Genomic DNA, 71,943 nt, shown 5'->3' on the forward strand with positions numbered 1-71,943 from the left:
GAGAGAGGAGTGGGAGGGTGGAAAAACGAAACAATTGTCATCAACTGAGAGAAAGAGGGGCTAGAGGTTGAAATAGGCCCCAGACTCCGCCCACAAACATGGCCAATTACATAGCCTATCACTTGTGTACGGAGTCTGGGGAAACAGAGCCAATACAAAGCAACGACAGAAATGGAAAAGACAGACATGATCTGAGGTGTGCCGAGAGCATGAAGGTCGGCACGCCAGAAAGAGGACAAAAAGGTGAAAACATTGCAATAAACTTAAATTTCAGACTACAAAACACACACATATATATATATATATATATATATAAATAGCGCTACAGAATTTGATGACGCTATATAAAACAATAATTATATATATATATATATGTATATATATATGTTATCCCACCTTTTTCCTTCCAGGTCTGTTAGAAACATTGATACATGAGACCAGTCGTAGGCTTCCTCATGACTGTTTACCCATTTCTTCAATTCAGAGATGCAGAAGTCATTGAATTCTAATATGGTAATTTCTTTGAAGCATTCACAAATTGCAACAAGATGAAAAACAGCTGGGCTAATACTGATGTCAATCAATAAGTCCCCATTCATATGACCTGCAGAAGAGGAAAGTAATGTTATCTGTTTCAATCAACAATAGCAAAGGCACTAGGGTAACTTGTTTATTTAGACCATAGGGACTCAATTCAATGACCTGTCCAAACCTCAATTACTGTGAATGGTGGTTAAAAATGTATCGTTTTTAATTGAAAACATTTAAAATGCAGACTTATGGGGAAAAAGATCAGACTAATGAAAAAAAATACAGACTAATAAAAAAGCACTAAAACCATAAGCAATATTTCATCTTTCAGGGCACATGCATATAAAACTTTAAACGTTATCACCTTTGTTTACTACTTTGCAGACATATGTGAATAGCAGAATAAATGTGTTTATATCTACATCTGAATACCTGTATCTACATAAAATTGTAATTAATAATTTAATGTTAAGATAATAATTAATAAATATGAGCATTAAGAGCTGCAAAAAAAAAAAAGACTTCTGAACAAGTGGCTAGGGAGCATTAAGACAAAAAAAATATTAAATAGATGTCATAATACAAAATGCAAGTAGTGGTGCGTAGTGCTGAAAATTCTGATTGGAAAATTAACATACAAAACTAGTTTAGTTTAATATTTAATAGGGCTCGGTTAACAGAGATCTAATTTCATTTAGACAAAAAATACGCGTTAGACTTGTGCATTCAGATTCATACAAACTTGTTTTTTTTTAATGAAAATTGCCTGTTTAGTGCCTTTGTTCGAATCTTCAATAAGGAGGAGAATTCCGGCGAAACAAACGAAAACGAATGGAAAAACCATTGAAATTTCGTTCATTCATTTGCCTGCTATAGATGAGTCATCTCTCCCACTGATGATGTTGCTTTCTCTGGGGTCATACAGGCTTAAACAAGCTATGATTAGCATTCTGGCAGCATTCAGAGAAAATGTGGTTAAGGTTCAAAGTGGGTACATGTGTTAAGCATTCAGAGCCCAATAAAGCTAACACGTGCTGCTTATTAAATATTAGCAAATTCAGTCTTCACAGGGAGATACAACACTGTAGGGGGCACATACAGGACTAGGGGTCACAGAGAGAGGCAGATTTCATTTCCGAGTTAAAAAAAAGTTCCCCAAATTTTGTTCGAACTGAAAGGGCAGAAAATGGAATTCATTGTCCAAAAGCAAAAAATAAATGGAAATTTTTTGCCTAAAATTATTTTAAGCCTTGTGCATAGGTCTAATAGGTGTCAGCATTGCAATGTTTATATGTTAACCCATTTTTTATTTTTTTGTTCTGGCCATGATGGAACAAAATACATTGATAAAATGTATTCGGTTGGATGCACAGCAGTGGTTACCAGTTTTTTTAGGGACTTTTCATGTTACTACTGCCTCTATGATTGATTTATGTATTTATTTTACTAGGTAGTGCAGTTATGGCTTGGGAAGGAAGGGGTATTCCAGCTTGTCAGAACCCCAAACAACCTTCCTGTGCATGATTTTCCCCCAAACAGCCTATCTTTGCCACCAAAAAAGATGACTAGGAGAGAGGATTCTGGTGGTGTGTGTGGTGTCAACTGGACATGGGGTGCCCAGACCATTTGTTCTGTAAGTTGCCCCCTGTAAGTGCTACAGAAGTGCCCCAGAAGGCCAGGTTCTCGGAGAAGTGAAAGAAGACAGACAAAAGAAGACACAGGGATAAGCAGCAAAGAAACAAGGCAGAAGCAGGTGGTAAGATTAATGCGGCCCTGGCCCCCAGATGCATCCCTGTCCTTAGGTGCCCCCCCCAAGAAAAATAAAAGGCACCCTAAGTCTTTAAGAAAATTTTAAAATAAACTTAACTTAAAAATCCCCTTTGTATTGTTGAAATTGTTAAAAAAAAGGTTTAAAAATAATCCTTGCAATAAATTGCTTGTAAATTAAAACCAGAATATTCCTGCACTACATACTCTAAACTAATCTGCATACTATTGCTATGCTTACATACACCTCCATCCATTCATACATTTCACTTCAATCCTGCAAGCCTCTTTCTGCCCCTTCTGCTCTGGCCCACCTGAGGAGAGGGCAAGCAAAGTGATGAAAAGGATTGAAGGGTTGGAGTGAAGGTAGATAAGGTAGAGTATAGGTGTGTAGGGAAGGAAAAAACAAGAAGAAGAGGAAGAGAGAAGGGAGAGATGAATGAAGAGAGAGGGGGAAGAGAGAAGAGAGGTGAGAGAAGGAGAGAGGAGAGAAGAAGTAGAATGAAATAGAAAGTTTTTGTTTGATTTTTTTCAGAGGTTAGGACATGGAAACAGGACAACTTAAGTCTCATTTTACTGAGAAACATCAGCACCTTAATAAAAACAAATTTTTTTATACCTAACATAATAAATGCAAATATGAATCATTTTTAAAAATAAAAAGTAATCAGTGCTAATTACTAGATTTAAATTCTTAAAATGAATATTATAAATATTATAAATTATAAATAAAAAGATTAGTTTAGTTTGGCCGTCTAGAAAATGAATAAAAAACCAAAACTTACCTAAGGCTTGTACTTTATGCAGATATTTCATTGTATTGACGACAACCTCCTCTAGAACCTGTCGGTCTGTTTTTAAAGAACAAAATGTATCCAGAAGATGTATTGGATTAAACTCATGTACATGATAATATTTCAAAGAGGTGGAAGTCATCTTGCTTTTGAATCCAGTTGCGTTTAGGTTAGATAGATCAACAATACTGTAGCTCGGTTACTGCTGAACCATAAATATGTAAGGTATGAGGGTAAACATTGATACTGAGCATGATTTGTGTTCGTCATATGATACCCCCCAGGATATCCACTAGAACATGAAGTCAAAACCTTGTTTTCTAAATTACTGGAGGGTGTTCCTATGTTTTTATTAACGTTGATGGTTAATTTATATTGCGATTCATGTGATGGAGAGAACTAAACCTAAAAAAAAGGGCAAGATGAATGGCGGTTGTAAGCTGTTGGCGGCTATAGAGATGTAAGGGCAGATGAAAAATTTCAGAGAGGGAACAAATAAAGATGGCTACCACCCGCGTTGTGCACAACCGAGTCTACAGATGTGATTTTTCGGCAAAAATAGCTTGGGGAAGCGAAAGGGGTAAATCCATACAGGGGGATTGTGCAGAAAAATTAAAGCCACCAAGCAGCTGTCAAATGCATTAAAGTGCATATGATTTTTTTTTTGTTCTAATGAGAGTTGGATTTAGTAAACCTGCAAGTCGACCTTTGCAAAACTTTTGCCAACTCGCAAGCACTTACACTTCGTTAATAGACACCATACGTTAAGAATAGGGGTGTTAGGGCTACAGCGTTGAGATAATAACCCAATTGAATATTAACAGGGCCCAGGATTCAGGCCAGTGTGGACTGGGCTGGAGAAATTAGACACAGGAAGTGGCAGGACTAGTGGGAGGTTACAAAAGCTTCAATGACTTCAGACCCCTTTGGATAAATATGCCTCTAGGATTTGTACCCCCACCCTGGGCTATTATCATGCTGTCTGACGTGTACCTAACTCTGGTTGCGCTTGCACCAGCGGCTCACCATGGACTACAAGCAGTGTGTCCATCGTGCAGGGGATGCTCCACGCGTGCAATGTCGGCACTCTCAGGCCCTCTCATCCAGTTACCAATATATCATCAGTTAGCAAGTTCAAGCTAACAGGACTCATAAGTAGCTTAATAGATTTTCTGCAGCATGGTGAGTATCCTAAACTTCATTGTCACAAGTGTGGTATTTTATCTCCATGCCTCCGTACCTTTACTTGAAATAATTTAGTACCCCCATTGACACTGCACACATCAAATACACTTGACTGCAGGTAAGTCATGGGTGCAAATTCAAGCTGGCTTCAGAGAATTTGCAAGTTGATGCCGACTCACATGTACTTGAAATTTAGTAAATAGACCCTAGTCAGTAGTAAATGCCACTGTAAGCTTATACGCAAACTTAAAGATACTGTCAATTAAAAAAATGTATAGATAACCCATGCTTTTTTTTTATAAGAACATTTTTATTGAAGAGAGACAGATCACAATATATAGATAGATGTTCCGTGTATCTTCCAGACATAAATAACCCATGCTTTAATATTAATGTAATATAAAAAAAGGAAATGACATTTTTTTTACAGGTTATGAATTTGTATACAAGTACTTCCGCAGAATAAAGGTGTCTTAAAGGATGTTCCCTTGAAAGTTCTTACTTTTAAAACATTTTATATGTTTATTATTATTATTATGAATATTATTATCATTACTACTTAATTTACATGACAACACTCATTTTTTACAGGATATATATATATATATATATATATATATGTATGTGTGTGTATGTATGTGTAATGTGTTATGTTGTATGTGTAAACGAATGAAGATTTTGCATCTCTGATTTTCCCTGAATTTTAGTGAATTGTAAAGACACATACCACATATACTGAAAATCCCTTAAGTATTATTATTATTACACACAATGCAGATATTTAATTGCGGTTATGATAGCTTCCTCTAGAAGTAGCTCTTTTAGGAGAAAAAGTAGCTCTTTTAGGAGAAAAATTGTATCTAGTAGCTGCGTTGTGTTGACATGAACATGATTTAAAAGCTGATCAGCATCCTGATACTGAATCCTGTTGAGTTTGTTGCAGCTAGGTTAAAAGAACACGGCAGATCGTTTGTATCAGAAAATTACTATGAGATTTTGATAAATATTACAGTGTTTTTCATTGTCACAGATAATGGGATCATGACCACATTCATAAATAAATAACCTGACTGCACGGGTCTCCCCTGGGGTATTCATTAGTGGAACAGGATGCAGATCCTGTATTTTAATATTATTTTATGTATTGTTGTTTCAAGTCATAAGGGTGTCTGTGTACAAAACCATCATATGACACAAAGGAGATGTTTGACTATTGTGTTGCTATTGATGAGATAAATCAATAATACATTTTTAACAAAATAGATCACATTTAAATATTTACTTGCATTACTCGCCAAAATGTTAAACTTACTCTTAACAAACATTCCCAAACCAAGTGTTTCCCTCCAGTCATGCAGTAGCTGCATGTATTAAATTTGTTTTCATGATTACAAGCAGCCCTCTTATTCCCTAATACCCTCAAGCTGTATACGAAAAACCCCCATCCTCTCCAACTTTGAGATTTCCACAGCAGTGACTTCTCCAGAAGTTATCCTTATCTAAGCAGTCCCTCTCCTTCTTTCTTATTATCTTTCAACCTTCTAATAAATTGCAAGCCCCCTGTCACGGAGCTGGCTAGTCTGACTGACTGCCTCCGCTGATTTGTGCTCCCTTAGCCTGGGACACCACACTTTCCCCGGTTCCCCAGTCACTCGCCGAGACTCAGTATAGGGTAAAACCAAAACGAAGACTGATTTATTTCTCACACACAGGGCTGGATATATCCAGCAAAACACACATTAACATAAATCAAGATATTGGGATACAAATCGCCCCCTTAATCTGCCTCCCAGAGACAACAGGGGCAGTAACGGGATTAACAGTACAAGGGCGGGGGGGGGTGCTGATTTATACAACATTAAACTTTCAAGAATGGCGGTCACTCCCTGGTGGCAGATCCTGGCTGTCTGCTGGAGATAATCCCCTCAGCAAGTGATGAGATGATACTGCTGGGGGTGACACAAAAGTCTTTACAAACCCAGGGCCCATAGTCAATAGGGAGGAGGCTGGCAGTCAGGCCTCTCCAGTGGCCCCACTGATGGAGGGTTCCGTCACACCCCCTTTCCCGCCAATTTGTTCTTTAAATGGGGGTGTTTCCCGGGAACGCTCCAGCGTAAGCGGGAACACCCACCGACGTCAGCGGGAACGCCATCTAGTTTGCCCATTTTTCCTGCTGTTAAGACTGAAGACGTAATTGGTCCTTTTTTACGCTTTATGACTAATCCAAGCATATATAAATCTATCGCTATATTTGCTTCACCCATTTCAGCTGGAAAAAATGTGTATTTGGGCCTTCTGTAGCGAAATACACTGCTGTCCACAGTATTTTAGGGTATAAAGACATTCTTCCACATGACATCCTTTACATGGAGTTTTATAAATTCGGAAATGCCTGCTGATTTCTTTCATAGTTGCAGATTAGGCTGATATAGATTTTCTTTTATACCTTTTTATAAAAAAATAAATGAAACCAGGGTTGAAGGACCCCCATATTAACCAAGAGAACAATGATTAACCCCATATTTTCCTACTTGTGTGATGGGGAATTGGTTAGTTATATCAAACCAGGTGATATAACCCCCAAAGTATATTCATTTCACCTTCATACCTTTCTCAGAGGAATGGTTAGGTTAAATATCTAAAATTAACCCTTTTTATTCCATGTGGCTCACATGTCCATGGGAGGTTGCTAAACTATGTTAAGACCTCTTTGGAAGCATCCTCACCCCCTGCATGAAACTCATAAAATGTAAAGTCACATGCCCTTTCATGCCCCCTAAAACAATTGCATTTTTATTAATATGAGAGTTGTTTTGTGAGTGTTAGCATGCAAACTTATGCTAATATAGAGTGAGGCTATACGTGAACACTGCTGTATTAGATCAATGTGAACTCCAACTGCATTTTCCTGTACACTGCCTCTCACAACACATACAGGAATGCAAGTTGAGGTTGTGTTGATTTCATTGGGTCACTGTGAGCTCCATCAGCCCATCACAATATGTTTCATACAGCCTTACTTCAAAGAATAGTAGGAGAATAGACCACCCCAAGCTGAGGACTTGAAGTGGTGAGTGATATTAAATGGTTAAGAAGATGTTTTCAAGATGGCGGCAGTGCCGATCAAGACAGTAGAAAATAATTGACCTGGTTTTCGTACCTTGGCTTCGTTCTTCCCAGTGCCGACATAGAAAAGAGGCGTTAACCCACAGAATAGCATAGCTAGCAACTACCAAGCTATGAGAATTTCTAAAGAAGCTTAATAAGCCTGATTTAACCCTGTATTTTGAACAAACAGCAGTCTCCTTGTGCATTTACAATAAATGGATTCTTCAAATATTATTTATGTCTTTTATTAATTACATTTTCAATGTAATTCATCTGAATACACACTGTATATAATTGGTTAACAACAGTCTGGATATTCACTTTTAAATCATATATTTGAGGCATGTATCTAGTATTTAATAATATTTTTTTTTTAGAAATCAGGTAAGAATTTGTTTATCGAGATTAACAGAGGTTCACAGAAACTAAAAGCAGTTCTTAAAACTAACTATAGCTTGTCTCAAATGAATTCAAAAAACAAAAGGATAATGTTTCATGTTCTAAAATACAGCCCTGTTCTTGTGAGCTTACATTCTATTAGGGGGTTGAAGGGGGTCAGGCAGAAGGTATGAGACATTGTGTCTAGTTTTTGTGAGTTTGCTGCTTTGGCTTTGGGCGAATAGGTTGGAAAAATCATACAGATCAGGCCTGATGTCATGAAGTCCCATTGACTCAATCTTTTCCTTTATATTTAATCCCTTGCCCAATCCTGCCGCTTGCGCCTAAAAAGTATTTCTCGAACAGTAAAGATGGTTGCTTCTATAGCGTACAAGTAAGGTTGGTTTCTAATACATACACACCTTTTAATTTATTTTTAATTTATAATCAATATTTTCTTTATCGTATGATACTAAAAAATATAGGATTTGAAAGTGACAGATCTGTTTTTATCAGAGTGGCTTTAAAATTACTTCTGTTTAAGTGCTGTGATATAGATAACTTTCTCATGATCAATGACGTCATAATCAGCTTTCCTATCGTAAGCTTCATAGGTTTCAATAACAAACTCTTCATTTTTTAAAGTAGTTTTGAGAAATTCTTCATCGTAAGTTAAGATACCATATTTGTGCCCTCCAGCCATATAAAATGTAACATTAATATCAGAAACCAATATCATACGGCCGCCTGGTTTCAGCAAAGAGGCTATTTTTCTCAAATTTTTGACATATTCATCTTTAGTTGTGCTTAGGATATCCAGCCCCCACATAGATATGATAACATCTGCTTTCGGCAGCACCACTGGATCTGTGATATTGTCTTTAGTAATATCACATTTTAGGATTTGTTTAATTTTTCCTCTTAACAATTCTTCCTTTTCCTGCCACCCACCACTGGAAAGAAATACAAAAGACATTGTTAGGTAAATATAATTACCTTAATAGTTTCTCTTTGTAAGATTTATTAATTAATATCAACTAAATCCACTGCAATTCTCTTTACACTTCAGGATTCAATTTACAATTCTGACTCTTACCTACAAAACTCTTCCCAGCAGTTCCCCTATCTATATGTTCTTACTTAACTCCAACTACACATTAACTGAGTCCTTCATCCAAGACTTTCTCATGGGTTACACGAGTCCTATAGAATGCCCTACCATGCCTTATCAGACTCTCCCTTAGTCCCTTGCTGATCCAAAAATCTATTAAGACCTGGCTATGTCTAACAACATCATATATTTGAGTAATTGTTAGACTGGGATAAAGTTGTGTGGCTGGTCAACCACAAACATTAGAGCTTTGACCTCTTGTGTAATATACCCCATGGTTCCTTCTAGTTTGTAAGCTACTTAGAGTGGGACCCTTCTCACCTTTTTATTCTGCAAGTCCAAATTTATAATGTAATGCACTTTTCCCAATTGTAACGCTACAGAATGTGATAGCACTAATATACCACCAAGTTGCAGAAATCAATAAACATGTTGGTTATTCGAAGTATCAGGATAATCAGTCAAATCATCCCAGTGCTGTTTTGTGGGGTTAAAAACTTAAAATGTAGACACCATATCTGGTTGAGGTCTATTTTCAACGTAGAAACAACGATATATTATGATACACAATATATCTCATTTATCAAGCCTTTCAAAGTAACTTTTGTCTAGAAGAAAATATATATTATCACCTTTTTCCCTCCAGGTCTATCATTAACTTTGACGCATGGGACCAGTCAAAGGATTCCTCATGGTTGTTTAGCCATTTTTCCAATTCCGAGATGGTTACATCGTTGAATTCTAGTAAGGTTATTTCTTTGACGAACTCACAAATCGCAAGGAGATGATGAATACAGGGACCGTAACCGAACTCAATCAATGAGTCCCCTTTAATACGACCTGTAGCAGAAACAGTCACATTGTTAAATACTTTTCTACTGGAATTTCTTTAAAGAATGAAACCATTTTTAAGGATACAACTAAGCATTTGCAAGTTTCTGGAAGTAATTAGGTAAGAAATGCAGAAGGAACAAGAGGAATCTGGAGACGTAATGCATTCAATATTTTGTGTAGTGTCTGACATCTCTACTACTGATAAATGCAGATGCATTTGGGGGTTTCTGTAGAATCCCCCCCATTGCAAAACAAATTTAAAGGAACCACAGGTGTATTATATTTTTCAAGAGCATTTTCCATAAAAACAGTATCGAAAGGAGCACTCGGAATATATTTTCATAAAACCTTAATATTGGTTGATAATAATAAAAAAACCATACCTGATGAAAACTCTTTATATAGATATTTCATGGGGATTGCCGTGCTTTCCTCTAGAAGTAGTTTATCAGATTTAGGAGAAAAGAATTTATGAAGTAAATCTTTTGCGTCAAGCTCATGACGGTGATAATATTTAAGATCTTTAGAATCCATCCTGAATGCAGTTGCTTTCAGTGCAGCTTGGGTAATACGATCCAGCTCTTTTATATAGTAAAATCATCATGAGATTAAGTAATACACAAATATCACACTGTTTTTCTTTGACAAAGATCACAGGATTGTGACTAGTTTTCATAAAATCATTCCCCATGGGCAGCCCTGTGCGGACTACTCCTCTGGCGCCCCATCCCAAAAAAAAGAAAGGAAAAAATCTTGTAACAAACAACTAGCTTTCATTAAAGATAGTTTATGTGCAAGTGCAAACAAGTACAGTAATATATAACTGGAAACAATGGAAACAATAATATACATTAAATACAAGGGAAAAACAGCTAATCTGCTGTAACACATTTTTTTTTAAAATATTTAAAAAATTGGACCCCAGAAAGCATTTCCTTGGGCACCGCTCCACGCTCCCTAGCATGCAATCACTCCCTCCTCTACCACACCAAAAAGAAAATTGCCACACTGACTGCAGATTCGGGGAAGACTGTGAAAGTCAGTGCAGTCTTCCCTCCAGCTCACCCTGACCATGACTTTGAGAGGTCCTCTCCCCTGAAATCATTCCCAGTCCCTTTGTCCCTCATTCACTAAGCCATACTTCTCCTTTGCTTCCTTCCTGAGAACTATAGACCAACACATTTAAACAGCACTTGCATGTATAGATCACATATAAACCCTATATTTGCAGGTATGCATAAATGATGTATGGAAACATAGCATATCACGTATAGCTCAACAGAATCAACACAAAAACCAAGCTTTGCAGGTATAGATCAATTGAAAATCACAAGTTAACCAGCGTTGCAGGTATAGATCAAATAAACGGAATCAGACATACAAACCCTCTATTTGTAGGTATACAATAATATTGTATGGAAACAGAGCGTACCAGATACAGATCAACAGAATAACACACACCCAGCTTTGCAGGTATAAATCAATTGGAATTCACATATAAACTCAGCATTAAAAGGTATAGATAACCCCCTAAATTACAACATAGATCACAGGTGACACAACCCAAAGCCAGCCCTGGTGTCCACATTGCGCACATAGAACCTGATCAGCACCCAAATTACATACATATTACAGTCCAGCCTGAGCCAACTTTGTCCCCTAACAGCCCAGTGTAAGACATCTTTGTCGGCAAACAGCCCACCCTTCATGTGCCATCTTTGCATTTCCCCAAATCACTTAAACATCCATGATAGACACAAACACTTACACAGTTACTCACTCATTCACACAAATCATTTACACATATTCATTAATGCAGTCTCACAAATCATTCAAGCAATTCATCCACACATTAATTAATTCATTCATTCATTCTTGTACGCATTCACACAGTTCATCCACACATTAATTCATTCATTCTCGTACGCATTCACACTACCCCCTCTCCTCATCTACCCCTCCACTTCTTATCTGATCCTTTTCATTATGTACCCTCTCTCCCCCTTCCCCACTATATACCCCCTCTCCCCCTTCTCACTATCTATCCCCTCTCTCCCTTTCTCACTATCTACCCCCTCCCTCTTTCTCACTATCTATCCCCTCTCTCCCTTTCTTACTATCTAACCCCTCTCCCCCTTTCTCACTATCTATCCCCTCTCCCCCTTCTCACTGCCTTCCCCCTCTGACCCTTATCACTATCTACCACCTCTGCCCCTTCTCACTGCACCCCCTATGCCCCTTCTTACTGCCGCCTATGCCCCTTCTCACTGCCTCCCCCCTCTGCTCCTTCTCACTGCCTCTCCCCCCCTCTGCCCCTTCTCACTGCCTCCTCCTCCCTCTGTCCCTTCTCACTATCTGCCCCCTCTCCCTACTTCTCATTATCCTTACTTACCTTGTTGAGTCTTGCGGTGGGAGCGGGAGGCGTCCATCTTCCCGCTCTACTGCGGTGCGCGCTTCACAGCTGAGCGCCGGAATATGACACCATATTCCGGTGCTCAGCATGAAACGCCGGCACCGCAAAAGAGTCACGGAGAGTGAAGGGCCCGGAGCGGTTGCTGAAAAATTCACGAGCGACCGCTCGGCACCCCTGCCCGGGACTTAAAACATAGTTTTGCTTTTTTTGTTTTAACTTCCTCCATGTTAAATAAAGTTTAAAAAGAAAACAAAAACGATGTTTTAATTTAAGTCCCGGGCAGGCGCCCCTGTTGCCATGGTGCCACACAGGTCGCACACCCCTAAGGCCCATAGGTCGCTCCCAAGATTTCCATTAGTAGAAAAGGATGCTTATCTTGTGATTTATTTATTGTTGTATGTGTAATCATAATGAAGTCGGCATGCAAAACCATCATATGACCTTAAACATTTTTGTTGGTTGTGATAAGATTAATCATATTTAAAATGTCAAAATATATAAATTAGAGAAAAATATGGTGCTGTTGCTTTTAAATGTAAAAAAATAAAAAGTGGACGTACATGATCCAATTTAAACCATGCTAAATCCAAAGTATAGCATGCAACGCTATAGAGGTTATTTCCTAAATCAGGACAAATACATTATATATAAATATACATATTTTTTAATCTGCACTGGCTATGTATAATATTTTAGATAAACAGTAAACATTTTGGGTTTTTTTTCTAAATGCTTAAATTTTTTAAATATTTTTTTAAACAATGTTTTATCTATATACGTATGTTTTCTAAAAAAAAATGCCCTACTGAAAAAACAATATATAATTTATGTGGTTAAGCTAAATGAGAGAGAGGGCATTTATGCTCAAACAGTAAAAGTGCTAAAAACTAGACTCATCTTCGTGTTCGTAAAACAATCTTTGTATTCTACGAATATTGGCCCGTGTTCGTTATACAGGAATATATATATAGTGTATATGTAACGTTTTGTAATTGGCCCCCCTACTTTGGTCCTTGGCCTCCCATGTGCCCCCTCTAAATATGGAAGCTGGAGACGCCACTGCAGGTATTAGATCAATGTAAACTCTACCAGCATTTTCCTGTACACTGCCTCTCACAACACATACAGGAATGCAAGTTGAGGTTGTGTTGATTTCATTGGGTCACTGTGAGCTTCATCAGTCCATCACAATATGGTTCATACAGCCTTACTTCAAAGAATAGTAAGAGAATAGACCACCCCAAGCTGAGGACTTGAAGTGGTGAGTGATATTAAATGGTTAAGAAGATGTTTTCAAGATGGCGGCAGTGCCGATCAAGACAGTAGAAAACTAATTGAGCTGGTTTTCGTACCTTGGCTTCGTTCTTCCTAATGCCTACATAGAAAAGAGGTGTAAACCCCCAGAATAGCATAGCTAGCAACTACCAAGCTATGAGAATTTCTAAAGAAGCTTAATAAGCCTGATTTAACCCTGTATTTTGAACAAACAGCGGTCTCCTTGTGCATTTACAATAAATGGATTCTTCAAATATTATTTATGTCTTTTATTAATTACATTTTCAATGTAATTCATCTGAATACATACTGTATAGAATTGGTTAACAACAGTCTGCATATTCACTTTTAAATCATATATTTGAGGCATGTATCTAGTAATTAATAATATTTATTTTTAGAAATCAAGTAAGAATTTGTGTATCGAGATTAACAGAACTTCACAGAAACTAAAAGCAGTTCTTAAAACTAACTATAGCTTGTCCCAAATGAATTAAAAAAACAAAAGGATGTTGTAGCAATACTTAATCTCTTAACTCTCTCTTAACAAGCATAATGTTTTATGTTTTAAAATAAGCCCTGTTCTTGTAAGCTTACATTCTATTAGGGGGTTGAAGGGGGTCAGGCAGAAGGTATGAGACATTGTGTCTAGTTTTTGTGAGTTTGCTGCTTTGGCTTTGGGCAAATAGGGTGGAAAAATCATACAGATCAGGCCTGATGTCATGAAGTCCCATTGACTCAATCTTTTCCTTCCTCCTTTATATTTAATTCCTTGCCCAATCCTGCCGCTTGCGCCTAAAAAGTATTTCTCGAACAGTAAAGATGGTTGCTTCTATAGCGTACAAGTAAGGTTGGTTTCTAATACATACACACCTTTTAATTTATAATCAATATTTTCTTTATCGTATGATAGTAAAAAATATAGGATTTGAAAGTGACAGATCTGTTTTTATCAGAGTGGCTTTAAAATTACTTCTGTTTAAGTGCTGTGATATAGATAACTTTCTCATGATCAATGACGTCATAATCAGCTTTCCTATCGTAAGCTTCGTAGGTTTCAATAACAAACTCTTCATTTTTTAAAGTAGTTTTGAGAAATTCTTCATCGTAAGTTAAGATACCATATTTGTGCCCTCCAGCCATATAAAATGTAACATTAATATCAGAAACCAATATCATACGGCCGCCCGGTTTCAGCAAAGAGGATATTTTTCTCAAATTTTTGACGTATTCATCTTTAGTTGTGCTTAGGATATCCAGCCCCCACATAGATATGATAACATCTGCTTTCGGCAGCACCACTGGATCTGTGATATTGTCTTTAGTAATATCACATTTTAGGATTTGTTTAATTTTTCCTCTTAACAATTCTTCCTTTTCCTGCCACCCACCACTGGAAAGAAATACAAAAGACATTGTTAGGTAAATATAATTACCTTAATAGTTTCTCTTTGTAAGATTTATTAATTAATATCAGCTAAATCCACTGCAATTCTCTTTACACTTCAGGATTCAATTTACAATTCTGACTCTTACCTACAAAACTCTTCCCAGCAGTTCCCCTATCTATATGTTCTTACTTAACTCCAACTACACATTAACTGAGTCCTTCATCCAAGACTTTTTCATGGGTTGCACGAGTCTGTCAGGGCCCTGGTAAGCAGGTCGGGTAGGAGCCCAGTAGCAGGGGATACAAGGGGTTCTGTTTGCACCCCACGATGCATGACGGTAAGTGATGTGATACGGACAGGCGAAATAACACACAGCACAACAGAATACGAGGAAAGGTACTGTATTGATATAAGATATCACCAGCAAGTAAAGGCAGTAGTCTCTAGGCAGGATGCCCACTGGCAGGGCTGACTGGTACGGAGGCCCACTGGGTGGGCTGACGGCAGGAAGCCCACTGGCAGGGCTGACTGGTCCGGAGGCCCACTGGGTGGGCTGACGGCAGGAAGCCCACTGGCAGGGCTGACTGGTACGGAGGCCCACTGGGTGGGCTGACTGGTACGGAGGCCCACTGGGTGGGCTGACTGGTACGGAGGCCCACTGGGTGGGCTGACTGGTACGGAGGCCCACTGGGTGGGCTGACTGGTACGGAGGCCCACTGGGTGGCTGACTGGTACGGAGGCCCACTGGGTGGGCTGACTGGTACGGAGGCCCCCTGGGTGGGCTGACGGCAGGAAGCCCACTGGCAGGGCAGGCGGTTAGCTTAGGTACAGGCAGGTAGCTCAGGAACAAGACACGGGTAGTTCACGGTACAGGGCCAAAGCAGAGCGGTCCATGCACTTCAATGCAAAGGCCCTGACTACAGGGCAGGGCAGGTTAATAAGGGCCAGGTACTACTCAGGTGATCAGACCCAGCTGACCTGGTAATCTGATCCTGAGCACTCCAGAGAGAGGGAGAGGGTGGCCACTAGTGGTAGCAGCCGGACATAACGGCAAAAGTAATCATACATGGTCCGGGCTAGCAGGGTGGAATCCTGACAGATGCCCACCGCAAGGAGCAACCTCTGGGTGCTCGTAGGACTGCGTATGGCAGTAGTGTCACCGTCTGTGGCGGGACAACCTAGTTGTGGCACGTAGCGTGGGGTTAAAAACTTAAAATGTAGACAACATATCTAGTCTATTTTTAACGTATAAACAACGATATATTAAAATGTACATGACTATTGATGTGACATCTATTTGTGTATTTTTCAGATTAAAAAAAGCTGAAATACCTGCCCTAGTTTAGTCACATTCTAAAAGTTGTTAATTTTCATATGCTCGAAATTACCCTAGTAGGATGAATAACACACGAGTATATGAATTTCTCATTTATCAAGCCTTTCAAAGTAACTTTTGTCCAGAAGAAAATATATATTATCACCTTTTTCCCTCCAGGTCTATCATTAACTTTGACACATGGGACCAGTCAAAGGATTCCTCATGGTTGTTTAGCCATTTTTCCAATTCAGAGATGCTTACATCGTTGAATTCTAGTAAGGTTATTTCTTTGACGAACTCACAAATCGCAAGGAGATGATGAATACAGGGACCGTAACCGAACTCAATCAATGAGTCCCCTTTAATACGACCTGTAGCAGAAACAGTCAAATTGTTAAATACTTTCTTTAAAGAATGAAACCATTTTTTAATGAAACAACTAAGCATTTGCAAGTTTCTGGACATTAAGTAAGAAATGCAGAAGGAACAAGAGGAATCTGGAGACGTAATGCATTCAATATTTTGTTTAATGTCTGACATCTCTACTACTGATAAATACAAATGCTTTTCTGTAGAATCCCCCCCCATTGCAAAACAAATTTAAAGGAACCACAGGTGTATTATATTTTTCAAGAACATTTTCCATAAAAACAGTATCGAAAGGAGCACTCGGAACATATTTTCATAAATCCTTAATATTGGTTGATAATAATAAAAAAAACCATACCTGATGCAAATTCTTTATATAGATATTTCATGGGGATTGTCATGCCTTCCTCTAGAAGTAGTTTATCAGATTTAGGAGAAAAGAATTTATGAAGTAAATCTTTTGCGTCAAGCTCATGACGGTGATAATATTTAAGATCTTTAGGATCCATCCTGAATGCAGTTGCTTTCAATGCAGCTTGGGTAATAGCACGATCCAGCTCTTTTATATTGTAAAATCATCATGAGATTAAGTAATACACAAATATCACACTGTTTTTCTTTGTCAAAGATCACATGATTGTGACTAGTTTTCATAAAATATTTTTCCCATGGGTCGCTCCCAAGATTTTCATGAGTAGAAAAGGATGCTTATCCTGTGATTTATTTATTGTTGTATGTGTAATCATAATGACGTCGGCATGCAAAACCATCATATGAGCTTAAACATTTTTGTTGCTTTTGATAAGATTAATCATATTTAAAATGTCAAAATATATAAATTAGAGAAAAATATGGTTGGCAAACTGTTGCTTTTAAATGTAAAAAAATAAAAAGTGGATGCACACGATCCAGTTTAAACCATGCTAAATCCAAAATATAACATGCCATGGCATAGAGGTTATTTCCCAAATCAGGACAAATACAATATATATGTCACCTACAAGTAGTTAGGAGACACCGTGGTCAGGTAGGACTCCAGGACAGAACAGGTATAACAAGCCGAGGTCAGGATTCCGGAGAGCAGGATAGTCGTATAACAGAGCCGAGGTCAGGATTCAGGAAAACAGGATAAACGTAAACGTAGCCGAGGTCAGGAATCAGGAAATCAACGAAGTCAGACAAGCCAGGATCATACACAGGAATACGGAATCAGGAAACGCTATCTGGGCACTAACACAAGGCATAGACAACCATCAGAAGGCAAAGGTGTAACTGGTCTGAGGGGTTGAAATGGAGAACCGCGGAGGAAGTCTGAATCTCCCATCAGCCCCCTCATGACATCACTTCCGGTGTCCGGGAATCGCGGCCATCTTGATGGTGGTGTAATCTACCTTCATAAAGTCCCGCAGTAGGTGAGTTCGCCACTAGAGGGCGCGCGAGCACTGAACCTGGACGCCGTGTACCAGGAGGTCTGCCTCTCCTGCGCAGCACTTCGGAGGACGGCAGCGGAAGTGATCGTGCGGTGGAGGGGGGTCTCCCTCTCCTTCGTGGTGGCTGCTGCGGAGGTGGCCGTGCGTTGGAGGGGGGTCTCCCTCTCCTGCGCGGCACTTCGGAGGACGGCAGCGGAAGTGATCGTGCGGTGGAGGGGGGTCTCCCTCTCCTTCGTGGCAGCTGCTGCGGAGGTGGCCGTGCGGTGGAGGGGGTTCTCCCTCTCCTTCGTGGCAGCTGCTGTGGAGGTGGCCGTGCGGTGGAGGGGGGTCTCCCTCTCCTTCGTGGCGGCTGCTGCGGAGGTGGCCGTGCGGTGGAGAGGGGTCTCCCTCTCCTTCGTGGCGGCTGCTGCGGCAACGTGGGACCCGGGGACAGGTGGGTAACAGTACCCCCTCTCAAAAGACCACCAGGACGAGAAGGACGTCTGGCGTGAAACGCACGAATCAATCGAGGCACGGAGAGGCGTGCCGCTGGTACCCAGGAACGCTCCTCGGGGCCGAGACCTCTCCACTGCACCAGATACTGTAGGCTTCCTTGCTGGCGCCGGGAATCGAGAATGACCTGAGGAATGTTTCTCTCAGAAGGCCTCCTGGCAGTGCCAGCATTGGAACGTTCGCCACGGGTAAATTGGTTGCAGACCAGAGGCTTCAGTAAAGAGGCGTGAAATACCCGAGGAATGCGAAGTGTTCTGGGTAGCGAGAGTTCATAAACCACCGGGTTGATCTGACGTAGAACCGGAAAAGGCCCAATAAACCGCGGGGCCAATTTCATGGACGGAACCCGGAGTCTCAGGAATCGTGTAGATAACCAAACCCTATCGCCAGGTCGATACGAGGGATTGGAAGAACGTCTCTTGTTGGCCTGGCGTTGCTGGAGCTGAGCCGCGCGTTCCAGTGCGGAATGAACAGAAGCCCAAGTACCCCGGATGGAGGCAAGTCTCTCCTCCAGATCCGGAACAGGTGAAACCGGTAATGTGTCCGGGAGAGACTGCGGGTGGAGACCATAAAGACAAAAGAACGGGGAGATCCTAGTGGCCTCCTGGAGCGTGTTGTTCCTAGCAAACTCCGCGAACGGCAGTAGATCGACCCAATTATCCTGGTGGTCGTTGATGAAGAGACGTAGGTATTGCTCCAAATATTGATTAGCTCTTTCAACCAGCCCATTCGTCTGAGGGTGATATGCCGATGAGAAAGCCAGGGTGATGCCCAGGGACTTAGTAAAGTCACGCCAAAATCTTGCAATGAACTGGGTACCTCTGTCCGACACAATTTCAGACGGCAATCCGTGGAGTCGAACGATCTCCCGGATAAAGACATCTGCCAGAGTAGAGGCGTTAGGAAGCTTCTTGAGCGGAATGAAGTGAGCCATTTTAGAGAATCGGTCAACCACCACGAGAATCACGGTGTGACCCTTAGAAGGAGGCAGCTCCACAATAAAGTCCATGGCCACATGAGTCCAAGGCACCGAGGGACAAGGAAGCGGCCGCAGAAGTCCAGCAGGACGTGCACGGCAGGATTTGTTGGCCGCGCATTTGGTGTATGATTGGACAAAGGCCGTAGTGTCCCTGCCCCAGTGGGGCCACCAAAAAGTCCGAGAAATCAGATCCTTAGTGCGCGCCACTCCAGAATGTCCCGAGGTTCTGGTGCCATGGAGCGTGCGTAGTACAGGAGTACGCAAACTAGGAGGCACAAATAGTCTCCCTGGAGGTAAGGAGGCCGGAGCTTGTCCTTGAGAGTGAGATATTCGATCCAACAAAGGGGTGTAGCCACGTAATCGAATAGCAGCGATGACTTTGGCAGAAGGGATAATGGGTTCAGGATCCCTACTCTCCTCCTCCGGACGCGTGTGCATGCGCGATAATGCATCTGCCTTGGTGTTCTTTGAACCTGGACGGTACGTCAGCACGAATGGGAATCGGGAAAGGAACAAAGCCCACCTGGCCTGGCGCGGATTGAGGCATTTAGCAGACTCCATGTACTGGAGGTTCTTATGATCTATCAAAATCAAGGTAGGTACCGAAGCTCCCTCCAGCAGATGACGCCACTCCTCCAGAGCCAGGATGACAGCCAACAATTCTTTATTCCCGATGTCATAGTTCCTCTCCGCTGCCGAGAAGTGCCAAGAGAAATACCCACACGGATGCAGTGGTCCACTGTACGATGCTCGTTGCGAGAGTACGGCTCCAACCCCGGATTCAGACGCATCCACCTCCAGAACGAATGGTAGGTGGGGATCGGGGTGCCGTAGCACCGGAGCCGACGTGAATCTCTCCTTCAGAAGAGCAAATGCAGACACCGCCTCCGTCGACCATTCCGCGACCTTGGCACCCTTCTTAGTCAAGTCAGTTAAGGGTGCAACAATCTTGGAGTAATTCCGAATAAAACGCCGGTAATAGTTGGCGAATCCAAGGAAACGTTGAAGAGCCTTGAGGCTCATGGGCTGCGGCCAGTCCTTGATAGCTTGTACCTTAGATGGATCCATGTCGAACCCCTCCGGCGTGATAATGTAACCCAAAAACGTCACTTGACGAGTCTCGAAGACGCACTTCTCCAATTTAGCGAATAGTCCGTGTTGCCGAAGACCGGACAGTACACGACGGACCTGTTCACGATGGGAAGGCAAGTCAGCAGAGTAAATCAGGATGTCGTCCAAATAGACAACGACGAACTGCTGGAGGAAATCTCGGAGACAGTCATTGATAAACTCCTGAAAAACCGCCGGGGCGTTGCAGAGTCCGAACGGCATAACCAGGTATTCATAGTGTCCAGAGCGTGTATTGAACGCAGTCCTCCACTCATGGCCGGCACGGATACGGACAAGGTTATAGGCCCCACGAAGATCAAGTTTAGTAAATATTGTAGCCCCTCGTAACCTGTCAAATAGTTCGGAGATAAGGGGAATCGGGTAGGAGTTACGTCGTGTGATCTTATTCAGGCCACTGTAATCGATGCATGGTCTCAGCTCTCCGTTCTTCTTTTTAACAAAAAAGAACCCAGCACCGGCAGGAGATGTAGACCGACGGATGAAGCCACGCTTGAGATTCTCCTCGATGTAGGTCTCCATAGCCTTGGTCTCAGGAACCGATAGTGGATAGACCCGGCCTCTAGGAGGCATAGTACCCGGAAGGAGATCAATCGGACAGTCATACGGTCTGTGTGGAGGTAACTTCTCTGCTTCCCGCTTGTCAAAGACATCTGCAAATTCCCGGTATTGTCTAGGAAGAACAGTAGTAACGACCTCAGATGCAGTGGACACACTGGCCAGTTTAACGGGTTTGACGCAATGCTCCTCACAAGTTTGACTCCATGACGTAATCTCTCTAGTCGTCCAGTCGATGACGGGATTGTGCATCTGTAGCCATGGAAACCCCAAAACGACTGGAATAGAGGGAGAGCAGATAACCAGGAACCGAAGTGTCTCGTTATGTATCATGCCTACGGAGAGTGTCACCCGTGTAGTAGTGTGGGTAACCTGAGCAGGACGAAGAGGTCTACCGTCAATGGCCTCGAGTCTTACCGGAGTGTCCCTCAGTATCGTGGGAATACGCTGCTGCTCACAAAAACAGGCGTCAATAAAGTTCTCCGCAGCTCCCGAATCCAAAAAGGCCTCTGTGCAAACAGACCCTGCAGACCACGACACCCGAATTGGAACGGTCATACGTGAGTTGCATGTGTCAGAGGACATACCCAGCACACCCAAAGCAGGTCCCCTGAACCACTTTAGGTGCGGGCGTTTCCCGGCTTCTTATGACAAGCACTTGCCCAATGTCCTGCCGTGCCGCAATACAAGCAGAGCCCCTCCTTATGTCTCCTGGACCTCTCCTGTGCCGACAGATGGGCAGCACTCAGTCGTATGGACTCCTCAGATACGGAAGGAATCGTAGGAGGTGGTAACAACTGGGAGACCGGATGTATCAGGTGACGAACGTCTCTGTCACTAGCTCTCATGCCGTCCCGCTGTACCTGTCGCTCGCGGAGTCGAAGATCAATCTGAGTTATGCAAGATATCACCGAGTCAAGGTCAGATGGTAGATCTCGGGCCGCAATCTCGTCTTTCAAAGTCTCAGATAATCCGTTCAAAAAGGCCGCAATCAATGCTTCACTAGTCCAGTTCACCTCAGCCATAAGGGTGCGACACTCTATAGCATAGTCCATCAGAGAGCGCTCCCCTTGACAAATATTGAAAAGTGCGGACGAAGCGGTTGAACTCCTGCCTGGAACGTCGAATACTGTGCGTAGTGTAGACACAAATTCGGGGTAGGAGCGAACTACCGGTGCGTCTCTCTCCCACAAGGGAGATGCCCAAGCCAGAGCCTTGTCGGTAAGGAGCGAAATTACATATCCAACCTTAGCCCGGTCTGAAGCAAAGGTATAAGGAGAAAGTTCGAAATGAATCTCGCATTGGTTAAGGAATCCACGACATGTAGCAGGATCTCCTCCGTAACGTTGTGGCGGCGGAAGGTTTATAGGAGCATGAACCACAGCGACTGGAGCTGAAGGAGGAACTGGTGGAAGTTCTACTGCAGGAGAGTGTGCCTGTAATCCGGGATCAGTGCGCTGAAGAAGAGTCTGGAACACCTGGGTAAACTGCTCCAGACGATGATCCATCTCATCCAGACGAGCCTCACAGGAACCTGGAAGTCCCACCGAAGCGGGTCTCATGATGGCCTTCTGATTCTGTCACGTACAAGTAGTTAGGAGACACCGTGGTCAGGTAGGACTCCAGGACAGAACAGGTATAACAAGCCGAGGTCAGGATTCCGGAGAGCAGGATAGTCGTATAACAGAGCCGAGGTCAGGATTCAGGAAAACAGGATAAACGTAAACGTAGCCGAGGTCAGGAATCAGGAAATCAACGAAGTCAGACAAGCCAGGATCATACACAGGAATACAGAATCAGGAAACGCTATCTGGGCACTAGCACAAGGCATAGACAACCATCAGAAGGGAAAGGTGTAACTGGTCTGAGGGGTTTAAATGGAGAACCGCGGAGGAAGTCTGAATCTCCCATCAGCCCCCTCATGACATCACTTCCGGTGTCCGGGAATCGCGGCCATCTTGATGGTGGCGTAATCTACCTTCACAAAGTCCCGCAGTAGGTGAGTTCGCCACTAGAGGGCGCGCGAGCACTGAACCTGGACCCCGTGTACCAGGAGGTCTGCCTCTCCTGCGCAGCACTTCGGAGGACGGCAGCGGAAGTGATCGTGCGGTGGAGGGGGGTCTCCCTCTCCTTCGTGGTGGCTGCTGCGGAGGTGGCCGTGCGTTGGAGGGGGGTCTCCCTCTCCTGCGCGGCACTTCGGAGGACGGCAGCGGAAGTGATCGTGCGGTGGAGGGGGATCTCCCTCTCCTTCGTGGCAGCTGCTGCGGAGGTGGCCGTGCGGTGGAGGGGGGGTCTCCCTCTCCTTCGTGGCAGCTGCTGTGGAGGTGGCCGTGCGGTGGAGGGGGGTCTCCCTCTCCTTCGTGGCGGCTGCTGCGGCAACGTGGGACCCGGGGACAGGTGGGTAACAATATATATATATATATATATATATATATATATATATATATATATATATTATTTTTTTTTTAATCTGCACTGGCTATGTATAATATTTTGGATTAACAGCAAACATTTTGGGTTTTTTTTTTCTAAATGCTTCAATTTTTTGAATATTTTTTTAAACAATGTTTTATCTATATATATATATATATATATATCACCTTCTCTCTATTTCTCCCAATTTATTTCTCCTCATTATCTTTCCCCAATTTTTTTCTCTTTATCTCTCCATTTTTTTTTTACTATAGCTCGCAATTCTCACCACCTCTCCCCTTTCTCACCATCACTTACCTTCCAGAGATCCTGAGGTGGGAGCGCGAGGCCTCTGTCTCACTGCTTAGATGTGGTGCGCGGTGTACTGAGCCAGGGGAAGATCCAGACTCTGATCTCCACAGGGGCACGCACTCTAACCAACACCCAGACATATCCACGCACTCAAACCAACACAACTAGACACAGCAGTAACACACACTGGGCACTATTACACTTGCACACACACTAGCATACACACCCACATAAACATATTGTGATATTCAAACTAGCACAACCACACACATACTAACATACCCAAAGACACATGTTCATACACAGACACACACATACTAACATAGCCAAAGTCATATGTTCACAAACTAAAATACCCCCACATCATACTAACATACCCAAAGACTCATGTTCACATACTAACACACACATACACACACACTAACATATCCATACAAAGACACATGTTGACACACTAACTGTGAGGTGATATATAGATGGTAGAAAGTTCAGAGAGCACCATATAAGTTATGGTGCCCTAAATAGAGAAGCAAGCCGAGGTCAGGCCGAACTCACGGAACAGGAACTCAGAGAAAATACACCAAGCAACGAACTGCAGGGAAAGCTGGGATTGTTTTACACGTTCTCTCGCACGGGGATCCCTAAAGAAATTCTTACTGACCAGGGTACGCCCTTTATGTCACGGGTCATGAAAGACCTGTGTAAGTTGTTTAAAATCACTCACCTCCGTGCCTCAGTGTACCACCCTCAAACAGACGGGTTAGTGGAGAGGTTTAACAAAACCCTAAAGCATATGCTAAAAAAGGTGGTAGAAAGGGATGGTCGGGATTGGGACTGTCTATTACCCTACCTCATGTTCTCTATCCGGGAGGTGCCCCAAGCGTCTACAGGGTTTTCCCTCTTTGAGTTAGTCTATGGCCGACATCCACGGGGTTTGTTAGATATTGCCAAAGAAACTTGGGAGACCGAGGCCACCCCATATAAGAGTGTTATTGAACATGTGGCTCAGATGCAGGAGCGAATAGCGACGGTGATGCCTATAGTTAAAACGCATCTGCAAAGAGCGCAGGAGGCCCAGAACAGAATTTATAACAGATCTGCCAGGTTGAGGGCCTTTAATCCTGGGGACAGGGTCCTGGTTTTAGTGCCCACCGTCGAAAGTAAGTTTTTAGCCAAGTGGCAGGGTCCCTATGAGGTTGTAGAGAAGATGAGTGAGGTGAACTACAAGGTCCATCAACCGGGCAGGAGAAAACCCTTCCAGGTTTACCACGTAAACCTGATCAAGCCGTGGAAAGAGCGGGAGTCTTTGGGGGCGACCCAGGCAGGGGTCAAAGAAGTGGGGCAACCAGTTTCCCCAGTAACAATAGGAGAGGCACTGTCAGTGCCCCAGAAGCAGGAGGTGAGGGAGTTCCTGCAGGAAAACAGACGCAAGTTTTCGGACCTACCTGGCCGTACCCACCTCATAAAACACCATATTAAAACTGAGCCTCACAGTAAAGTGAACCTGAAGCCATACAGGATACCAGAAGCCCGTAGAGAGGCGGTATCCACGGAGGTCAGGCGCATGCGTGAATTAGGTGTTATTGAGGAATCTACTAGTGAATGGTCAAGCCCCATAGTTCTAATCCCAAAGCCCAACGGGACGTGGAGGTTCTGTAATGACTTCAGGAGATTAAATGAGGTCTCCAAGTTTGATGCGTACCCCATGCCCCGAGTGGATGAACTGGTTGAGAGGCTTGGGAAGGCAAGGTACATTACAACACTTGACCTTACAAAGGGCTATTGGCAGATACCGTTAACTGAGGAGGCTAAAGAGAAGACTGCCTTTTCCACTCCAGAGGGCCTGTTCCAGTATGTTGTGATGCCATTTGGGTTACATGGGGCCCCTGCTACCTTTCAGAGGCTGATGGATCTGATTTTGAGACCACATCGTGATTATGCCGCTGCTTACCTGGACGATGTGGTAATTTTTTCGTCTGACTGGAAAAGTCACCTCAGTAAGGTACAGGGCGTGTTAGACTCCATTAGTGATGCAGGCCTAACCATAAACCCTGAAAAATGTGCAGTGGGTCTGGAGGAAGCAAGATACCTGGGTTATATCATTGGTAGGGGGCTGGTTAAACCCCAGATCAATAAGATTGAGGCGATACAGAACTGGCCTAGGCCAGTAACAAAGAAACAAGTGAGGGCTTTCCTTGGCATAACTGGGTACTACCGTCGGTTCGTGCCCAATTTGGCCTCCATGGCCACACCATTGACAGACTTAACAAAGGGTGGTAAGTCAGTGATGGTAAAGTGGAACCCCGAGGCAGAAAGGGCTTTTCAGAGTCTGAAGTCTGCCCTGTATGACCAGCCAGTGCTCGTTTCCCCTGATTTTAGGAAACCATTTCTGGTTCAGACAGACGCGTCTGCTAGAGGTTTGGGGGCAGTTTTGTCACAAGTGGTTAATGGGGAAGAACACCCAGTGCTGTACTTGAGTAGGAAACTGACCCCAGCCGAGGAAAATTATGCCATAGTGGAAAGGGAGTGTCTCGCCATCAAGTGGGCGTTGGAGTCCCTGAGATATTATCTCCTGGGCAGGGAATTCGTGTTGGTGACTGACCATGCTCCTCTGGCATGGATGAAACAGAATAAGGAGAGGAATGCAAGAGTGACCAGATGGTTTCTCTCCTTGCAAAATTTTAGATTTACAGTGGAGCATAGACCAGGGAAGTTACATGGGAATGCGGATGCGTTGTCCAGGGTGTACTGTATGGTTGCTGATGCTGTCCAGACCTCTGGTCTGGAGTCGACGGGGGGGATATGTGGTAAAGTGTATGGGAGAGTGGTTGATGGGATATATATCTCACCTGGTTACCTCAGCCAGGCATGGTAGCAAACCCAGGTGCTCTCAGGTGAGGCTTCCTAAGCTCGTTACTGGGGAGGAAGCCTTAAAAGAGAGGGCTGTTAGGTTTGCAGGGGAAGGGAGAAACTGAATGTAGGAGCAGCTACAGCCAGCGCTGCAGCCCACCAGGTATGAAGCTTTACCCCATACAAAACTGGTTACTTTGCTTTGCGGCAGACCTTAGGCTGCTAGAGAGGTATCCTGCTGTTTAGTTAGAGCCGGACAGGCTTATAGTTTGTTTTGTTTACAAGGTGCTCTGTGACTACAACATCTAAATAAACACGCTTTTACGTTGGAAACCTGTGTGAAACTGTCATTGCCGCCCCATGCGTGAGCTGTCCCCTACACTTTTTATAAAAAAATAAATGAAACCAAGGTTGAAGGACCCCCATATTAAACAAGAGAGCAATGATTAACCCCATATTTTCCTACTTGTGTGATGGGGAATTGGTTAGTTATATCAACCCAGGTGATATAACCCCCAAAGTATATTCATTTCACCTTCATACCTTTTTCAGAAGAATGGTTAGGTTAAATATCTAAAATTAACCCTTTTTATTCCATGTGGCTCACACGTCCATGGGAGGTGGCTAAACTATGTTAAGACTTCTTTGGAAGCATCCTCACCCCCTGCATGAAACTCATAAAATGTAAAGTTGCATGCCCTTTCATGCCCCCTAAAACAATTGCATTTTAATTAATATGAGAGTTGTTTTGTGAGTGTTAGCATGCAAACTTAGTTGAATATGATTAAACCTTGATTGGACTGACCACACAACTTCTTGGTAAATACGTCTAATATAGAGTGAGGCTATACGTGAACACTGCTGTATTAGATCAGTGTGAACTCCAACTGCATTTTCCTGTACACTGCCTCTCACAACACATACAGGAATGCAAGTTGAGGTTGTGTTGATTTCATTGGGTCACTGTGAGCTCCATCAGCCTATCACAATATGTTTCATACAGCCTTACTTCAAAGAATAGTAGAAGAATAGACCACCCCAAGCTGAGGACTTGAAGTGGTGAGTGATATCAAATGGTCAAGAAGATGTTTTCAAGTTGGCGGCAGTGCCGATCAAGACAGTAGAAAAATAATTGACCTGGTTTTCGTACCTTGGCTTCGTTCTTCCCAGTGCCGACATAGAAAAGAGGCGTTAACCCCCAGAATAGCATAGCTAGCAACTACCAAGCTATGAGAATTTCTAAAGAAGCTTAATAAGCCTGATTTAACCCTGTATTTTGAACAAACAGCGGTCTCCTTGTGCATTTACAATAAATGGATTCTTCAAATATTTTTTAAGTCTTTTATTAATTACATTTTCCATGTAATTCATCTGAATACACACTGTATATAATTGGTTAACAACAGTCTGCATATTCACTTTTAAATCATATATTTGAGGCATGTATCTAGTATTTAATAATATTTTTTTTAGAAATCAGGTAAGAATTTGTTTATCGAGATTAACAGAACTTCACAGAAACTAAAAGCAGTTCTTAAAACTAACTATAGCTTGTCCCAAATGAATTAAAAAAACAAAAGGATGTTAAAGCAATACTTAATATCTTAACTCTCTCTTAGCAAGCATAACGTTTCATGTTCTAAAATACAGCCCTGTTCTTGTAAGCTTACATTCTATTAGGGGGTTGAAGGGGGTCAGGCAGAAGGTATGAGACATTGTGTCTAGTTTTTGTGAGTTTGCTGCTTTGGCTTTAGGCAAATAGGGTGGAAAAATCATACAGATCAGGCCTGATGTCATGAAGTCCCATCGACTCAATCTTTTCCTTCCCCCTTTATATTTAATTCCTTGCCCAATCCTGCCGCTTGCGCCTAAAAAGTATTTCTCGAACAGTAAAGATGGTTGCTTCTATAGCGTACAAGTAAGGTTGGTTTCTAATACATACACACCTTTTAATTTATAATCAATATTTTCTTTATCGAATGATACTAAAAAATATAGGATTTGAAAGTGACAGATCTGTTTTTATCAGAGTGGCTTTAAAATTACTTCTGTTTAAGTGCTGTGATATAGATAACTTTCTCATGATCTACGACGTCATAATCAGCTTTCCTATCGTAAGCTTCGTAGGTTTCAATAACAAACTCTTCATTTTTTAAAGTAGTTTTGAGAAATTCTTCATCGTAAGTTAAGATACCATATTTGTGCCCTCCAGCCATATAAAATGTAACATTAGTACTGGAAACCAATATCAGACGACCGCCTGGTTTCAGCAAAGAGGATATTTTTCTCAAATTTCTGACGTATTCATCTTTAGTTGTGCTTAGGATATCCAGCCCCCACAGAGATATGATAACATCTGCTTTCGGCAGCACCACTGGATCTGTGATATTGTCTTTAGTAATATCACATTTTAGGATTTGTTTAATTTTTCCTCTTAACAATTCTTCCTTTTCCTGCCACCCACCACTGGAAAGAAATACAAAAGACATTGTTAGGTAAATATAATTACCTTAATGGTTTCTCTTTGTAAGATTTATTAATTAATATCAACTAAATCCACTGCAATTCTCTTTACACTTCAGGATTCAATTTACAATTCGGACTCTTACCTACAAAACTCTTCCCAGCGGTTCCCCTATCTATATGTTCTTACTTAACTCCAATTACACATTAACTGAGTCCTTCATCCAAGACTTTTTCATGGGTTGCACGAGTCCTATAGAATGCCCTATAGACTCTCCCTTAGTCCCTTACTGATCCAAAAATCTATTAAGACCTGGCTATGTCTACCAACATCATATATTGGGGTAATTGTTAGACTGGGATATAGTTATGTGGCTGGTCCACCCCAAACATTAGAGCTTTGACCTCTTGTGTAATATACCCCATGGTTCCTTCTAGTTTGTAAGCTACTTAGGCAGGGCCGGACTGGCCCACCGGGATACCGGGAAATTTCCCGGTGGGCCGGAAGGTCCGTGGGCTGGGCGGCCAGGAGACTTGCCATATAGACAGCCGCTGAGCTGCCCCCCAGGCTGCCCGAAATCTAATCAAAGCGGCCGCTGGGTGCTGATGCGGCCGGCCGGCATCAGCACCCAGCAGCCGTGTGCGATGGCCGTCTAGTGATGGGAGCAGTGTGAGGGGTGAAAGCTCCGCCCCCTCGCACTGACCTTTCACCCCTCACGTTGCTCCCATCGCTATGCGGCCATCAGATTGCTGGGAATGTAATCTGAACGGCCGGTGTGTGCTGATGCCGCCGGCCGCCTCTGCTTTAATACTGTTTTTTTTTACTTTATATGGCAAGCCGATCCAGCTTACCATATAAATAAATTAAAAAAAGTGTTAAAGTAGCTCCGGCCGGCGGCATCAGCACGCACCGGCCGTTTAAATTACATTCCCAGCAGTCTGATGGCTGCATAGTGATGGGAGCAGCGTGAGGCGGAAGCTCCGCCCCCTCGCGCTCAGACTGCTGCAGCACCGGATGTCAGGTCAGTGGCATCCTGGCTGTCAGCATAGAGGAGAACGGTGTGCAGCTACCAGGAAGTCAAGAGAAGTAGAAGGTGAGTAAAATAATGTATTTTTTGTACTGTATAATGTTTTTTGTATTTGTTAAAAACAAAAAAAAATCGGCATGTGTGTGTATGTAAGTGTGTCTCCCTATATGCCACTCTGCCTCCAGAAATGCCTTATATCCCCCTATATGCCACTCTGTCCCATGATATGCCTTTTAACCCCCTATATGCCAGAGTTGCATATAGGGGTATAAGGCATTTCTGGATGCAGAGTGACATATAGGGGGTCAAAAGGCATATCTGGAGGCAGAGTGGCATAAAGGGGGTTAAAAGGTATATCATGGGGCAGAGGAGCATATAGGAGGGTATAAAGCATATCGGGGAGGCAGAGTGGCATATAGGGGGCATAAGGCTTTTCTGGAGGCAGAGTGCCCCATGATATGCCTTTTAACCCCCTTCATGCCACTCTGCCTCCAGAAATGCCTTATACCCCCTATATGCCAGAGTGGCATATAGGAGGTTAGAAGGCATATCATGGGACAGAGTGGCATATAGGAGGGTTGAGGCATATCAGGGAGGCAGAGTGGCATATAGGGGGGTATAAGGCTTTTCTGGAGGCAGAGTGCCCCATGATATGCCTTTTCACCCCCTTTATGCCACTCTGCCTCCAGAAATGCCTTATACCCCCCTATATGCCACTCTGTCCCATGATATGCCTTTTAACCCCTTATATGCCAGAGTGGCATATAGGGGTATAAGGCATTTCTGGATGCAGAGTGACATATAGGGGGTCAACGGCATATCTGGAGGCAGAGTGGCATAAGGGGAGTTAAAAGGGATGTCATGGGGCAGAGGGGCATATAGGAGGGTATAAAGCATATTGGGGAGGCAGAGTGGCATATAGGGGGCAAAAGGCTTTTCTGTAGGCAGAGTGCCCCATGATATGCCTTTTAACCCCCTTTATGCCACTCTGCCTCCAGAAATGCCTTATACACCCCTATATGCCACTCTGTCCCATGATATGCCTTTTAACCCCCTATATGGCAGAGTGGCATATAGGGGGTTAGAAGGCATATCATGGGACAGAGTGGCATATAGGGGTATAAGGCATTTCTGGATGCAGAGTGACATATAGGGGGTCAAAAGGCATATCTGGAGGTGGAGGGGCAAAAAGGGGGTTAAAAGGCATATCACGGGGCAGAGGGGCATATAGGAGGGTTGAGGCATATCAGGGAGGCAGAGTGGCATATGGGGGGTATAAGGCATTTCTGGAGGCAGAGTGACATATCGGGGATTAAAAGGCATATTATGGGGCAGAGTGGCATATAGGAGGGTATAAAGCATATCAGGGAGGCAGAGTGGCATGTAGGGGGGCATAAGGCTTTTCTGGAGGCAGAGTGCCCCATGATATGCCTTTTAACCCCCTTCATGCCACTCTGCCTCCAGGAATGCCTTATACCCACTATATGCCACTCTGTCCCATGATATGCCTTTTAACCCCCTATATGGCAGAGTGGCATATTTGGGGTTAGAAGGCATATCATGGGACAGTGGCATATAGGGGGTATAAGGCATTTCTGGAGGCAGAGTGGCATATAGGGGGTATAAGGCATTTCTGGAGGCAGAGTGGTATATAGGGGGTTAGAACGCATATCAGGGGGCAGAGTGGCAAGCCTGGGGGCAGAGGTGCATAACTCGGGGGTAGGTTGTCAAATGAAAGGAAATAAAAACCAAACATGTCTCAATCATAGCTTTTATTAAATATGAAAAAAAATAGTCTACATGAATTAATAAAGAAATAAAAGTTTCTTACCAGAATATCGTGAAAAATAATGTGATCAGTGTTTTGTTCCACTGAATAAAATGGAACTCTTTCATCTAAAAATGTTCGCAGTAGTAAATGTTTTGATCCCATTCTGTGTAATGCATTTCATTTATTAGGGCCTTTTAACAATTTTGCTTTCTGGCATTTTAATACAAATAATGAGATAAAAAGAATGGCACATAGTGTGACTCGGGTGTGTATAAGGGGTGCGTGTGGGTATAAGAGCTTCACCGTGAGATAAACTATATGGGGCTGGTCTCCAAATTTTTCCAGGGCTGCTTTTCAGTCCCAGTCCGGCCCTGTACTTAGGGCAGGACCCTTCTCACCTTTTTATTCTGTAAGTCCAAATTTATTATGTAATGCACTTTTCCCAATTGTAACGCTACAGAATGTGATAGCACTAGTATCACCAAGTTGCAGAAATCAATAAACATGTTGGTTATTCGAAGTATCAGGATAATCAGTCAAATCATCCCAGTGCTGTTTTGTGGGGTTAAAAACTTAAAATGTAGACACCATATCTAGTCGAGGTCTATTTTTAACGTATAAACAACTATATATTATGATAAACAATGATATATCTCATGTATCAAGCCTTTCAAAGTAACTTTTGTCCAGAAGAAAATATACATTATCACCTTTTTCCCTCCAGGTCTATCATTAACTTTGACGCATGGGACCAGTCAAAGGATTCCTCATGGTTGTTTAGCCATTTTTCCAATTCAGAGATGCTTACATCGTTGAATTCTAGTGAGGTTATTTCTTTGACGAACTCACAAATCGCAAGGAGATGATGAATACAGGGGCCGCAACCGAACTCAATCAATGAGTCCCCTTTAATACGACCTGTAGCAGAAACAGTCAAATTGTTAAATACTTTTCTACTGGAATTTCTTTAAAGAATGAAACCATTTTTAATGAAACAACTAAGCGTTTGCAAGTTTCTGGAAATTAAGTAAGAAATGCAGAAGGAACAAGAGGAATCTGGAGACGTAATGCATTCAATATTTTGTGTAGTGTCTGACATCTCTACTACTGATGAATACAAATGCGTTTCTGTAGAATCCCCCCCATTGCAAAACAAATTTAAAGGAACCACAGGTGTATTATATTTTTCAAGAACATTTTCCATAAAAACAGTATCGAAAGGAGCACTCGGAACATATTTTCATAAAACCTTAATATTGGTTGATAATAATAAAAAAACCATACCTGATGCAAACTCTTTATATAGATATTTCATGGGGATTGCCGTGCTTTCCTCTAGAAGTAGTTTATCAGATTTAGGAGAAAAGAATTTATGAAGTAAATCTTTTGCGTCAAGCTCATGACGGTGATAATATTTAAGATCTTTAGGATCCATCCTGAATGCAGTTGCTTTCAATGCAGCTTGGGTAATAGTACGATCCAGCTCTTTTATATTGTAAAATCATCATGAGATTAAGTAATACACAAATATCACACTGTTTTTCTTTGTCAAAGATCACATGATTGTGACTAGTTTTCATAAAATATTTTTCCCATGGGTCGTTCCCAAGATTTTCATTAGTAGAAAAGGATGCTTATCCTGTGATTTATTTATTGTTGTATGTGTAATCATAATGACGTCGGCATGCAAAACCATCATATGAGCTTAAACATTTTTGTTGCTTTTGATAAGATTAATCATATTTAAAATGTCAAAATATATAAATTAGAGAAAAATATGGTTGGCAAACTGTTGCTTTTAAATGTAAAAAAATAAAAAGTGGATGCACACGATCCAGTTTAAACCATGCTAAATCCAAAATATAACATGCCATGGCATAGAGGTTATTTCCCAAATCAGGACAAATACAATATATATATATATATATATATATATATATATATATATATATATATATATATATATATATATATATTTTTTTTTTTATTTTTTTTTATTATTATTTTTTTAATCTGCACTGGCTATGTATAATATTTTGGATTAACAGTAAACATTTTGGGTTTTTTTTTTCTAAATGCTTCAATTTTTTGAATATTTTTTTAAACAATGTTTTATCTATATATATATATATATCACCTTCTCTCTATTTCTCCCAATTTCTTTCTCCTCATTATCTTTCCCCAATTTTTTTCTCTTTATCTCTCCATTTTTTTTTTTACTATAGCTCGCAATTCTCACCACCTCTCCCCTTTCTCACCATCACTTACCTTCCAGAGATCCTGAGGTGGGAGCGCGAGGCCTCTGTCTCACTGCTTAGATGTGGTGCGCGGTGTACTGAGCCAGGGGAAGATCCAGACTCTGATCTCCACAGGGGCACGCACTCTAACCAACACCCAGACATATCCACGCACTCAAACCAACACAACTAGACACAGCAGTAACACACACACTGGGCACTATTACATTTGCACACACACTAGCATACACACCCACATAAACATATTGTGATATTCAAACTAGCACAACCACGCACATACTAACATACCCAAAGACACATGTTCATACACAGACACACACATACTAACATAGCCAAAGTCATATGTTCACAAACTAAAATACCCCCACATCATACTAACATACCCAAAGACTCATGTTCACATACTAACACACACATACACACACACTAACATATCCATACAAAGACACATGTTGACACACTAACTGTGAGGTGATATATAGACGGTAGAAAGTTCAGAGAGCACCATATAAGTTATGGTGCCCTAAATAGAGAAGCAAGCCGAGGTCAGGCGCACCAGACAAGTATCAAAATCGCAAAACAAGCCGGGGTCAGGGCCTCAAGAAATGAAGCAAAGTCCATTAAACAAGCCAGGGTCAGGCTCTCCAGAAATGTAGTAAAGTCTGTTAAACAAGCTGAGATAAATAACAAACTGGAACTCACGGAACAGGAACTCAGAGAAAATACACCAAGCAACGAACTGCAGGGAAAGCTGGGCTTTAAATGTTCCTGGGCTAGGCGACGTCATCGGAAGCACGCACAGCTGACAGCCTCCCGGCGGCAGAGAAAAAGGGGGCAGGGATCGCACGTGCCTGCCAGCTTCAGCGTGGACACGGCAGAGGGCTGACTCGTGGGTAGTCTGGTGAGTGGCTGCGGGCCGGTTGCTGACACTAACATACCCAGGCAGATACACACACTAACAAACCAAGGCAGACCTAGGCCCTCCGCAAACCACCATTTGAAACCAAGCAATAAGAGAAGCCCTTGGAAGAATCAGATCTGCGAGCAAGTTTACTAATATGTATTTTGCGGACATTGTTTCTTTTTTGGCAAAATCTTGTTTACCTTTGTAAAGTACATTCCTTTTTCTAGATCCCCTTCCCCTCTTGCATCCTACAGCAATAACCTCACCTCTTTTCCAAACCTAAAATGATCTTCTCTTAGTAATTTCTCTCTCGTAGCTTTCCTGAAACATTCCAAGCCCTCTGTAAACCACCCTCTGAAACTAAGCACTAGCCCACTCCTCTGTTCATTTTATTAGAACATCCTAGTTTATATCCTTAAACCACTTATCCCTAATTACTGCCACAAGAGAGCTACTACACCCTATTTTCACAAATTCCTTTAAGGAACTTTGTATAATACAAGTACCATAAGACTAGATGGCAAGCGAACTGGCATATGCAGGGCCGGACTGGCCCACCGGGATACCGGGAAATTTCCCGGTGGGCCAGAAGGTCCGTGGGCTGGGCGGCCATGAAGACAGCCGCTGAGCTGCCCCCCAGGCTGCCCGAAATCTAATCAAAGCGGCCGCTGGGTGCTGATGCGGCCGGCTGCCCGGCCGGCATCAGCACCCAGCAGCCGTGTGCGATGGCCGTCTACTGATGGGAGCAGTGTGAGGGGTGTAAGCTCCGCCCCCTCGCACTGACCTTTCACCCCTCACGCTGCTCCCATCACTATGCGGCCATCAGATTGCTGGGAATGTAATCTGAACGGCCGCCGGCCGCCTCTGCTTTAATACTCTTTTTTTTACTTTATATGGCAAGCCGATCCAGCTTACCATATAAATAAAAAAAAAAAGTGTTAAAGTAGCTCCGGCCGGCGGCATCAGCACGCATCGGCCGTTTAGATTACATTCCCAGCAGTCTGATGGCCGCATAGTGATGGGAGCCGCGTGAGGTGGAAGCTCCGCCCCCTCGCACTCAGACTGCTGCAGCACCGGATGTCAGGTCAGTGGCATCCTGTCAGCACAGAGGAGAACAGTGTGCAGCTACCAGGAAGTCAAGAGAAGTAGAAGGTGAGTAAAATAATGTATTTTTTGTACTGTATAATGTTTTTTGTATTTGTTAAAAACAAAAAAAAAATCGGCATGTGTGTGTATGTAAGTGTGTCCCCCTATATGCCACTCTGCCTCCAGAAATGCCTTATATCCCCCTATATGCCACTCTGTCCCATGACATGCCTTTTAACCCCCTATATGCCAGAGTTGCATATAGGGGGTATAAGGCATTTCTGGATGCAGAGTGACATATAGGGGATCAACAGCATATCTGAAGGCAGAGTGGCATAACGGGAGTTAAAAGGGATGTCATGGGGCAGAGGGGCATATAGGAGGGTATAAAGCATATTGGGGAGGCAGAGTGGCATATAGGGGGCATAAGGCTTTTCTGTAGGCAGAGTGCCCCATGATATGCCTTTTAACCCCCTTTATGCCACTCTGCCTCCAGAAATGCCTTATACCCCCCTATATGCCACTCTGTCCCATGATATGCCTTTTAACCCCCTATATGGCAGAGTGGCATATAGGGGGTTAGAAGGCATATCATGGGACAGAGTGGCATATAGGGGTATAAGGCATTTCTGGAGGCAGAGTTACATATAGGGGGTCAAAAGGCATATCTGGAGGTGGAGTGGCAAAAAGAGGGTTAAAAGGCATATCACGGGGAAGAGTGGCATATGGGGGGTATAAGGCATTTCTGGAGGCAGAGTGACATAGGGAGTAAAAGGCGTTTCTGGAGGCAGAGTGGCATATAGGGGATTAAAAGGCATATTATGGGGCAGAGTGGCATATAGGAGGGTATAAAGCATATCAGGGAGGCAGAGTGGCATATAGGGGGGCATAAGGCTTTTCTGGAGGCAGAGTGCCCCATGATATGCCTTTTAACCCCCTTCATGCCACTCTGCCTCCAGGAATGCCTTATACCCACTATATGCCACTCTGTCCCATGATATGCCTTTTAATCCCCTATATGGCAGAGTGGCATATAGGGGGTTAGAAGGCATATCATGGGACAGAGTGGCATATAGGGGTATAAGGCATTTCTGGATGCAGAGTGACATATAGGGGGTCAAAAGGCATATCTGGAGGTGGAGTGGCAAAAAGGGGGTTAAAAGGCATATCACGGGGCAGAGGGGCATATAGGAGGGTTGGGGCATATCAGGGAGGCAGAGTGGCATATGGGGGGTATAAGGCGTTTCTGGAGGCAGAGTGACATAGGGAGTAAAAGGCATTTCTGGAGGCAGAGTGGCATATAGGGGATTAAAAGGCATATTATGGGGCAGAGTGGCATATAGGAGGGTATAAAGCATATCAGGGAGCAGTGGCGGAACTACCGGGGTCGCAGGGGTCGCGACTGCGACCGGGCCCCGGTGGCAGGGGGGCCCAAGCCAAGGGGCCGCCCGAAATCGGGCCCCGGCGGCAAGGGGCCCCAAGGTCTATGAGTTATAGACGGCCGTAGAGGCCGCATAGGCCCAGTCAGGACCGGACTGACTGGGCCTATGCGGCCTCTACGGCCGTCTATAACTCAGGGCAAAAGGGGCACTTGCCCCTTAACCCTGCAGCAGCTGCTACCGGGCCCGCCACTCTAGGGGGCCCGGGCAACCCCCACGATTAATTCCGCGGGGGGCCGCTACTTACTGGCAGACGAGGATGCCGGGGGACGCAGGAATCCAACAGTCACGTGACGTACGTCACATGACCCTGCTGCGCATCTGCTTCCCCCTATGCACTGAACAAGTTGGTCTGCGAGCGCCGAGCGGCACATACTTTTTACATCTTCGGTTGTTCAGGTAAGGGGAGGCTGCATGAAGGAGTATTTGAGATTGAGTGAGAGAATTAATGAATATCTGTGAAGGAGTGAGTGAATGAATGTTTGTGAATGAGTATATGTAAATGAGTATCTGAATGAGGGAATTAATGAGTATCAATGTATGAATATCTGAATGATTGAATGGATTATCTGTGAATTAGTGAGTAAATATTTGTGAATTAATATATATGTGTGTGTGTGTGTGTGAGAGATAGCATGGATGTGTAAGGGGGGGGCAAAGATACCACAGTCAGGCTGTTATGGTGGCAAAGATGCCACAGGCGGGCTGTTATGGGGCCAAAGATCCCACAGGCGGGCTGTTATGGGGCCAAAGATGCCACAGGAGGGCTGTTATGGTGGCAAAGATGCCACAGGAGGGCTGTTATGGTGGCAAAGATGCCACAGGCGGGCTGTTATGGGGCCAAAGATGCCACAGGCGGGGTGTTTTGGTGGCAAAGATGCCACAGGCGGGCTGTTTTGGTGGCAAAAATGCCACAGTCAGGCTGTTTTGGTGGAAAGATTATTTATGTATTCAAACAAAAAGGGCCCTATGTACATGCGCCCCTTTTTCTTTGATTTTTTTACAGAAATGATTCAATATGTAAATTGAATTTGTTGAAAAAAAATTGTTGGGTAAAAATCATGTTTTTTTGGGGGGGTGGGGGGCCCTTAACAGATTCTCGCACCCGGGCCCTGAGGGGTCTAGTTACGCCCCTGTCAGGGAGGCAGAGTGGCATATAGGGGGGCATAAGGCTTTTCTGGAGGCAGAGTGCCCCAATGATATGCCTTTTAACCCCCTTCATGCCACTCTGCCTCCAGGAATGCCTTATACCCACTATATGCCACTCTGTCCCATGATATGCCTTTTAATCCCCTATATGGCAGAGTGGCATATAGGGGTATAAGGCATTTCTGGATGCAGAGTGGCATATAGGGGGTATAAGGCATCTCTGGAGGCAGAGTGGCATATAGGGGGTTAGAAGGCATATCAGGGGGCAGAGTGGCAAGCCTGGGGGCAGAGGTGCATAACTCGGGGGTAGGTTGTCAAATGAAAGGAAATAAAAACCAAACATGTCTCAATCATAGCTTTTATTAAATATGGAAAAAAAATAGTCTACATGAATTAATAAAGAAATAAAAGTTTCTTACCAGAATATCGTGAAGAATAATGTGATCAGTGTTTTGTTCCACTGAATAAAATGGAACTCTTTCATCTAAAAATGTTCGCAGTAGTAAATGTTTTGATCCCATTATGTGTAATGTATTTCATTTATTAGGGCCTTTTAACACTTTTGCTTTCTGGCATTTTAATACAAATAATGAGATAAAAAGAATGGCACATAGTGTGACTCGGGTGTGTATAAGAGCTTCACCGTGAGATAAACTATATGGGGCTGGTCTCCATATTTTTCCAGGGCTGCTTTTCAGTCCCAGTCCGGCCCTGGGCATATGTATTAATGTATATTTATTATGTAGCTGTCAAACTGCCCTAACCTAATTGTGTAACACTGCATAATTTGTTGGTGCTTAATAAAAGGTAATGAAAATAATACCATGGGTACCCAGTAGACTTGGGCACCAGGGGGCTCTTCGTCTTCGTCTTCATCAAAAAAAAATCTTCGTATTCCGCGAATATTCGCCCGTTCCTGTCTTCTCTTTGGGCGAATATTCGTTTTTTCTTCGTTTTTTCCGGCGCCAGTAGTTTAAATGTGCATATCAGCAACTCTATTGGTCGCCAGCAGGGGGCCTCCTGCTGGTGACCAATGAGCTCACTACCATATATATAGCTAATATATTCTCGGGCAGAATATTATGCTACTCACTGAGTAGCATAATATTCTGCCCGAGAATATATTAGCTATATATATATGGTAGTGAGCTCATTGGTCTTCGGACAGAATGCTGCCCTTTGTTGGTTTTACATTAAGTAGCATTGTTCCATATGCTTGAAAGAAATCCAGTTATTATGCTACTTAATGTAAAACCAACAGAGGGCAGCATTCTGTCCAAACATATATTAGCCAAATGTGGCAGTGTGCTCATTTGCATTTATTCAAATAAAATATATTCCCATGATCCTTTCGTGTAATGGTTTAATACAAAAAACCCCCAAAATAAATAGAAAAAAAGAGTTTGCAAGTTCGACAGAATTAATGTCTGCGAGTGCGGACATTTAACTGTTGCAGCGGGGAGACCAGCGGATCATGGGGATATATTTTATTAAATAATGAATAGATGAAAATGAACACACTGCCACATATAGCTAATATATGTTCGGACAGAATGCTGCCCTCTGTTGGTTTTACACTGAGTGGCATAATAACTTTGGATTTCAAGTATATGCTACTTAATGTAAAACCAACAGAGGGCAGCATTGTGTCCGAAGTTATAGTAAGTTATTTATGCTAAGTTAAATGTCCGTACTGGCGACTTTGTTGGTCGCTGGCACTGACATTTAACTGACACAGTGGGGAGACCACTGGTGTCCCTGCTGTGTCAGTTAAATGTCCGTACCAGCGACTTTGTTGGTCGCTGGCACGGACTTTTAACTGTTGTAGCAGGGTCCCAGGTTGCTTTATTTTTTTTTTCTGCCTAGCAACTAGTGGTAAGGGGCCGTGCGAGTGAGCCTATTGGTCGCTTGCACAGCCCTTTACCCTACAGATTTCTGCTCCCGTTATCCAACGCAGCATCGCAGGGGTTAACGGGAGCGGAAATCAGGAGTTAAAAAGGCCGTGCGAGTGAGCCCTATTGGTCACCTGCAGGGTCTTTCTCTGGCATCAACCAATTGGTTGATGCCAGAGGAAGACCCTGCAGGTGACCAATAGGCTCACGCGCACTGCCCTGTAACCCCTGACGACGAACCTGCGGATTTCCACTTCAGTCAACTCCCGCGATGCTGTGAAGATAAGGTAAGTTAGATGGGGAAGGGACCGGGGAGAATAGTAGACGAAGGCGAAGAATCTTCGTGTGTGAGTCTTCGTCTTCGCCTACGTTTTACCGGCACTGTCTTCTCTTCTTCATGTCTTCGGAACGAACACGAAAACGCACTCTTCGTGTTCGTTTTCATGTTCGCCCGAAGACGAATGCACAAGTCTAGTACCCAGGCAGACACACATACACACACACACACACACTAACATGCCTACCCAGGCAGACACACACACACACACACACATACATACCAAGCCAGGTATGCACATACACTTAGCTTATGCATTATGGGTGCTTGCATTATACCTTCTCTATAAGAAAAACAACAAGTCCGTCATAAAATGTGATGCATGGGACCAGTCATAAGCTTTACCGTGGCCGTTTAGCCATTTCTCTTGCTCAGTAATGCATAAATCATTATGAATTCTAGTGATTTCTTTGAAGAACTTACAAATTGGCATACGATGGGAAATATTTGAACCAACGGCAATGTAAATCACCATGTCCCCATGAATATGAACAAGAGAAATAACAACCTTATCACATAAAGATCATGAACTGGCACTTAAAATGTATTTTGTCACCTGCCTCTGCTGCTACTATGACTATTAGAGTTTTTTTTAAAAAATAATTAAACTGACAAACGGTAATTTATATTTCTGTTACCATAGACTCATAATACATTTAATTCACAACTGAACTTGCATACCAACAACTCAAAACGTTCAAGCATATTCAACAAAAACTTACTTACCGAAAAGATTTCATGGGGTTTCTGAAAACATCCTCTAGAAGACTTTAGGAGAACAGTATGCATCAAGAAAGTGTTTCGGCTCAAAGTCATGCTCATGATAATATTTAAGATCGGTGGAGGACATCTTGTTACTGAACCCAGTCGTGTTTACTGGAGAGAAAGACCCAATGCTCATTTATTAATGCAATATATATTTATTTAAATCTTGATGAAATATTCTTTATTGCATCCTATCATAAGACTATGAGCAATAATCATTAGCTTATCATGTGCTCTTCCACCAGGATGTTCTTTTATAGAACAGGATTACAAATTACAACTTAACCTCCAAATTTCCCAGTATCTGTACTGGGGTAGCCTAGAGCTCCATGTTGCAGGGCCAGGCACAGTGTGTGGCCCCGTCCTCTTTGTCCAAGGATCCAGGAAGGAAATGTTGGTAAGTATGGTATTAGGTGTAAAATATCTGCTTCCCGTAGGTTAGCAACAGATCAAATCACTTGTGGGTAGCCCTTTATATCCTGGGCTCTTGCTTGCAACAGCAATGTAGCAGCAAATATTATAAGTGCACTCAGGAGGGGAACTGCTGTAAACTGCAACGCCATCCTCTTTGGCAGGGGTGTCCAACCTGCGGCCCTCCAGCAGCTGCAGGACTACATCTCCCATACTCTTCTGCCAGCCCCTTAGCTGGCATTATGGGAAATGTAGTCCTGCAGCAGCTGGAGGGCCGCAGGTTGGACACCCCTGCTATTTGACAACAAAATCCTAATCCCACCTCCTACCTGTCTTCCTCATCATTTTCTGCTCATGAGAAACAGATTCACACACATAGGGTTCCCACATTTTATTCAAATAATGGCTTAAGAGTTTTCTCTTGTTTGACATGGGGCCAATAATAGACCAATACTCAAAAATGCATCAAAACACGGCCCAGGTAATAACAGACCTGTGAGCTTAACTTCTGCAGAGAGGGAAGTTATTTTAAAGCTTGTTAAGCAATGATATTCGGAAATACGTTTTGTCCAACAATATTCATTAATAAGCACGGATATAGTTTTAAGAAAGATAGATTGTGTCATACTAACCTAATTTCGCTCTATGAAGAGGCAAGCAAAAATTTAGATCAGGGTGTTTCAGTGAATAAGATTTAGTTAGATTTTTGCCAAAGTAAAAAATGTACTGTAAAAATTAGGTGAAAACTGTCCTAAAAAAAAGGATTTTATTTTTTTCATTAACTGTCTGAAATCTATTAACCCCTTCAGTCCCTAAACCCATTGAAAACAATGCATTTTCAGCCCTTACATGTACGGGCTTTGTCATTAAGGGGTTAAAATCAATGGGAAAATGATTTCTATGGATGCATGTAGGGTGCCTTGTTAGACTGGTAATTTAAAGACCACCTTCAACTATCATATGCATTAAAGTGCCCACAATGGGTAGAGTGTCCCTTCAACCGTACATCTTGAAGAAATACCAACACACTCCTCCATTTGCGATAGTTTTATTCTTCAGACTTAATTGATTGAATTGATTGTTAGAAAACAGATCTGATTTCCTATGTGATCGGTTAACACTCATTACAACACCAGCAAGCTAGATATCCAATTCTAAATCAAACCATTATATGAGTTAACTATTAATAGCCAAATGCAGAAATCACTCAATTAAGCTTTAGTAAATGGAGAGAGATTATCATTCTCCAAGCCATAGCGACTGGAAGTTCAGATGTCTGCTCCCATGCTATTCATTTAATACATACTGCTTATTTTTAATATTTAACGAGTGTATAGAGCTGTTTGATTTTAAGATTACTTCTGTTTAAGTGCGGTGACAAAGGCAATTTTTTCATGATCGATGACATCATAAGAAGCTTTCCTTTCTTGGGCCTCAAATGATTCAATAATATACCTTTCATTTTTTAGAGCAGTTTTAAGAAATTCTTCATCGTAAGTTAGGATATTAAATTTGTGCTCCCCAATCATAAAATGTTTAACGTTGATATCTGAAAATAATACCAGGCGCCCTCCTGGTTTTAGTAAAGAGGAGATTTTTCTCAGATTGCTGATGTAAGCATTTTTATCTGGGCTTGTAATATCCAGTATCCATGCGCATATGATACAGTCTGCTTTCGGTAGCACTACTGGGTCTGTGGGGTTATCTTTAGTAATGTCCCATTTCACAACACGGTTAATTTTTTTTCTTAATAATGCTTCTTTTTCTTGCCATCCACCGCTGAAAAAAAAGGAAAAAGACAAAGCCTTGTTACATACACATCATGTTAAATGAACATAATTACCATACCTGGGGACTTTTGGGCTCCGGCAACCTACCCTTGGGGGACGCAGCCATGTTGGTGAGCGGTCCTGCTGACACTAGTGGCATCTCTGCTTATGACATGGGGCATTTCCGCTGCTGCCAGTGGGCGTCCTGCTGATGTCAGTGGGCGTTCCCACTTACATCTTGGGAAATACTCCCATTTAAAGGAGAAATGGGCGGGGAGTGGGGCGGGTCAAGACCCCACTCCTGCGACCCCAAGGATTCGGGTGTTGACCCGGAGAATTGGAGAAGCGGCGCTTCTTCCGGAGTTCTCTGGGCCAAAACCGGAGAGTTCCCAGTCATGATCATTACCTTAATGGTTTGTGTTTGTTCTGCTTTAAAAATTGGTATGCAATAAAATAACTTAAAGCGTATGCTATATATATATATATATATTTATATATATATATATATTTAATCAGCAAGTATTAGAAGTATTCACAGAAGATATATGTATGACAGGGTCCACAAGAGCTAAAGATCATGTTACATGCACACTGAACTTGCGATGAAAGACATCGCTTACATGGCGTAGACATATGCAACTCACTTATAGCTTATTTTAATGTAAAATTATGTTGTTTTTCATCATAAATACAGTTTGAATAAACAAATATGTAAAAGGCTAGTTGTTGACAATTTTAATGACTTAAAACTTTTTGTATTCAATAGCGAATAGTTTAGGGATGTGGTAGACGCACAAATGAATCCGTATCGACCTACTTCACTCAATTTATTTTGAAAAAATGAAATTGAGAGATCGGGAGACATATTTTTCAGATTCTAGGTCTAGGGATACCTAAACTATAAGTATTAGAACAGGATAACATATGATTTGCTAGCATCTGAAGAAGAACCGCCTGTTGTCTTGAAGCTTATGTGACACTGCGTTGTTTTTGCTGACCTAAGAAAAGGTACCACCTTGGACTAATTTCTCTTTGACCATTACTGCTTTTATCATTTTTTATACTTATATAGATATCCATTTCACCTTTTGCCTTCCAGGTCCATTATAAACTTCGACGCATGAGACCAATCTAAGGCTTCTTCATGGTTGTTTATCCATTTCTCAAATTCAGCAATGCAGAGGTCATTTAATTCTAATATGATAATTTCTTTGAAGGACTCACAAACTGGAAAGAGATGGAAAAGAGAAGGTCCAACACTGATATCAAGCAGAATGTCCCCTTTAATATGACCTGTAACAGAAATAATCAACGTGTTATCAAATAAATGCTTTATATTGGGAGTTAAAATCTTGTTTGGATAAATCAAATACTGTAATTACGTCCTATGTCACCTTTAGCAATATGGTGAATTTTTAGAGCAAAAATCTATTAAAACCTATAGTGTGCCGATATGGTGTGGGATTTATGAAACATTTAATTGGATGGCCAATGAGAATCATTTGGTCCATCTAGTCTGTCTGTATTTTTTTCTGCAGTAAAGTATTAGACATTAATCAGCCCTTAGAGTCAGAATATGCTTGAATACTCTTATTGTGTAAACCTCTACCACTTCTGCTGCTCCTCTAATCTGATACCCTCTAATTTATGGGCTTCTGACCTTAAAGTGCCTGAACAAATGGAATATCCTGGAAAAGTACCAATGAGAAGGACTTATGATTAATGGTAGATAACAAACTTAACAGGCGCACCGGTCCATAAAAAAGACATTATGGAACTAGAAAAAGTACAAAGTAGGGCTACAAAATTAATAAGGGGATTAGAAGAGAGATATGAAGAGAGACTAAAAAAGTTAAAATTATATACACTGGACAAACTGCGTCTTAGATAACATTGTTTAAATATATGCAGGGCCAATATAACGAGCTCTTCGGTGATCTGGTCATTAACAGAACAAAGACCTCTTGTACAAAGAACAAGAGGTCACCCTCTGAGACGGGAAGAGCGGAGATTGCATAGATGACAAGGGAAGGGATTCTTTACAGTAAGGATTGCAAAAGTTATGGTAGTCACTGCCAAGGGAGGTGGTGTTATCAGATACATTAGATGCCTTCAAAAGGGGTCTGGATATTTAGAAAGGCATGACATACAGGGATATAAATAGAATTAATATTTTAGAGCTTCTTGATCCAATGACCATGCCACTAAGCCATGAAATCGACTGAGGGTTGAGATTTAGAAGTGTGTGATAGCTGTGCATTAATAAAAGAAAGAAGGAAGATACAAAAACAGTAAATCGTAAAAACATGCAAAAAAAAAAAAACTAAACAAAACTTTAAAGTAAAATAAAGGAAATATGAGTCAAACTAACGAACGTAACCAGTAAAGCCAAGCTCTTCAAAATCTCCATGTGTCTTGTAAAGTGTGTTGTCTTGTTAATATCATTAATGCTATTGTAAATATGGTCTGCAATGGGTCATCTGGAATTCTTATCTGAGAACCCGGCATGAAAATATATTCTTACAAAGAAAAAAGAATAGTTAATAAAAAAAAATACCTGAGATAAACCTTTTATGCAGATATTTCATTGGGTTCATGACAGCTTCCTCTAGAAGTCGTTTATCAGTTTTAGAAGAAAAATATGTATGAAAAAAATGTTTTGGGTCACATTCATGAAGGTGATAGTGTTTTAGAGAAGAAGAATCCATCCTGGTATTGTATGCAGTCAAGTTAAATGTAGACAGGTTAAAAAACCTGGCAGTTTAGTTTTTCAATAAATTCTTAACAGGATCCTGTGATAGATAAAAAAATATGCTTTTTTTTCTGTCGCATTTTATAGGATTATAAGCAATTTTTATGAGCCCATCACATGGGTCCCCAATAGGATATTCATAAGTAGAACAGGATGTCAAACATTCTGTGTTTAATATTATTTTATTTATTGTTGGGTGTTTTAACTCATGATGATGCTAGAGTAGAAAACCACCAGGTAACAACAAAGAAGACAATTTAAATCAGTTTTTTTCTGTATTGGTAAGATTAATAAATATGTAGAACTAGTAATATCTAGTGTGTTTTAAATAGTTACCAAAATATACCCCAAAAATAGAGGCAAACAGGAGTAGTATTTGTAGATGGACTGCAGCTCCTGTAAGTCTTCAATTGTGGACTAATCATGATGGACTACAGCATAAAAATCCCATTAAAAAAATGACATAAAATACATCTATTCCAGCTCCATACCATAAAAAGAGGTAGTCAGTAGAGTAAAGGGTTAACACTACTAGACGTAAATGAAGTTACATGCCACTGCATGCTAACACCCTTGCATATCCATTAAGATGCAAGTTGTTTGTGAAGGCATGTAAGTGTCTATACCCTTTCAGCATCTTTCTGAGACTGCAGCCATTCAGTTTCTATTATGGCAGACAGCTATGAAGGCATCTATGTCTTTAGGGAGATCATCTACAGCCAGTCATATAATTGGATAATACTTATTAAGGAGGGATATCCATGGAGACACCCTGGATGCAATGAGTTGTGGCTAGGTGTGAAACTCTAACAAGCATTATTCAAGAGCCCAATGACCATACCTAGGAACTCTCCGTGTTTGACCCGGAGTATTCCGAGGGAAGCTCCTGTTCTCTGGGGCAACACCCAAATCCTCCAGGTCATGGAGTCTTGACACGCCACACTCCCTGCACATTTCCCCTTTAAGGTGTAGGGAAGCAAAGATTACATGATTCTCCTCTACCACAATTAAGTTAAAACTTGGTGAATTTTGTGTTTATAATGGTTCCTTAAGGTGAATCAGAGCTAATCATGGAATTATCAGACTGGTTAGTAGTGGTACTAACCAGTAAACTAGACACAGATATAAAGTGATCAGTCATCTTCCTGCAAATGAAGACAAAGAGTTGATTTGTGTCAAATAGGTATTGTTTAGAAAGCCAGAAGTTTAGGCAACAGCAGAGAACCTACATGCAGATAGAAGGGTCCATGAATTTTTAGGACAGTTTATGGGTGTTAGAGCCCCTGTGTGGAAACATTGCCATATTATCTCCCCTAGGTACACCCCATCAAGTTATTCAGCCCAGTAAGTTTAATTCTTAATTATTTCAGATGTAGTTTTAGACATTTTGTTAATAGGGCCGTGTGCCAAATGAGCTGCGTGATGTTTATTCACAAGGTCCTGCTCTTCAAGTATTTGTTTTCAATCATGAGATTCTTTATTGCTTTATAATACCTGTGTATAATTTATTTTATTCTAGGAAATTATTTAACATGAGTAGAATGTATTCTCTTCTATCTATTTATAATAAAATGTTAAATAAAAAAAGTATTAATATTGTTTTGGTTAAATTTTGGGAAATTAATGTTTTTTTTAAATATTTCCAATTTTTTTCATAAAACATTGCCTGTCCGTGCACTTTCTGCCAAAACTCAAAGCCTCAAAGCTGAGGTTACCCAAAAGTTCTGTTTAGAAGAGCCTTAGAAACCCACAACAGCCTAGTTAATTTGGTATTTAGCCATTCCAATTTTAGGACAGCTATTCAACACATGTTTACATGTTTAATTTGAGTTTGTTTATCCAAGGAGAAATTGCTCTTGCTTTTTTGCAGAGCTGGTCCTCACATGGTCCTAGAGGCTCCATGGGACAACGGTGGCAGCAACATTTCTACCCCAAGGCTGTGGTTGTGGTTGTGTTGGCCCTGTGCATTCAGCAGCACTTATTTTATATTAATTTAGAAGATTCCAACATAAAACCATTATTAATACACTATTAATTTTTTTTACTGCGGATGATGTTGGATCAAGCAGTCGTCCTAATACATTAGAAGTTCAGGTGGCATTTTGGAAGCAACTCCATGAATAAAGGGTGGACACATCCCAAACAAACCTAAACTTTAAAATACGAATATATAGCATATAATACTTTTAAAATATAACCTTATTCTCATAAAAAATAAACATGTCTAGCACTCTGAAACTGTCCTTGTGTGTGTTTGGGTGTCGGTGTGGCAGAGCCTGTCCTGGTGTGTATTTGGTTATCTGTTTCTTGGCACTTTATTTACTGTAGGAATAAATTGATCTATTCAATTTTTATTTATCTAGAGATAAAATGCCTTCCTGAATTTGTAGTCACTTTAGAGGACAAAACTTTCTTGGCCCAGAAATCAGTGAGAGGAAAAGTAAAGGTTTTGTGTTATTCACTCTATTTCAGTCCCCATATTTTATTAGAAAGGATTAGCAGCACTAAATTGTGGCTTCAGGTGTCCCATATATGATGACTTTTTTGGTGCACTGATGTACTCCCAATCCCATCTCAAATATTCTATCCTATATTATCTGCCAAGCACTTATATATTTATATATATATATCATACAATCACTTAAACATATACCAAATACACTGTATATATATATATATATATATATATGTGTGTGTAAAATGTTTTCTACCCTTTGCTAATCAAAAAAATTGTAGGGAACGTGTAAGTCCCACTTGTTGTGTATTTACTTGGTGATTAAAGTGCAAAACTCTTCTAGCATCTTTTTGTGACACGAACAAAAGCAATCAAAATAGTGAATGTCTCCCACTGTGGTTAAAGCAAATAGTTTACACAATAAAATTATTTTTTCCAATCAAGTAGACTTAGATATTTCTAAGCATTTATTAACAGCACACCACAGACCACAATAGGTCACCTAATACTCCACAACCACCACTAGATGGCATCTTTGTCTATGTATAAAGTGGCACAAATGAGACAGATTTCCAAAGAGAAGTTCAGAACACAGTGAGGGAATTTATACATGCATGGGATATGCATAAGTTTCCTGGACCTAATACAAGACCAACGACTGATTAGGTTTTGGGTACTTAAAGGATCAAAAAATGGGCAGCCTTGATGGGCTTCATTTCTATACTTAAAACTTAAACTCATACTATTTTCTGAGGAATGGATATTCACTTAATTATTAGGTGACATCAGGTACTATAATAACAAGTGCTAACAGGAGAAACAAAGTGAATAACTGACTTGAATATGAAAGTTGGCGTCGGAGGAGGTGAATTATTTTTGGAGGCTCATGTTTGCATGAAAAATGTGGTTTTCACTCTCTCACGTCACTATTCATTATGAAGGGCCAAAACTTGAAGGTTTCTCCAATGTCAACGGCTCAGTTGGTCGTATGTAAGTGAATGTTTGAGGAGATCTCCCTGATTTAACCGTATACAGGGTCAGGGAAGCTCTGCCTGCAGCAGAAGCATACCTGGGTCAGATCTTTATAATAGTGAATGGAGAAGTGAAGGTTTTGAAGCAGCACCTCTCCTGCACACTCTCACGTCCCTTTAGCGAACTCTCAAGAGCAGCAAATTAATATGGCCGGCTAGAGCTTTCCTGTTTTTTCACTCTTTTCATGAGACCTTTTTTGCCTAAGTTTTCTTGATGCTTATTTACAAATATACCCTATTTGCTCGATTATAAGACCATTTTTTAAAGAACAAATGCTCTGAAAAATAACAATCATCTTATAATCGAGGTCGTCTTCTAATCAGATCTCAAATAGAGGTCTGACTACAAGACTAAGATCCAGATCCCCTCAGCGCTGCAGGTGACCTGGATCCTCCTCTCCAGCAGCCGGTGGAGGCCTGTGCGATGCGCGCAGACATCCTCCGCTTCTGCCGACACTTCCTCTGGGGTTTCTATGACAGAGCACCGGCGTCACATGATGCATCGGTAAGTTGGGGCATGTGGGGGGTAAGTAAGAGTGGCATGGGGGTAAAATGGTTTTCTGGAGGCAGAGTGGCATATAGGGGGTGTATACAGAATATTTGGGGCGCAGAGTGGCATTTAGGGGGTGTATAAGGAATATCTGGGGGACAGAGTGACAATTAGGGGGTTAAAAGGCATGTCAGGGAGGTAGAGTGGCATTAATGGGGTTAAAAGGCATGTCAGAGAAGCAGAGTGGCATATAGGGGGTTAAAAGGCAAATCTGGGGGCATATACGGCATATCTGGAGGGCACTTTGTAGGGCAGACTGGTAAATAAAAGAAGATGAACACAATTTGTTTTCTCAATCATAGTTTTTATTAAATATGAAATAATAGTTTACATGTGAATTAATATTTACTAATAAAAGTTTTTTTCCTAGAGGGTAGTCTCATATTGAGGCCTTTTCTTTTTTTTTTCTTAAATTAATATTCAAATTTTGGGGGGTCGTCTTAGAATCAAGGTCGTCTTATAAATGAGCAAATACGGTATATCCTGTTCACGGTGTATCTTGTCATTAAGTCATGGAATTGATTTTGTGATCCAAATTCAAGAGGAATTAAAAGTTCTGTTTACTCTATGACATAATTTGTCACTACTTGGATATATATTTTGATTAGAACAAGTTTTTTTGGCACAAGTTTTTTTAAAAAACAAACATATGAAACATGAAGCATTGAGGCACAGAAACATTCCTATTTACACATTAGGAAATGTGTACTTTTTTTGTGCAGATATATGGTTAGTAATTTATACATGGTCTCTGCCCATTGAGAAACATCAAAACGTCTAACATGTATAAAAGTATGACCTTTTTATGTAGCCAGTGATTGAGTAAATACTGAAAAATGCACTGGCAAATATGTTTTCACCAGTCCCAAGCACAATTTTGATGCAATGCTTTTGTCACAGTAAGTGTCCCTAAAAGTAAGTGTCCCTCAATGTCAGTTAGGGAATGTGGTCACCCAAACTGGCACCCTATGGTTTCATGTTTACCTGGTATTTGACTCGGTCTTCACTTGGAGTATCTTGACTTATCATTTTGTACCTTACTCCGGTCCCCTCTGTGTCAGACCTTGTGCACATCTGTCAGTTCCCCAACTGTTGAACCTTGTAGGCAGACGGCAGAGCTAAGTCTGCAGCAGACAGCCATCTTCAACCTGAGACGCCAGCCTTCTTCAGACAAGTGCATGGTCCTGAACAAGCATCCATTCCTGCACAGAGATTCCAATCTGACCTGGCACCCACAGACATGACAATTATATGTTCTGCCTATGTATGTAAAACTTGATTCAAGTACACATTGAAATAACTATTTGCATGAGTTTAGTGGTCTTTTGATTTAATTTATTTGCCCACTAGGTGTTGAACTTTGAATAATTTGAGTTTTTACATTGAATGGAGGTAATGTAGGTGGCGAAATGCAGACAGAAAAATGAATCTCAATTTATTTGTTTGAATGTTCTGGATACCCCTATTGTGCCAAATCTACATACTTTTCTATCCAGCATTCCACCTACGGCATCCTGGTTCACTGTAATTGATCTTGCTAATGCCTTTTTCTCCATTCCATTACACCCTTCGTGTCAATATCTTTTTGTATTCACACATGAACTCCTTGTGGCAATACACCTGGACGGTGATGCCACAAGGAGCTCAAAACAGCCCGTCCAGTTTCAGCAAAGCTATGTCTTCTGTGCTTTTTTCATGGCAAGACGCTCACCCGGAAGTTGAGCTCCTGCAATACGTGGATGACCTACTTCTTTGTGCTCCAGACCCATCCATGTGTCAAGAAACTACCCTGGACCTACTCTATTTTCTAGCTACAGCTGGCTGTAAGGTCTCCAAATCGAAACTACAGTTATGCCTTCAAAAAGTGATTTTTCTGGGACATTGTATTACCAAAGGCCGTAAACACCTTACAATGGCATGGAAAAAGGCCATCCTGGAGTTGGCTCCGCCAGAAACTCCACATCAGCTACAGACCTTTCTGAGTCTCATTTAATGCTGTCGTCCCTGGATTCCCGACGCTTCTGTTCTAATGCAACCACTATATGACTGTATACCTCGAAAACTACCAGCAATTTTTTATTTAACACCAGAGGCACTGGACTCATTCGACGCTCTACAACAAATGATTGCCTCATCTCCAGCTTTAGGAATTCCGAACTATTCTCTTCCGTTCCATCTCTATGTTATGGACCATGATGCAAGCGGAAGTCGGTTCGCCTTCGAACATACAGGATACCCCACTCTCAAACCCAGAATGGACCCTATTTGTGGACGGCTCCAGATATGCCGATGACAAGGGTCGCTTCCATACGGGAATGGCGGTTACGACTGACACCACTGTACTCTGTGCAAAAGCTCTACGACCAGATCAGTCGGCTCAGGAGGCTGAACTAGCTGCCCTCACCGAGGCCTGCATTATGGCTAAAGATTCTACCGCAAATATCTATACGGATTCCAGGTACGCCTTCGGAGTTGTACATGATTTTGGAGTCATCTGGAAGGCAAGAGATTCTTGGTAAATTCTCTAATGGTAATTGTGCTGAATACAGCAATTTGACCGGTTCCCCCACACACAATCAAGTATATTCTCTGGGAGACATCTATTGGCTATGTGGAGACATGAAACTGCGCATCAGATTAGAAGGTAGTTGGACTGGTGAATGTGCACTGGCCAAAGTTATAATGCCGTTATTTATAATGTCGGAAGAGCCAGAAGCTGTTGAGGCCCAGTCTACCCTGTTCCGTAAGAAACGCAGTATCTCAAAAGCCCCCGAGGGAAGCTTCGACCCCCATGTGTATATAGATGCAATAGGAGTTCCTAGGGGGGTCCCAGATGAGTATAAAGCCCGAGATCAAGTAGCCGCTGGTTTCGAATCCATTTCTCCCATTGTTACAATAAATAAAAATGTTGACTGGATTAACCATATCTATTATAATCAGCAGAGATTTGTCAACTACACCCGAGATGCACTCCAAGGACTTTCGGATCAATTGGAGGCTGCAACCCAGATGACTTTTCAGAATCGTATGGCATTAGATATGATTCTGGCAGAAAAAGGTGGTGTCTGTTAAATAATTGGAGAAACTTGTTGTACTTTCATCCCAGATAATACAGGCCCCGACGGAAAAGTGACCGTGGCTATTAAAAAGTTAAATTCTCTAGGAGACGAATTAAAGCGCAACTCCGGAATCGATCATCCATGGGCCGAATGGTTTGGCTGGCTCAAAGGATGGAAACAAGCTTTGGTCCAGATGGGAATAATTTTACTGATTATTGTGATTATTGTCGCTTTTATGCTATTATGTGTAGTCCCTTGTCTTCAACGTCTATGCGATAAAATGCTTGCAGTAGGCGAGACTACCCCGTTAATGCTTATGTACGATGACACGATGCCAAGCTTTGCATCTTCTTATGAAACACCATTTAGTTCGATAGTTCCCCCTGACGGTAATCCCCACCCCGTGTAGGGACATATAGATCCGAGGGACATGTCCAAGACCTGAAACCGGGATTTTATCCAATAGGGATAATTTGACGCCACTGCAGGTGAAGAGGATGCGGGATTATGTCCGGTAGGATCTGTCAGGATTAGGGACAGTCGGCCATCGTATATTCAAGGGGGGACTGTTATGGAACTAGAATATATCAGCAAGAAACGCTTATAGCTTTAATGAATATAAGCTGGCCTCGACCAATAAAGGGTTACACCTCACGCAGATACGTGAGAGACGCAAGTAGCAGTGTATTCAGTTATCTATATTTTACTAACCGCAAGCGCCATCCTGGCTATATCTAGTTCCATAACAAAAGTATGATCCTGTTATATAATTGCCAGGAGATGCATATATTTAACTTATTGAAGATATATATATGTATATATATATTTATATAATATATATACAAAAAATAAAACAATATATATCATGACATATAAATGGTCTATCCATCAATATTGGTTGACACCTGCAAAGGCCAGCTTTGAATCATTACTTAAAACCTTCCAAATTTTAGTAATTTAATTCTGAATCTGCACTGCAGAAGACATCCCGGCCTCTAGGGTATTATAATGCCTCTGAGAAAGGATCACATTTTTACATATTTGTGTACTTAAACAGATAACCCTTACAGGAATTGTTTAATTCATATAGAAGTTACTGCCTTAGGCAAGTCTATTTTACATTTTTAGAAAAAGTAATAAGTAAAATGTATGTTTAGATATTTGTTGCTTCCAAGAACAAATGCAGCTTGATCCTTGTTGATTTGTTTTTCCTTAAAATGTTTTATTATATATATATATATTTTTAAAACCAACAAGCAAAAGTATGATGTTGGCGTATGTAAAAATGTTCGTGCAGAATCTGGTTCATATAACTTGATGGGGGACAAAACATGGAAGCCTCCAGGATAGTCTGTTTGAAAAGTTCCACAGTATTGTGCCATCAAAGATAAGAAGAAAAAAAGTCATAATCTTCCTAAATTTAGTTAATTCTAATAAGAATATCAGACAGCGCATGATGTAGTCAATCTTTAAAATGGTCTCTGTTTAGAGCATGAAAACTTCCTGATACAGATCTTCTTTCTAGCGAAACAGATAAATAGTGTTGCTGCAAAATATGTGAAATAGAGGAATTGGTTAAACAAGCTGTAGATAAATACACGGGTTATGTGGCAACTTAGTTTGCCGGGACTCAGTTCACCTCCAGGAGTTTCCAGTCCCTCTTGGGGTCGAGTGCTTCTTGGATTTGAGTCTCAAGTGCCCTTTTTTGTTCTTAATCAATATGTATTGGGGGCTGGTCTTCAGTTAGTATATGTTTTATGGCGATTTACATGTGATGCCTTTCGTCTGATTTGGCACATTGTGCATGTGTATGTTTTTGTGGGGTTTTCCCCTCTTCATTTTCCTTTCTTAAAAATTGAATTTATCAAAAAAAAAAAAGAAAGAAAATCGCGTCTTTACAGGTAATTACGGTATATTGTGAACTGTTAACTGTATTCAAGCAGGGATTTCAGTTAGGAAAAGCACTAATTGGGATGTTTGAAGTGATTAAATCAGAGCAAGATATGAAGGCATCAGCCTAAGATGGGGTGTCTCTGTGAGAAGATTTTACATGTGGATGCAGAAGAGGCCTCATTCCTTGGTCCACCTAGACATTTTCCTAACCAATATGTGGCAGCTAATCCTTGTATGTGGATGTGTGTATCCAGGGCGGGCCCAAGACATAATGCCGCCTGGGGCGAAGTTTAAAATGCTGCCCCCGCCAACGCCAGGGGGGGCAGCATTTTAAACTTCGCCAACGCCATTATCTACCCTCCCTCCCTATTATCTACCCTATCCCCCCTTTGTACTTACCTTTAAACAGTCCTGCGGCGAGTCTCCCTGCTCTGCCACGGTGCTGGCTTGTAATGCTGAGCGCCGGAAATTGACTTCACTTCCGGCGCTCAGCATTACAAGCCGGCACCGAGACTGAGCTAGAGGGCTCGCAGAGGAGAGGGAGGGGCGCCGACATGTCCCCACTGCTACGAAACATGGAGGACATACACGTGTGTCCTAAAGGTAATCTTGTCACACCCTTTGTCTATGTACCTTAATGTCTATAGGGTAATGGAAGTGTAAAATCAGATAATTCCAGCTAGACTTTCATCTCAGAAAGTGTTAGTTCTCCGGCTTATTCTTACACCTTGTGTGATCCAGCTCTCCTATCTTGTCTTCAATAAATGGTTACCGACAACAGTAAAGTGTGCCAGTAGCTCTGTTCTTTATACAAAAAATGGCCTCTCAAGTCAGGTTGCTTAACCTTGGAGCAGAAATAGATGTTCTCCTTGTGCCGACACAGTTCTTAGCCTCCCTCATTACCCCTGCATTGAGGATCACAGTTTCACGCTATTATCGCCATAGAGTGCGAGAACGTTTGCTTACACATACATTTCGATTTATGATGTATTTTACAAAAAATATAACATTGCATATTTTGATGTTTTAGCTTAAATTTTATTAAACAGATTTGAAAAGCTGATTCACAAGGTATATTGACTGCTTTAACACATTGATATATTTGGTGCAAACCATTCTTATACTATCATAATTAATCTAAATCAGAGCATTTATTTTATGATAAATCTTGATAACTAGTAACTAAGGCTAATGCATTTTAAAATGTTCTTAATCTTATAAATTTAATTTGGCAGACAGATGAGATCAATGTATGCGTTGTTACAGAATTAACTCCAAATTCCAATTCATTCCAATTACTCAGAAAAGTGTAAATTTAATCTAATTTCACTTCTTTTTAATCGCATTGACAAACACAACTTTTTCATGATCCACAAGAGGAGATGTTGTTTTCCTGTCATTTGCTTGATAAGATTCCATTACATATCCCTCATCTTTTAGTGTTCTTCTAAGAAATTCTTCATCATAACTTAAGAAATTATATTTGTGCTCTCCAATAAAATAAAATGAATGATTAATATTTCCAAACAAGATCAGGCGACCGCCTGGTTTAAGTAAAGAAGAGAGTTTTCTAAAATTTCTAATATACGCCTCTTTATCTGGGCTTATGATATCCAGTAACCAAGCACTAATGATACAATCAACTTTTGGTAGCACAATTGGGTCTGTAGGGTTTTCTTTTGTAAAGTCGCATTTCAGAATTTGTTTAATTTTCGCTTTCAACAATTCTTCTTTCTCTTGCCACCCACCACTAGAAAAAGAAGACAAAAAAGATAAAATCGTATAATATATGCATTATTTTACATTAACCTCATTATTACAGTGGTCTTGGGACTACCATAAATATTGGCATCACATAAAATCAATAACGTTACATTAAAGCATTTGAACAGCTAGTATTGGGATTATGTATAGTAAATGTGTGCAAAACTGTAAACCTTGACCCTGAGGCGATAGTCCCCCAAGTCCTCAATCCTCATTTAGGGACCAAAGAAAAGGGACCAAAGAAAAAATCAAAACACCGATAAAAAGTGTGATGCAAAATATATAATAATAATAATATATATGTTGCTATTATGCTGGTCTCTAAGGGAGGTCTTCACCGCAGAAGTTCTTCTGCCCAAGCTACTGCTGCTGAGAGAGGAGCTCCCGGCAACAGTAGTCCAGGACTTAGATGATCCCAACAGTGGAAAACCTCCCGCCAGCTGGAGGCACTGAGCAAAAGCAGTAAGGCGCAGCACACAACAGGAACACGATGCAGGTAGTCAGACGAGCCAGGGGTCTGATACACTAAGCGGGTAGTCAGACGAGCCAGGAGTCAGGTACACGATACAGGTAGTCAGACGAGCCAGGGGTCAGATTCACTAAGCGGGTAGTCAGACGAGCCTGGTCGGTAAACAGAAGTCACAGGCAACGGTACCAAATCGTGGAGCAAAGGAGTGTCAGCCAAGCAAGGGTCAAAACACAATAAGGAACAGCAAGAGCAGCAATACACAAACTGTAAAGACCACAACAGGGTGCCTGTGAGAAGCACAACCGGCTTTTTAAATCTGGCGCCACTCCACAAGCCCCTCCCCGACGATAACCAAAACCACACACCCCGGCCGTCCATCAATTCCCCAGCAGCACGCAGCATGCCCGGGAGGCAGACCGACGACTGGAGGACAGGTAAGAACTTAAGCTCCGGGAACTGCTGTCTCCCGGCGGCATCAGGAGCCGGAGGAGTGACAGTATATATAAATATATAACTGCTCCCCACCAGTGCGCACCATCACAATGTCAACCGCCTGTTTTATTTTAGCAGGTGGAATGATAGTAATCTTACAGAAGATGATCTTAAAAATATACATTTATACGCCACCTTTTTCCTTCCAGGTCCATCAAAGCCTTTGATGCATGAGACCAGTCATAGGCTTCATCGTGGCTGTTTCTCCATTTCTCCAGCTCAGCGATGCAGAAATCATTGAATTCTAATAGAGTTATTTCTTTGAAGCACTCAAAAATTGCCAATAGTTGAAAAACAATAGACCCTGCACTAAAATCAAGCAAAGCTTCTCCTTCAATACGGCCTGCAGCAGAAATGAGAAATAGATGATAAAACATAAAATTAGAATTAACATTTAAAATCAGGTTTTTTGGTTAATTTACACTGAATTTCACACTCACAGACTCACACTTTGAGCATACTTCTAAGATTTTAGAACCTAAATATTATTTAGTGAGAAAAATCTTACTGTTTTGTTTTTCGTTAAGCAGAAATTTCAGGGTGGCGAAGACAGTCTCCTCTAGAAGTGCGTCTTCTGATTTGGACGAAAAGTAAAGATCAACGAGATGCGTCGGTTCAAATTCATGAACATGGTAATATTTGTGAGAGGAGGAATCCATAATGTTATTGAATGTTGTTAACTTTAGTTAAGAACATCTACAGCTTTGTTTCAGCTTTGCTGAAATTTATAAGGAAAGTCATACATATTAATGAGGTTCTTTTTTGTCACATGTGCCATCATATGATTCTAAACAATTTGTATATGCTTATCATATGTCTTCACCATGATATTGTAAAAGAACATAGTACAGGATGTTATATCCTGCAATTTTTAACCCCTCACCAATAAAGACCATCGTATATCATTTTAGACTTAAGGAACTTAAGCATTTTCAGCTCTTTTGATATGTCATTGTTGAACCTTATTATTCTTTTTCATACTAAAGTTATACACACAGGAACTTTCTTCTGATGCAGTAAGATTTGTTGAGATATAATCTGAAAGTGCTCTCACAGTGCTATAGCCTATGTGATACATTGTATGATTAAGATAAGTATAAATAAAGTTTATGTTGTTATCTCCTCCTGAACAGGAAGAGAAGCAGTTAATATGTTTCAATAAAGACACAGAAGCAAGGAGTACCTGTGTGTTTTGCCTCCATCTTTATATATATAAATTTCTTATATACCCGGTTATCCTATACTAATAATTCAAATGGCAACAGGTTATGGGCCCAGGAAGGATGCAGGAAACCGATGGAGCAGACTTTGCTTTGATGGAGATGAAAAGAATTATGAACTTTGGGAGAATAAGTTCTTGGGACATCTGAGGTTAATGAATCTTAAAAAGACCATCCTGAATGTGCCTGCAGACACTGAAGATGAGGATGAAGATAACAGTAAGAATGAAGAAGCATATGCTGAATTAATTCAATTTTTAGATGATAAAAGTTTGTCCCTGGTTATGAGAGAAGCAGCTGATGATGGAAGAAAAGCACTTCAAATATTGAGAGACTATTATGCAGGTAAAGGAAAGCCACGCATAATCAGTTTATATACTGAACTAACATCTCTACAGAAGGCTGTAAATGAGAGTGTAACTGGCTATATCATACGTGCAGAGACAGCCATTACAGCACTGAGAAACGCTGGAGAAACATTAAGTGACGGACTGTTGATTGCAATGATTTTGAAAGGTTTACCTGAATCATTTAAACTATTTGCCATCCATATTACACAAGGGGATGAAAAAGTAACTTTTGCAGAGTTTAAAACACAATTGAGAAGTTTTGAGGATACTGAAAAATACAGCAGCAGTGCAATTAATGATAATATATTAAAAGTGAGTAACACAACTCCAAGATTTAAAGAGAGAGATAATCCTAGCATTGTTTGTTACAATTGCGGCCAAAAGGGACACAGGGCCAGAGTGTGTTCAAACAATAAAAATAAAGGTCAATCGCTGTGGTGTAGCTATTGCAAAAGCTCAACACACAAAGATGCAAATTGCAGGCGCAAAAAGAAAGACAATGTCAGACAAGCAACAGATGACGCCCGACAACAGACACTCATTTGCTTTTAAAATTAGAAATGACCCACTAGATGAGTTAAAACTAAAGGGACTAATGGTTGATACAGGAGCAACGTCCCATATAATTACTGACATCAGAAAATTTAAGAGCTTTGATGACACTTTCAAACCGGAGAAACATTCAATGGAACTTGCAGATGGAAAAAAGACAACTGGTGTGGCGCTGAGAAGAGGCGATGCAGAGGTTTGTTTGCTTGACAGTGAGGGAAAGCAAAAGATGATAACACTGGAAGAATGCGTTATACATACCTTCATAACCCCAAGACATCTTCTCTGTAGATACAGCAACAAACAGTGGAGCATTAGTCAGCTTCCAGCAAGGCAGGAATGAACTTGTGCATAAAAACAGTACCAAATTCACAATCCAGAAGTACAATAGACTTTACTATCTGAATGTTTTTGTTAAAAATGATGACAGTTGTCATGAATGTCATGATATACAAATGTGGCATGAAATCCTAGGTCACTGTAATTATGATGATATTGCAAAACTACAAAATGTGCTAGAAGGAATGAAAATTAAGGGTAAGATTGATAAGTCTAATCTAAATTGTGAAGTTTGCATTCAAGGAAAATTTGTTCAGAGCAGGAACAGAGAATCTGATACAAGAGCCACAGCTATATTAGAGCTAATACACACTGATTTAGCAGGTCCTATAGAACCACCAGCTAAAGAAGGTTTCAGATATACAATAGCATTCACTGATGATTACTCTGGTGCAATATTTGTATATTTCCTAAAAAAACAAGAGTGATGCAGTGTTAGCCACTGAAAGGTTTATTGCTGACACAGCCTTGTATGGAGTCATAAAATGTATAAGATCTGATAATGGTACAGAGTTTATGGCAAACAGATTTAAGTCACTGCTAAATAAGAGAGGCAAAGGCATGAAACCTCAGCACCTTACTCACCCCACCAAAATGGGACTGCTGAGAGAAATTGGAGAACGCTATTTGAAATGGCAAGATGTCTGTTAGTTGAGAGTAAATTACCAAAAGAATTCTGGACATATGCAGTAATGACTGACGCTCATATCCGAAACAGGTGTTTTAACAACCGTTTAGCACAAACTCCATATTACCTTTTAACGGGCAGAAAACCTAATCTTTCTAAGATGAGAGTTTTTGGCTCAGAGTGTTTTACATACAGGTATGACAGAAAGAAGCTAGACTCAAAATGTGAGAGAGGGATTTTCATTGGTTATGACAAGAACAGTCCTTCTTACCTAGTGTTTTACCCAGACACTGGAAAGGACCTTAAACACAGACTTGTGAAGTTTATCACAAAGAGAGTTTTTGAAAGAGAGACTCAAACTGACCTGTTACATGATGATGAGGAATGCCATAGGGAGAACTATGCACCCTCTATACCAAAGATTAATCAAACTGAAACTGAGTGTCCAAACTCAATTCAAATTTCTGAAAAAGAAACTTTGAAGAGCAAGGACAATGGTCAAGCAGGGAATGACCATAGTACACGTTATCCTAAAAGAGACAGAAAAACTCCTCAGTATTTGGAGGACTATGTTTCAGAAGTGGAATGTGATGATCAAATACTAACAAACATTGATTATTGCTACAAGGTGTTTGATGTACCACAAAACTTTAAAGAAGCTATAATCTCACCTCAGTCACAGAACTGGCTTAATGCTATGACAGAGGAAATTGATTCATTGAAAGAAAATGACAACTTCACCTTGACAACCTTACCAGTAGGTAAATGTTCATTGGGGGGACGATGGGTGTATGCAGTGAAAAATAATGTTGACGGATTAGAAACATACAAAGCCAGATTTGTTGTTAAAGGTTATTGTCAAGTAAAGGGAATTGATTACAAGAAAAAAAAAAAAAAAGATTAAACACTTGAGAGCAAGTGGGGGTGTTTGAGATATAATCTGAAAGTGCTCTCACAGTGCTATAGCCTATGTGATACATTGTATGGTTAAGATAAGTATAAATAAAGTTTATGTTGTTATCTCCTCCTTCCTCCTGAACAGGAAGAGGAGCAGTTAATATGTTTCAATAAAGACACAGAAGCGAGGAGTACCTGTGTGTTTTGCCTCCATCTTTATATATATAAATTTCTTATATACCCGGTTATCCTATCCTAATAATTCAAATGGCAACAATTGTAGCTAAGGTAGGTGCTATTTAAAGATCTCTTTTTAAGAATTAAATATATTGTGATGTTCCTCCTGTTATGGACTAAAACTAGTTTAAATGTCCTTATACAGATGGTATAAAAGTTTTGCTCTTTCTAATCCTGAAAATTGGCATCATGCCTTAATCGAAGTTGATACTGGAGGGGGTGGGATTTCTTTAATTCTCTGTGTCCTGGACCAATAAAAACCCTTAAGTATTGTACTTCTGGTGGCATCAGTTTCACCTTACATGTGTTTAATTGTTTAATTTTAACCTAGATTCCTGAAACAGTGAAAATAGTTCGCCGTTCAGATGTTTTTCTTCAGTCTCTGTTTGCAGAAGCATGTTATCAATGTATCGTAGCAAGCATTCTGGTTTAGAAAACACTAGCCAAAACCTGGTGAATATATTGTTAAAGGTGATGGAAAACCCTTCCACTAAAATTTAGGGGCATGTAGAAGCATTGTTAAACACTCAAGGCAAAAGGTGATAATTGTTGACCTTATTTGCATGTGCCTACCCAGAATCCCTTGTGGTTGTGGCAGCATCATGAGATTTCTGAGGGAACAACAAGCCTTCTGGCTTGTCTGGTGTCTGTAGATGGGTGTTTAAGAATGCTTTTACATACCCCTAAATTTTAGTGGAAGGGTTTTCCATCACCTTTACCCACCATAACTTATGTAATGGTATTTCTTGGCTAGCCCTAAGCCTCAAGTATAAAGCCAGTATCACAACCTCATGCAGAAGAGTCCCATTAAGGATGAAGTTGACAGAGGCTGTGCTGACTCTTGATTCTGGAGCCTGGAATGAGCTGATTGCTGTGTTTAGCTCTTCAATCATGCCTTCTGGCTGGGCACCTGTGGCAGAGCTGGACCTAGTAACTCTTCAGCCAGGCTGCACTTTCCTGAGTGGTGGCGTCTCATGTGCTGTGTAAAGGACGCTCTATGGTTTGCCAGAAACCGCCTAGTGTTGAGGAGGGAGCGGGTCACAGTCCGTGACTGCCGCAGGCTTCTCCACAGCCCTGCTGAGCGACTACTCTCTCAAGGACAGTCTAGAGGCTGAAGATTAGCCCCGTTCTCCTCGGCCCCATTTCCCCAGGCTGTTTCCATTAATGTGCTAACCATATGTGTCATATCTGGAATTGTAATTGTACACTGCTTTTACTGTATATTACTGAGCTTTCTGTAACTGAAGTTGTACTGTAAAGTGTATTGCCCTACGCTGAGTCGCAGTACTGCTTTTCGACTGTCTGAACTAACGTAATTTTGTCAAAAAAGGCACAAAATGTTTGTTTTACCATAAACAGTTTTGTATCAATAAACTTAAATAAAAAAAAAAATAAATAAAGGACGGAAAAAAAAAAACAGCTGTCCATGAGTGGCGATCTGGCTACTGCACCTCTTTCCCCATTTTTGTCTAAAGGCTGTCCTGAACAGCGGGCAATTATTTTCAAGGGATCCATGTATTAAGTGGATATAGAGGCCAAAGGTGATCATTGTTGACCTTATTTGCATGTGCCTACCCAGAATCCATTGTGGTTGTGGCAGCACCATGAGATTTCTGAGGGAACAATAAACCTTCTGGCTTGTCTGGTGTCTGTAGATGAGTGTTTCACAATGCTTCTACTTATCGTATTGATGAATTCAGCAGAATATTCAAGTGCCCGCTTGTAGGATCCTCGTCTCTAAAGTGACATAAAAGCATAATAAGCTTAGCTGACAACTGCTTTAGAGATAAAGATTAATTGACCGGCCTTGATGAAAGAAAATGTATAACCGTACTCACATTCCAAATGTGAAGTGTCTACCTGTTTACGAATTAATGGTTTGGTAAGCTTTCCCACTGTCGAAAAGAGAAGCTAAGAAATTCACCACTTCAGTCACGGTTGTCCGAACGGGATCCAGATTACGTTCCAAGCACCAGCTTGTTACCTTGCCGGCGGTCCTGGCGGTTCCGGCGTTGCCACGAGCAGGGGAGCCGAGACGCAGCCCACGAGTTCAGCCCCCTGCTCGCTCTGTTTGCGGGAAGACGCGATGTGGTCCGTCCGGCCGTTAGACGCGCGCCCACGTGTGGTGATCTGAGGTTAGACGGGACGCGCGTCTCAGCAGCATGAGAGCCGTTCGCGCTCATGAATATTCATGCCGCATCTTAAAGGGGTACTTATCTCTTTTCCTCCTCCCCCTAATTTAGGGGGTAGGAGGATCCTGAGCAAGAGGACTATTTTAACCTTCAGTCTGCATGTACCCCTTGCCTGTGATAGTGCCTTTATTGCCTTCACTAGCGTTCCAGAACCTTATTTGCCTTTTCGTTGCCTGAACTTTGCTTGAGCCTGACCACCCGTTGTTTGCTGCCTGCCCCGACCTCTGCTCGTGACCTCGACTATCCGTTGTTTGCTGCCTGTCCTGACCTCTGCTCGTGACCCCGGCTATCCGTTGTTTGCTGCCTGTCCTGACCTCTACTCGTGACCCCGACTATCCGATTGCCAGCTCCTAGTACCATCTGGTTGTTCCTGCTCTGCTCGTCATCACCGCTTGGGGGCGCCTTTCCTTGTACTGCAGCGTGGATCCACAGCCTGAACCACCGTTAGTGACAGTATCACAGGCCTTTAATATGGATCCCGCAGACTTGGCAAGGATGTCCAACCGACAAGACAGACAGGATCAAGTTCTAGCTGCTCACGCTTCTCAACTCCAATCCTTGGAACGGAAGTTAGACGATGTTGCAGACCTACTAAGATCTATGGCCACGAACTTGTCTCCGTCCATCTCGCAAGGGGCATCATCTGATTCTGCTCCTCCTGTTCCGGGGCCAAGTACTGCTGTTCCAGCACCCAAGATGCCATTACCTGACAAATTTTCTGGTGATCCTCAAGAGTGTCGTGGGTTCCTCAATCAGTGCGCCTTACATTTCCGGGCACATCCTCATACTTTCTCCTCTCATTGCAACAGAGTGACTTTTATTATAAACTTATTAAAAGGAGAAGCATTGGCGTGGGTATCACCTCTACTAGAACAGAGCTCACCCATTTTGGAAGACGCGGACGCCTTTATCGCATCATTTCGTGCTGTGTTTGATGCTCCTGGGAGACGTGAAGCCGCTGAATCCAATCTTATGGAACTGCAACAGGGCAGGAGAACTGTGGCCCAGTACGCCGTTGAATTTCGTACTTTGGCGTATGAGACAGACTGGAATGTCAGCTCCCTGAAAGCTGCCTTTCGCAGGGGTTTGAACGAATCAATAAAGGATGCACTCACCTATCGTGAAATTCCCCATGAAAATTTGAACGCGACCGAGAACGCGATCGTAGGCCACGTCAAGTTAGGCCTTGGATCAGACATCCTACTCCTGCACCTACTGAACCTGCAGCTGCTGTGGCAGAGCCTATGGAGATCGGTCCTGTGCTTCATTTATCCGTGGAAGAGAAACAACGCCGCAGATCGTTGGGACTGTGTTTATACTGTAGACAAAAAGGACATTTGATTTTTGCCTGCCCTAGGAAATCGGGAAACGCCAGAACTTAGTGGAGGCCGAAGGTGCTTCACTAAGTGCTACTGTTGCTTCACCTCCTCAGTCACCAAGACTTTTGGTTCCCATCAAGCTGCAGTGGACAGGCCACCAAGTGGCCACCCAAGCTTTCATTGATTCGGGTGCGGCTGGAAATTTTATAGACAAGGGTTGGGCCCTGGAACACAGTATTCCCTTACAGCCCAGGACTCAGAAAACCTCTATCACGGCATTAGATGGCTCTCCTTTAGGAACCGGGATTGTGTCCCTCCAAACCGAGACTATTGGTGCCATCATTGGGATACTCCATTCTGAAGAAATACGGTTTGATGTGTTATCCAGTCCTCATATTCCAATCATCCTGGGAATGTCGTGGTTACAACAACATAATCCCAGCATAGACTGGAGAGAAGGACAGATTCTGGCATGGAGTAAAGAATGTTTAAAGAACTGTTGCAGCACTCCTACTAAATTAAATCTTATGCTCGAAGTACCTGCTCAGGATCCACGCCATCTTGTACCCCCTCAGTATTGGGAGTATTTAGATGTTTTTTTCAAAGAGAAAAGCAGAAACTTTACCTCCTCATCGGGCGTATGACTGTACGATACAATTGTTGCCTGGCACCAATCCACCTAAGGGACATACATATCCATTATCCCATCCGGAGAATCAAGCCTTGGCCCAGTACATTAGCGGACACCTTCATGAGAGAGATCATAAGACTATATGGAGTTCCGCAAATCATCATTTCGGACAGAGGGTCACAATTCATCTTGAAATTCTGGAGAGCGATGTGTAAATTTACGGGAATCGAGTTGCATTTTTCATCATCCCATCATCCTCAATCTAATGGGCAAGCTGAAAGAACAAATCAAGTACTTAAGCAATATCTTAGAATGTACGTCTCGGAGGATCAGTCCGATTGGTCGACACTTTTGCATCTTGCGGAATGGTCCTACAACTGCTCTTATCATGAAGCACTACAGATGTCCCCATTCAAAGCGGTTCACGCTGAAGAAACCAGTTCTACGGGGGTACCTGCAGCTGAAGCTCAATTTCAAGTTCTACGTGACCATTGGGCACTTATTTCGGAACAGTTAAAGCAGACTAAGATTTTGCAGAAGAAAACCGCTGATAAGTCTAGATCCAAAGGGCCGGTGCTCAACCCAGGAGACTATGTGTGGCTTTCCTCGAAATATCTTCACCTCCAGCAAGCCGCCCGAACCTTAGGACCTAAATATATTGGTCCATATAAAATTAAAACAAAAATTAATGAAGTTACTTATTCTCTGGTTCTACCTAAAACACTGCGCATTAATAATGCGTTTCATATTTCTTTATTAAAACCAGTAATTAGAAATCAATTCTCCCCCACGGTTCGTACTCCTGATCCGGTAATAGTCCAAGGTGAAGAAGAATATGAAGTACAAACCATCTTAGACTCTAGAAAGAAACAGGGGAGACTGCAATACTTTATTAGATGGAAGGGATACGGTCCTGAGGAGAGTTCCTGGGTCCCGTCCTCTGATGTCCATGCTCCAGCCAAGATTCGTGCCTTTCATAGGAAATTCCCCCAGAAACCGGCTCCTAATCGCCAGGATGGCGCTTGTAGACAGGGGGGTACTGTTACCTTGCCGGCGGTCCCGGTGGTCCAGGCGGTCCCGGCGGTTCCGGCGTTGCCACGAGCAGGGGAGCCGAGACGCAGCCCGCGCGTTCAGCCCCCTGCTCGCTCTGTTCGCGGGAAGACGCGATGTGGTCCGTCCGGCCGTTAGACGCGCGCCCCCGTGTGGTGATCTGAGGTTAGACGGGAATATTCATGCCGCGTCTTAAAGGGAGCCTCTACCCACTGCTGGGGTACATGATGTACGGCTGGAAAAATGGCTCCGTCCTTTCCCTGTCTTGTCAAAAACCCTGGATGAAAAAACTTTTTCATAGAGGTCTTGGCTTTGTCAAATGATGTGAGTGCAAAGGAGGCACTCACAAGCTGTTTGGGGGCAAAGGAGGTACTCATAAGCTGTTTGGGGCAAAGATGGCACCATGGAGCATGTTACTTGGTGAAGTTGGGGGTTGCACCGGGGCCCTTCAGTTTCTAGTTGCGCCTCTGTATATACTTAAATTTTGAGTTGATTGTGCACTTGCTTTATAAAGAAGCTTAAAAGTAACCCCCTATTATAAGCTGATCCCAGAAGAAAAAAATTAAGTGCACATGGATATGCCTCTGTAATATTTTGGCCCAAATTTCAGAACTAGCCCGCGGCACAGTGAACAGCAAGAGAATACTGATGAGATACTGATGCTTTATTCAAGTCTTTCCCTTTTTTAAACTTTTGAATCTTCAAAAACAAATTAAATTAGCTTCCAATAACCTGCAATAGAAGATTTAACCTTAAACGCTAAATGGAATAGCGTATGTACCCATAAAAAAAAAACATTTACATACTTAAGGGTCAGAACTTTTTAATTAAACACACAGTGGTCTACTGAAACAAAGATATCCTTATAGCAGTAAAATAGCAGCTAAAAGAATACTAACCAAACATTAGAAGAAAAAACACCAAAATACATAATTGGATAATGCCAAGGTTACATTTATACACAAATAACTGTACCTGTTTGTTTTCCTGTTTATGTTTAACTGTAATAAAGATTTTTTTTAAAATAGGCCTTTTTTTAAATATATGCCCTGTTCATATTTGATTTTAGTCATGGGATTATTTTGTGATTTAATTACAGAAGGAGATTGAAGATAATAAACGTATGCGATGTCCTTGAGCTGTAAATGTTTTGTTTACTGTATAATATTAAGTATAATAGAAGTATGCATATATAATACATTCTGGATTACTTGCATTGGTTTTATAACCATTTGACTTGATATGTGTTTGGCTTAACCCCTGTGGCATTGGCCTGTCACATGCATGGTACATTGGTAAAATGGGCCTAGGATGCCAAGTAGACACATCCAGCAACAAGAATGACCCCCACATATTAGAGAAAAAGAACAAAAGTTGATTCCCTCAGAGTAAGAAGGGGCATTGGGGCACAGAGCATGATAAAGGACAAGGCATCCTGCTACCTGGCACAGGTGAATTTTCTCAATATTGAAATTCAAAACCAAGTTGACCAATGACCGTCCCAGAGTACAGAAGTAGATTGATGAGCTGCAGCTGCAATAGTAGTGGGGCAAGGGGCATGGACAGGTACCGGCAGATGATAGGCACGTGCACTGATTATTCCCAATATTTTTTTTTAAAAAAGAGAAATATTCCTCAGAGTAAGGGAGGTGAGAGGGCACTGGGGCTGGGCAGGCAGACGGTCAGGCAGGTACTGGCAGGTGGGGGCACATGCAGCCCCTTGGTGCAGAACTGATTTTCATCAATATTAGAGAAATTAAAATAAAAAATTACGCTCAACGTACTTAAGGTGAGAGAGGAGCAGCAGCAGTAAGAGACTGGACCTGAGCAGCATGGCTAGAATCTCAATTCCTTTGAATATTGAGTGCTGTGTAACCTAATTTGGAAAGATCCGCATTCAAGGAAGCCATCTGCTCCACCAGGTATAGGGAGAAGTGTGTTCATCTGGGGGCTGAGTACATTGCCTGTCACAGAGAAGACCCTCTCGCTTTTGACACTGGTGAGTGGGCATGAAAGAAACTGCTGGGCCACTAAGGAGAGACCTGGCCAGGTAACAACTTCTGGTCATCAAAATTTAGCCAGTAGCATTAGGTGGTGGAAGTTCCTCAAGATAGCCTTTGACCATTTCAGTCTGATATTGGGGAGTTTAGGTGGTACTACCCACCAAAGTACGAGGGTCTGCTGCCAAATGGCTGATGCTCCAGTGGATCTAGTGCTTCTGTTCTTCACTGCTGCTGAGAATTTCAATTTTCAATTCCCTCACCTTTCCTTCGCTTAGCATACCCCTTTGGTGCGGCATCTCACGCACCCTACAGACAAGCATGTCCCTTCAAATTTGGCCAAAAATGATTCACAATCATTTTTGGTTAGTTTTTGGCACATTTATTTTCAGACAACAAATTCCGTTTCCTGCCTTTTCACTTTGGATAAACATCAGGGATCATTTTAAATTTAGCAACACATTGTCCGATGAACACATTGTCCGATGAATTGCCTATTTTTTGTCCACATCTCCACAGACATAACCTGCTGATTAATTTCTGACAAAATCGTGGAGTTTCTGATGATATCCTCTCCCTTGATTTTGCAATCAGAGGAGAGGATATCACCTGAATCCATGGTATTTCTGTGGACATTCACACAAGGTCTTAGGGCAAAATGGTGGAGCTTATGGTGACTTCCTCTCGCCAATTCCTCCAATGGGGGACAGGACGTCACCAGAAACTCCACCATTGTGGGGGATGTTCACACAAGGCTATCTGAAGGTGAAATGGCGATGTCTCGTCATATTGCGGGCTATGTCTGCAGAGATGCAGACAAATATAGAAGATAGCAAATTGAAGACTGAAGAGAAAAAAATAGGGAGAAGATACAAGATAAAGAACATGCAGAAGCGTGAGTGAGTGAACGAAAAAAAGCTGAGCGTGTGGTATTCGATAGAATATACGTATGTATGTGTGTGTTTACATGAATGAGCTTGGGGCAAGATGTCAATGCAAGAGCCGCCTTTTTGGCAGACGTTCATGCCAGGTCATGTCCACAGAGAGAGGTTATAAGATGAAAAAGAAGATGCCAAAGTGTTGGCAGAAACAGAAGTGGTCAGCATTTAGAAAGCGTGAGAGAGATGAACGAGAGTGTGAGTGAGAGAGTGAATGTTCCCGAATCAAAAATGCCCCCAAATTAGCAGAGAATGAAATTAGTTACCCAAAAACAAATGGGCCAAAAACAAACAAAAAATGTGTCTGAATCGTTTTGGCCCATTTGCACGTCTTCTGTAGTTTGTAAAGACCTTTGCAGAGTGGGAATAGGTGATACAGCAGGTGGGAGCAAAAAGCCAACCGATTAGCAGAGAGAAGACTGGGGTGTGGATGGAATGATTAATCCAGCCTCCTGATGGCTACAGGTGTCACCCACAGCACATATCACTGGTTTGAATCCCAGTGTAACTGGAATATCCACTAGACTTGTGCATTCAGATTTGTATAAACTTGTTTTTTTTAGTGAAAGTCCCCAATGAAACAAACCAAAAAGGAATGACAAAACCTCAAAATGTTGTTAATTCATTCGCCAGCTATAGATGAGTCATCTCCCCCTTCACACATTTTCTGGGAAGGTTTCCGGTAGTTACAAGATGTTCGTTTTTCTGGGGTCAGGCAGGCTTAAACAAGCTATGATTAGCATTTATGGCAACATTCTCATGAAATATGGTTAAGGTTCAAAGTAGATACACACATGTTAAGCATTCCGAGACCAATAAATCTAACAGGTGTTAGATTTCATTAAATATTAACAAATACAATTTTCTTAGAATTAGGTGCCACATGAACAATGATATATCCCACATACATATTTTTATTGTTATTAGTGTAATATGGATAGAGATCCATTTTAATACATCTCTCCAACATCTTATGTATGCTGGTCATGTCCGCAGATTATTTTGTCCGCGCCGACTTGACGGATGCTGCGACTGATATGGAGGCTGTTCGGGGGTCAGGCCCTTCCTCTACTTCTTCTTCTCCCCTTCGCTCTCACTCTTCTAAACCTTCTCTGAACTGATGTTCCATTTCACAAACCAACTCTCTCTGTTCTGGTGTGAATACTTGTATATATATACAACTGCTCCTTACCAGTGCGCACCATCACAGTGTCAACCACC

The 71,943-nt window shown here is 41.7% G+C and overlaps 5 protein-coding genes across 5 annotated transcripts in view; all 5 read right to left on the reverse strand.

Annotated features, from left to right (window-relative positions):
* The window catches only part of LOC128472845 (nicotinamide N-methyltransferase-like), a 5,517-nt gene extending 1,374 nt beyond the window's left edge, over positions 1 to 4,143 (reverse strand). Inside the window, exons 1-3 of the mRNA XM_053454847.1 lie at positions 4,086 to 4,143; positions 3,084 to 3,149; positions 397 to 604 (exon numbers count right to left, since the gene is read on the reverse strand). Of these exons, the coding sequence (XP_053310822.1) occupies positions 397 to 604; positions 3,084 to 3,149; positions 4,086 to 4,143 (332 nt within the window). The remainder of the gene's footprint in view (positions 1 to 396; positions 605 to 3,083; positions 3,150 to 4,085) is intronic.
* A 4,149-nt stretch (positions 4,144 to 8,292) lies between these two features.
* On the reverse strand, positions 8,293 to 10,242 carry LOC128472937 (indolethylamine N-methyltransferase-like). The gene is made up of 3 exons (XM_053454959.1): positions 10,092 to 10,242; positions 9,507 to 9,714; positions 8,293 to 8,716 (listed from the first exon to the last, which is right to left on the reverse strand). The coding sequence occupies exons 1-3, from the start codon at positions 10,240 to 10,242 to the stop codon at positions 8,293 to 8,295; spliced, it is 783 nt and encodes a 260-aa protein (XP_053310934.1).
* An 18,435-nt stretch (positions 10,243 to 28,677) lies between these two features.
* Positions 28,678 to 33,332, reverse strand: LOC128473017 (indolethylamine N-methyltransferase-like). The gene is made up of 3 exons (XM_053455073.1): positions 33,182 to 33,332; positions 32,608 to 32,815; positions 28,678 to 29,101 (listed from the first exon to the last, which is right to left on the reverse strand). Exons 1-3 carry the CDS (start codon positions 33,330 to 33,332, stop codon positions 28,678 to 28,680), a joined length of 783 nt encoding a protein of 260 aa, XP_053311048.1.
* Positions 33,333 to 43,493: 10,161 nt separating this feature from the next.
* On the reverse strand, positions 43,494 to 46,615 carry LOC128473102 (nicotinamide N-methyltransferase-like). The gene is made up of 3 exons (XM_053455194.1): positions 46,465 to 46,615; positions 44,993 to 45,200; positions 43,494 to 43,917 (listed from the first exon to the last, which is right to left on the reverse strand). Exons 1-3 carry the CDS (start codon positions 46,613 to 46,615, stop codon positions 43,494 to 43,496), a joined length of 783 nt encoding a protein of 260 aa, XP_053311169.1.
* A 10,073-nt stretch (positions 46,616 to 56,688) lies between these two features.
* Positions 56,689 to 59,031, reverse strand: LOC128473185 (nicotinamide N-methyltransferase-like). Its single transcript, XM_053455313.1, has 3 exons — positions 58,881 to 59,031; positions 58,508 to 58,715; positions 56,689 to 57,397 (listed from the first exon to the last, which is right to left on the reverse strand). Exons 1-3 carry the CDS (start codon positions 59,029 to 59,031, stop codon positions 56,974 to 56,976), a joined length of 783 nt encoding a protein of 260 aa, XP_053311288.1. The 3' UTR covers positions 56,689 to 56,973.
* Between the last annotated feature and the right edge of the window lie 12,912 nt (positions 59,032 to 71,943).

Source organism: Spea bombifrons, chromosome 1 (genome assembly GCF_027358695.1).
Source record: "Spea bombifrons isolate aSpeBom1 chromosome 1, aSpeBom1.2.pri, whole genome shotgun sequence".
Classification (NCBI taxonomy): domain Eukaryota; kingdom Metazoa; phylum Chordata; class Amphibia; order Anura; family Pelobatidae; genus Spea; species Spea bombifrons.

Excerpts from the sequence above, each read along its gene's own strand:
- LOC128472937 (XM_053454959.1), bottom strand. The coding sequence starts at position 10,242 with ATGGATTCTAAAGATCTTAAATATTATCACCGTCATGAGCTTGACGCA. Across the intron at positions 9,715-10,091 it reads ATATAAAGAGTTTTCATCAG|GTCGTATTAAAGGGGACTCA; the intron begins GTATGGTTTTTT and ends TTTCTGCTACAG. Across the intron at positions 8,717-9,506 it reads ATAGACCTGGAGGGAAAAAG|TGGTGGGTGGCAGGAAAAGG; the intron begins GTGATAATATAT and ends ATTTCTTTCCAG.
- LOC128473017 (XM_053455073.1), bottom strand. The coding sequence starts at position 33,332 with ATGGATCCTAAAGATCTTAAATATTATCACCGTCATGAGCTTGACGCA. Across the intron at positions 32,816-33,181 it reads ATATAAAGAGTTTGCATCAG|GTCGTATTAAAGGGGACTCA; the intron begins GTATGGTTTTTT and ends TTTCTGCTACAG. Across the intron at positions 29,102-32,607 it reads ATAGACCTGGAGGGAAAAAG|TGGTGGGTGGCAGGAAAAGG; the intron begins GTGATAATGTAT and ends ATTTCTTTCCAG.
- LOC128473102 (XM_053455194.1), bottom strand. The coding sequence starts at position 46,615 with ATGGATTCTTCTTCTCTAAAACACTATCACCTTCATGAATGTGACCCA. Across the intron at positions 45,201-46,464 it reads GCATAAAAGGTTTATCTCAG|GTCATATTAAAGGGGACATT; the intron begins GTATTTTTTTTT and ends TTTCTGTTACAG. Across the intron at positions 43,918-44,992 it reads ATGGACCTGGAAGGCAAAAG|CGGTGGATGGCAAGAAAAAG; the intron begins GTGAAATGGATA and ends CTTTTTTTTCAG.
- LOC128473185 (XM_053455313.1), bottom strand. The coding sequence starts at position 59,031 with ATGGATTCCTCCTCTCACAAATATTACCATGTTCATGAATTTGAACCG. Across the intron at positions 58,716-58,880 it reads GCTTAACGAAAAACAAAACA|GCCGTATTGAAGGAGAAGCT; the intron begins GTAAGATTTTTC and ends TTTCTGCTGCAG. Across the intron at positions 57,398-58,507 it reads ATGGACCTGGAAGGAAAAAG|TGGTGGGTGGCAAGAGAAAG; the intron begins GTGGCGTATAAA and ends TTCTTTTTCTAG.